General features: G+C 41.8%; 1 protein-coding gene across 1 annotated transcript; it reads right to left on the bottom strand.

The window, feature by feature from the left end:
* Positions 1 to 11,856: 11,856 nt before the first annotated feature.
* nuf2 (UF2 component of NDC80 kinetochore complex) lies at positions 11,857 to 60,630 on the bottom strand. The gene is made up of 15 exons (XM_067989750.1): positions 60,570 to 60,630; positions 55,722 to 55,797; positions 53,688 to 53,814; positions 51,840 to 51,914; positions 51,075 to 51,151; positions 44,147 to 44,208; positions 40,988 to 41,085; positions 25,641 to 25,714; positions 24,470 to 24,566; positions 22,190 to 22,252; positions 21,269 to 21,406; positions 18,707 to 18,850; positions 15,274 to 15,449; positions 14,034 to 14,169; positions 11,857 to 12,282 (listed from the first exon to the last, which is right to left on the bottom strand). The coding sequence occupies exons 3-15, from the start codon at positions 53,808 to 53,810 to the stop codon at positions 12,151 to 12,153; spliced, it is 1,395 nt and encodes a 464-aa protein (XP_067845851.1). The 5' UTR covers positions 53,811 to 53,814; positions 55,722 to 55,797; positions 60,570 to 60,630; the 3' UTR covers positions 11,857 to 12,150.
* Between the last annotated feature and the right edge of the window lie 9,335 nt (positions 60,631 to 69,965).

Raw genomic sequence — 69,965 nt, forward strand, 5'->3', positions numbered from 1 at the left:
AACATGGCTCATGACACCTGTGAGAAACCCCACCAATAAGGCACAGCAGTGGTACAACCAGAGCCACATGACCACCAGGTGTGTCATTGAGCAAGCCATAGGCATGTTGAAGATGTGCTTCTGGTGCCTGGATAGGTCTGGGGGAGCCCTTCATTATTCGCCAGCGAGGGTGTCCAGAATAATCGTTGGGTGCTACGTCCTGCACAACATAGCGCAGCAGAGAGGGTTACAGGTGGAGGAGGACGAATGTGCTCATCAAGCATTCTCTGTTGGCGGCAACATTGAAGAAGAGGAAGAGGATGAGGAGGATGAGGAGGAGGAGGAAAATGAAGATGGACAACCCATCGCCAGAGCAGCTGTGCACACTGCTGCCCGTGATGCCCTCATCTCCAACAGGTTCTCATAATGAGAGGTGTAAAATGAAGAAGTCGAGATACTGAGGCCGCCTGGAACAACCACCACCCCACCCCCACCCCACCTCACAAAACAATCACCGCCACCCCCCGCACAAAACAGTCTTTCAACCATGCATACACCGGGTGTCATCATTCACACAAGGGTCGCAGTAATGGCCAAGACGTGGCAGTGGTGATAATGATTAAATTTAACGTGCCATAACAAACCAAAATGCATAAATGAACAACATGATATCTCCTGATTAACAAGGGAGTCAAAGGTTATAGTAGGTAGACTGGAAAGTAAGGTTGAGGTCACAATCAGATCAGCCATGATCTTATCAAATGGCAGATCAGGCTCGAGGCCTACTCCTGCTCTTAATTCGTATGTTCGTACGTATGTATGTTCATCATACATCCTGGTGCATACCCTTGGTCAACTAAAATTGCTTAGCCTTTCTCTTTCTACCACTTCTACGTGGTGCATCCCCGTGGCTTCAGCAGAGGTAGAGGCAGGCTGCTCAGATCCCTGTCCTGACTGGTGAAATGCTCTCCGCCTACGACCTCTGGGTTTTGGAGCCCGTGAGGGCCCCGCCAAAGGCTGCTCCACCTGGACCTGTGCAGGGACAGACTCGACCATTGGGAGAGGAGGTAGCATTGCGGGTTGGTGGGGGCAATGGGTGAGAGGTGGGAGCGCTTTGAGTGGCGTCCCCACTTCCATGTCCCCTTTTGCCATCATCCCTCTCCCGGGCCAGGGTGACATCATTCCCACCACTCTGCTGGACAGCAAGCTGATGAGCAGATGTGCCGCTTTCTAAGGCCACGGATGAAGTTTCTATGTGCCTGTTTAATGTGGCAGATACGTTGGAATTGCAACAATTATACATTCCTTTCTGGCGCAAAAACACAAAAGGAAAAGTGGCCCAACCATGGCTAACAAAAGAAATTAAGGATAGTATTAGATCCAAAGAGGAGTCATATAAAGTTACCAGAAAAAGTAGCAAGCCTGAGGATTGGGAGCAGTTTAGAATTCAGCAAAAAAGGACCAAGACATTGATTAAGAGGGGAAAAATAGAGTATGAGAGTAAACTTGCAAGGAACATAAAAGTGGACTGTAAAAGCTTTTACAAGTATGTAAAAAGAAATAGATTAGTGAAGACAAATGTAGGTCCCTTACAGCCAGAAACCGGAGAATTTAAATTGGGGAACAAGGAAATGGCAGAGCAATTAAACAAATACTTTGGTTCTGTCTTCACGGAACAGGACACAAATAACTTCCCAGAAATGCTAGGGAACCAAGGGACTAGTGCGGGTGGGAAGGCAAATGGTATGTTGGCCTTCATTGCAAGAGGATTTGAGTATAGGAGCAAGGATGTCTTACTGCAGTTATACAGGGCCTTGGTGAGACCACACCTGGAGTATTGTGTGCAGTTTTGGTCTCCTTACCTAAGAAAGGATATACTTTCCAAAGTGGGAGTGCAGCAAAGGTTCACCAGACTGATTCGTGGGATGGCAGGACTGTGGTATGAAGAAAGATTGGATCGACTCGGCCTGTATTCACTCGAGTTTAGAAGATTGAGAGGGGATCTCATTGAAACCTATAAAATTAGTAAAAAAACAGTGCTGGAGAAATTAATGGGACTGAAAGCCGATAAATCCCCAGGGCCTGATAATCTGCATCCCAGAGTACTAAAAGAGGTAGCCATGGAAATGGTGGAGGCATTGGTTGTCATTTTCCAAAATTCTACAGATTATGGAACAGTTCCTGCAGATTGGAGGGTGGCAAATGTAACCCCACTATTTAAAAAAGGAGGGAGAGAGAACACAGGGAACTACAGACTGGTTAGCCTAACATCAGTAGTAGGGAAAATGCTAGAGTCTATTATAAAGGATGTGATAACAGGACACTTAGAAAATATCAATGGGATTAGACAAAGTCAACATGGATTTATGAATGTAACTGGTAGAATAGATAAGGGAGAACCAGTGGATGTGGTTTATTTGGATTTTCAGAAGGCCTTTGATAAAGTCCCACATAAGATGCTAGTGTGCAAAATTAAAGCACATGGGATTGGGGGTAATATACTGGCATGGATTGAAAATTGGTTAACAGACAAGAAACAGAGAGTAGGAATAAATGGGTCTTTTTTGGGGTGGCAGGCAGTGACTAGAGGGGTACCGCAGGGATCAGTGCTTGGGCCCCAGCTATTCACAATATATATCAATGATTTGGATGAGGGAAATAAATGTAATATTTCCAAGTCTGCTGATGACACAAAACTAGGTGGAATCATGAGTTGTGAGAAGGATGCAAAGAAGCTTCAAGGTGATTTAGACAAGTTGAGTGAGTGGGCAAATACATGGCAGATGCAATATAATGTGGATAAATGTGAAGTTATTCACTTCGGAAGGAAAAACAGAAAGGCAGTCACCAGTCACTGAAAGCAAACGTGCAGGTGGGAAGGCAAATGGTATGTTGGCCTTCATTGCAAGAGGATTTGAGTATAGGAGCAAGGATGTCTTACTGCAGTTATACAGGGCCTTGGTGAGACCACACCTGGAGTATTGTGTGCAGTTTTGGTCTCCTTACCTAAGAAAGGATATACTTTCCAAAGTGGGAGTGCAGCAAAGGTTCACCAGGCTGATTCGTGGGATGGCAGGACTGTGGTATGAAGAAAGATTGGATCGACTAGGCCTGTATTCACTCGAGTTTAGAAGATTGAGAGGGGATCTCATTGAAACAAATAAAATTCTGACAGGGCTAGACAGACTGGATGCAGGGAGGATGTTTCCCCTAGCTGGGGGGTCCAGAACAAGGGATCACAGTCTCAGGATACGGGGTAGGACATTTAGGACTGAGATGAGGAGAAATTTCTTCACTTAGAGGGTGGTGAACCGGTGGAATTCTCTACCACAGAAGGCTGTGGAGGCCAAGTCACTGAATATATTTAAGAAGGAGATAGATAGATTCCTAGACACAAAAGGCATCAACGGGTATGGGGAGAGAGCGGGAATATGGTATTGAGATAGAGGATCAGCCATGATCACATTGAATGGTGGAGCAGGCTCGAAGGGCCGAATGGCCTACTCCTGCTCCTATTTTCTATGTCTATGTCTATGGCATCTGGAGTCCTACGGCCATTGTCAGGGCCTGCATGGACACATTTGTGAGCCGTGCTTGAAGCTCGATGGAGGCTGCCATTCTCTCCATCACAGACATTCCCGCACTTACCCGCGTCACCAGTCCACTAGTGATGGAGTTGGGCTCCTCCATCCTACCCGCTATTGTGGAGAGTGTGCGAGACACCTTTTCCATTACCTCGCAACAGTGGAGCTGCTCCCCGATCATCCTCACTCTTAACAATATCTCCCGGGGTTCATCATCTGGGTCCAGCTGAGCAGAGCTTGGAGAGGTGTGTGCCCCCCCCGCCGTGGACTCTCCACAGCTGGCCCTGCCACCAGTGTCTGCTCGTGCACATTTGTGAGTGCTGAATCACCAGGCAACAACCCAACTATCTGGCTAACAGGACCCACTGAAGTGCCAGTATCTGCGTTGATGCATTGCTTTGTGTCCTGTGACAGTGCACCCTCAGAAGGAATGACATCCTCTGGGAAATTGCTTTCTTCCATTTCGGCAGATTCTTCTTGAAGGAGTGAAGGCCCTGGAAGACAATAGAAATCGATATTAATTATTCATCAGAAAAGTGACAATCTTTCCAAAGACCATACTGAGGTCTGGAACAGTTCACTCATTGATAAAAATCAATTCATCACTTGTGCGAAAGATATTAAAGTTCTGTCACCAGCGAGCTGCCGGTTGCCAATCTCTTCATCTCTGACAGATGGCTATGCAATGGTCCAACTTATTTCCATTGCCTCCTCCTCCACATCTGTTAGCTCCACTATATGTGATGGACCACCTCCAGTTCTGGTACTCTCCCTTGCGTTTTGCGCTCTCTTCTCCTACAAGGGGACAAACAATCGATCCATGAGTGACTGAAGGTGACGTATTCACTCTATGAATGGATTGCTTTCAGTGAGGCTAACCATGAAAGAGATGCATCAGGAGGTGCTATGATGCAGATACATCACACTGCATCAGGATTGGGGTGAGTGGCAGTGGTGGGTGAATAAATGGGGAGTTGAGGAAGTGCATAGAAAGTGAAGGATGGTTGCTGCTGAAATTTAACTGGGTGGAGTTATGCGATGGAGTAGTCATGCCAACAGAGTGAGAGGGTATTGCACCACACAGGATGTGGGTGAATCAGTAAATGTACTCAACTTTTCCTGACCTGGTTAGGTCATTAAAATGCTTCCAGCGCTGCAGCCAAGACCTGGACAAGTGCTCCTGCTGCTCACCTCCAGCCAGGCCTTCTTGGTGGCAGAAGCAGGTTTCTTCCTCCTATCCATTGGGTACACCACCTCCCTCCTGCTTCACACACCAGCCAGTAGAACGTCAAGGGGTGGGTCAGTGCTGCCTTTGCTCTATGCCCTTCCTTCTCGGTGTTACCTCCTTTCTCCTTCGAAATCCATTTTTGCATTGACCCTTTAAATAGTGGAGTTCACATCACATCACATGGGTGCGCAGCAGGCCCCCTGAGCAGCTTGGAGACTGAAAAATCCAGAAGTAAAATTAAGTGCCTTCAATTGAGTTGCGATCGCACAATCTGACGCGCTAAAATTATTTCCGGGTTTCCCACGCAACTACTTACCAACCCAGTGAGTTCACGTCGCCTTGCTAAAATCATGGTCTTTATTTTAAAAGGATTTAAACTACTCAACTCAGAATATTTTTAGGCCAAACATGCAAGGTATTTTTGATAACCTCTGCAGTTAGCTATATTAAACTCCAAAAGGAAAATTGGCACACAGCAGACTAAGTTAAAATGTGGGCTTTACAATGTGGAAGCTAAAATGATCATGACTTATCTTCACTATAAGCTATTATAATGAAAACCAGGGTGAGATGCATTTGCTAAAAAGTTCATGGCAAGTTCTGTCGCAGGCTTAAGTTTCTCATTTTTGAGGTTGTGCAGATTCCTAATCCACAACAGTTTATATTGTGGAGTCACATCCCCCCTAGGAAATATAGGAATATTGCCAAAACCAATTTCATCGCAAGCCTTCCAACAAATAATTGGCCTATCACTTTTAAGTTTCAACATCTAGGAACTCCTGTCCCAGTGAGTAAAATGCCTTTCCTAAAATGGTACTGAGCCATTCAGCCCAGAAAGTTGCCAAGTTTGATCTCCAGTCCGTAGTGGGTTATCTATTCTAGGATGGGTCAGGAAAAAATGGGGTGGAGACATTCTGATCACTATCCAGTATACTATGCTGGAAAATACTTGTGTATGTGGACATTTCTGGTGAGGACAGGATCTGATCTAACAAACGCCACAGTTGAATAGCCTGCCAATTGTCCAGGTTCCACACGAATAGCCATTTGGATGAGGTACTGGAGGGTGGTTGCACCACATCATGAAAAAAACAAATATGTTACTGCATTTATATACGAGTTTGGTGAGTTTAAGTAAGGGATGCCTTATTGTACGACAAACCTGGCTAGTCAGCAGTTGTCCAATATTCTTGTCATAATTGCCTCCTGTTTGCAAGTTTCATTTGAACAGATTCTACCGGATGAACATTACACTGGAGAGTCTAGAACTAGAGTCATAGGCTCAAGATAGGGGTCGGCCATTTAGAACAGAGATGACAAAAGATTTCTTCACTCAGAAGGTTGTGAATTGTTGGAATTCTCTACCCCAGAACGCTGTGGATGCTCAGTCATTCAGTCTATTCAAGGCGGAGATTGATAGATTTTTAGACATTAAGAGAATCAAGGGATACGGTGATACGGCGGGAAAGTGGAGTTGAGGTAGATCTTAGTGAATGGCAAAGCAGGCTGAAAGGGCCGTAAGACCTATTCCTGCTCCTATTTCTTATGTTCTTAAGTTCAGTACCATTAAATGATTATACAAATGTTACACAAAAGGTAAATAGATCATTAGCGCCCTCTACTGATCTTAATTTAAAGTTTTTTTTAGTTTTGACTCTCAATACATGCAACAGCTAGTTTGAAGGAACTTAAGTTTTATCCGTAATTACGTCTATCAAGATCTTCAACCAAAAAGTTTTACTAAAACAGGACACATGAATATGCAATATATTTTCCCTTCATGTTAGGTATGATCTATAAATATCAACTGTCATCTTGTAGCACATCCAAGAGTCCAATCTCCACGTACAAGTCGAGCAAATGAGCGTCAACAGATCATTGCAACAGAGCCGACCCCCAGTCCCTTTCTCAATAGAAATCACATATGCACACTTCCCAGCATAAATCACTGGCTAGCAAATGGGGAGCAAGATCACTGTGATTTTTATTTCCTTTCTTGTCCCTGGGCGTGAGGGCCATTGTAGCACTTCGGTCCCGACTGAGATCAATTAACGCAACACAGACCACAAATTGCCATTTAGCAACGAACCATTGGAGAGCGGTTACGATTATTTTCACATTGTATTACTCACTCATTCGCCTGCCAGGTTTAAAGAACAGTTATGTGCATAGATGGTCACCCAATTAGCAGTTACAGAGATTAAGCTTTACAATTGTATCCAAAAGGGGTGTCAACATGTTACAAGCTCAAAAATTAAATTGCTCACAGTAGCTGCTACTTAATTTCAGAGTGAGACAGCCCACAATTTATACAACAAATGGCAATTTTGTTCTCTAGACAGATGTCAAAAGCAGCTCACATGACCCAACAAAACATCTTCTCCACATGTAGAATAATCAACGGGGAGCTGTGGGACACAATTTATTTTAATGCGAAGAAAAGCAACTCCGATTTGTTCTCTGTTCTTACTCGTGGAATTCTGCATTCTTGATTTCTATTAATTATGCCCCGTGACTGTCAGTTTACTTCAGGTTCTGAAGGGAGTAGTAAAAAGCCATGTGTAACTCAATTAAATTACAGCCTTGAGCTCATTTATTCATGGATAAGTTCTAATTGCATTAAGCCATATGAACAGCTCCACATAACCTTTTTATAATTATTTTAACAAGACATCCAACCTATGCTGGCTAAAAAGTTTATTTTCCAGAATTAAAAAGCTTAGAGCTCAGCACCACTCAAGGACACCAGTCTATAAGTTGTTAAACCTCCTTTTAATCCTCAATACAAGGCCAAATGTCAAAATCAACTTTATTACCTTGTCTCCGAGATCTCCATCTCAATTATGTTTTCAGTATAAAGATATATGAAGTAATAGCAGGTCTCTTGTGGCAAAGTAGTGTGCCTTAAGGAAACACCATTTATGACAGAAGCATTATACTACGTAACACACAAATTATAAAATAGTTATGATGTGGAGATGCCGGTGATGGACTGGGGTGGACAAACGTAAGGAGTCGCACAACACCAGGTTATAGTCCAACAGCTTTATTTAAAATCACAAGCTTTCGGAGCTTTCCTCCTTCGTCAGGTGAGTGAAGAGTTGCATAAAGGCACAGCATATATAGTCAGAGAACAATGCCTGGAATCACCAGGCATTTTCTCTGACGAAGGAGGAAAGCTCCGAAACGCAAACTGGATGGGTTGGCATTAAGGAAGCCAATCGTTCTCCATCATCTATACATTCCCCACTTTGATTCGTTTCTGCCCAAATCCTTCGTCATACTGGTTATCTCCTCAGCTGTATCAGGATATTGTGGCAATCAGGATTGAGTGCCACACAATTTGTTTTCCAGCAGAGCTGTGTAGGGAATAAGTGTTTAATTGCTGGTCAGATTCAGTAAGAATTGGGGTGGGGGGCACGCATGTTGAGGCAAGGCTGGGACCTAAATCCCACCTACAAATTGGGAATAAAAACCAAACCACTAACATACCCAAGAGGGGACAAGGACTGACTGGGAAGAGTTCTTTCTCTGGGACAATAAAGAAATTAGATGCTTTAATAAATGCATTAAACAAACAAGAGTAGGGGTAAACAGGTCATTCTCGAGTTGGCAGGCTGTAATTAGAGGGGTGCTGCAAGGATCGGTGCTTGGGCCTCAGCTATTTACAATCTATATTAATGACTCAGATGAAGGGACCGAGTGCAATGTATCCAAGTTTGCTGACGATACAAAGCTAGGTGGGAAAATAAGCTGTGAGGAGGACACAAAGAGTCTGCAAAGGGATATAGACAGGTTAGGTGAGTGGGCAAGAAGGTGGCAGATGGAGTATAATGTGGGGAAAAGTGAGGTTATTCACTTTGGTAAGAAGAATAGAAAAACAGAATTTTTTTTAAATGGTGAGAAACTATTAAATGTTGGTGTTCAAAGATAACTGGGTGTCCTCATACAAGAAACACAAAAAGCTAGTATGCAGGTACAGCAAGCAATTAAGAAAGCAAATAGCATGTTGGCCTTTATTGCAAGGGGGTTGGAGTACAAGAGTAAGGAAGTCTTACTACTGTTGTACAGGGCACTGGTGAGACCTCACCTGGAGTACTATGTAGTTTTGGTCTCCTTATCTAGGGAAGGATATACTTGCCCTAGAGGCGGTGCAACAAGGGTTCACTAGATTAATTCCTGGGATGAGAGGGCTGGCCTATGAAGAGAGGTTGAGCAGAATGGGCCTATACTCTCTGGACGTTAGAAGAATGAGGTGATCTCATTGAAACATAAAGATTACGAGGGGGCTTGACAGGGTTGATGCTAAGAGATTGTTTCCCCTGGCTAGAGAGTCTAGAACTAGGGGACATAATTGCAGGATAAGGGTTCAGCCATTCAAGACTGAGGTGAGGAAGAATTTTTTCACCCAGAGAGTTGTGAATCTTTGGAATTCTCTACCCCACAGGGCTGTGGATGCTGAGTCATTAAATATATTCAAGGCTGAAATGGATAGATTTTTGGACTCAAAGGGAATCAAGGGAGACGGTGATGGGGCGGGAAAGTGGAGTTGAGGTCGAAGATCAGCCATATGATTGAATGGCGGAGCAGGCTCGAGGGACCATATGGCCTACTCCTACTCATGTTCTTACAACCCTTGAATATACATCTTTTTTGCAGGAAAAACAATTATCCTGTAAAAAGTTCAAGCTTTACTCTTGATATTTTTTGGACAAAAAAGTTTTACCTTCAAATTCCCAAAAGTGGTTTCCTATCTTTGTACAGCCAGCAATTTTCTATCACTTGCCAATAGGAAGTCCTGCTAAAAAATTTGCCATTAAAAAAGCAGTGATTCCTGAAATTGAACAAAGTGCGTACTGAATTCAAGTGTATAGGTAGATATATACATTGGGCCAGAAATTGCTGCAATAGTTTGGCGGCGAATTGGACTTTTATGCTCACCATCAATATCGCACTAAATTTGTGCTGCAAAATGCTGGAACATTAATCTGATAATTGTGCACCAATGTCAATGTCGCATCTGGGACCTAGTGAACATTGTGCCCAATTGCTTATCACCTTGACCAATGAAAGAAAAGGTTAAAGAAACAGAGCAAAAGACGGAGAAGGAAATAGGGTGAATGAGAGTTAAACAAAATATTGAGACAGAAAGGAAAAGAAAAAAAATTGAAGAGAACAATCAAAGAGGACATTGTAACCCAGTTGTATTTGGGAATTGCTGTATTGGTCCTTCAGAAGTTAATAAGTGAATGGCAAGGCAGGTGTGCAAAATGTACAAACAGTGGAATATCCAGTGAGTATGCCATTGTACTCATAAGAACAGGAATTGCTAGACAAAAAAAGACCAAGGTCCATCTAGTTCACCTTCCATCATCCTGGTAGTCACATGATACGATAATGAAGTTGTTGACTAATCATAGCAATCAATCTATCAATTAGTCTAATGACAAACGACACAAGGAAACGCCCAGCGGTGGAAAGCTTTGGGAACCATAGGTCCAAAGTCACCTTTTTCCTCCCAAACATGCTACACTTACCATGTCATGTTTTCAAATTAGTCATGTAATGTATCCCAAAATGCTATTTTCTGAAAATCTATCTAATTGGCATTTGGAGTGACCCTCTTCTGAATGTCAAAACAGCTTAGCACTGTGAAAATTATTGCCTTCTGACACTAACAGGAGTGCGGGTGGCAAGACTGGAACAAAAAGACTGCCAAGGCAAATAAAAAGTATAAAAAACCTTCGGGAACAATTCACTACTGCTGGAGTGAAACACCACTGCTTCATTGGTCCCTTTATGGGCCACCAAGATTGAGTGTCATGTGAGGACCATAAATCACAGGTCCTCTGTGGCAATAATTACTGCTCCGGGAATAATTTGTAATAATGTCCTAAATCCAGCAATTTCATGATCGCCCTTAAGAAGGGACTTTTATCAGCTCTGGCCACGCTAATAGCAAAGCAGCGCAAATCGTCCAGCAATTTGCAAAGATCGGAACTCATGGCTTATCTTTTACTCCGCAAATTGCTGGGTATTTTACAAATAATGGCATGTGACATTAATGAGTCATTCTAATGGAGCGACTTCCCATCAATTTCTGGCCCAATATAAAGGGGATGCAGTTCAGTTAATATACAGTTCAGGTTCTAATCTAATGGAAGTAGGCCATTCAAAACTGCAGGAACACAATGCAAGAATGTACTCTGTCTAATGTAGTTCATATACATTACATAGTGCAGCTAAATATTTTAATTAGGAGCAGTACATTTTCAATAGAGAAAATAAGCATGTACACAGAACATTCATATTGTGTATTCACATACTGTAAGTGCATTAAATACCAGCTTTCCCCTCTACTGCAGTCGAATGTTCACTCAAAAGTATTAGTTCTGGTCTCCATGCCACAAAAAAGATATTGAAGCACTGGAGAAAGTGCAGAAAAAATTTACAAGGATGTAACCAGAATTGAGAGGATGCAACTATCAGGAAAGATTGCACAGGCTGTGGCTATTTTCTCTGGAAAAGAGGAGCCTCAAAGAAGGTATTTAAAATTATGAAGGGATCGATGTGGAGAAACTGTTTCCACTTGTGTGCGAGTCCAGAATAAGGGGGCATAAATACAAGAATTTAGGAGTCATTTCTTTACAGCGTTAAGAATGTGGAACTTGCTGCCACATGAAGTGGTTGAAGCTGATAGCATTGATGCATTTAAGGGGAGGTTTGACAAGGAGATGGGAATAGAGGGATACATGAACAGGATGGGAAAAGGTTCGTGTGGATCCACATTTGGTTGCTTTTGAATTCAAAGATGCAATCCTCTAACCATTTAAAATTACTGCAGGAGTTTAAAAGTGAATGAAAATGAAACAGTTGTCAGAGTAGCAGTTAAGGAGGCAAACAGCAGAGAATATTCCTGGAAAAGCATTGCTGTACTTCCTCCTTGGGTCAGTATTTCAATAAAATGTAATCCTTAAAACACTATCTACAGTATTAGCATATTAACTGTGACAGTCCTCATTAATTTGAGTAGTTTATTTTTTTTACGTAGTTTTACAAAGTTAGACATCAACAGTCATACTTTAAAAATGCAAAGAACGGCATGAAAATACAAATTTCATTTTGCACTGTAGAGAATAATGCTTTTCTCAAGTTGTGCATTTTTAAGCATGCTATATACAAAAAAAGTTCAAATTAGTGACAAATATACTAGCTGAAACTCAAAACCTTTGAAACATCTGCTGAAGAATAATTTTATTTGTCACTTGTTAAAGATAAACTGAAGAGACAGGAGACTTAAGATTAACAAATAAAATCAAAGTTGTACAAAGATTTGAAGTGAATGCAGACTGGGCAGCTTTAATTTCTTTCATTCATGGCACTCTCGAGCTCTGCCATTTGCTCACGTCCCTCATAAGTAGCCTTCTGTGTCACTGTGGCCAAACGTTCATGATATTGTTCCAGATGAGTCAGCAAGTTCGAATAGAGATTCTGTTAGCAAATAAATCAAGAACAGAGCTCAAAACTTTAATCGAAGTACTGCGCATCCCCACCTTCCCCTTCAGAATATTTTTCTTTACTCATTTAATAGCATTAGTGGGTTAGAATGTGCCTTATACTTGTTGGCCACTGCAATTAGTATCTTCCAAGTGGTCAGTACAGGAAGGTCATTTTGATGAGGCCAGTAGAGATTCCGTATGGCACTACAATCTGTCTGCTGATGTGCAGTGTCATCTACATTAATAGAATTCGGTGAATGAATTGAAATGAAGCCTCAATTTTGGAGTTCTGGTTCCAAGATAAAACATTAAATACTCTAATTTCTGTTAAAAGTTTATCAGCTTAATAATAGGAAAGACCTCAATTTTTACATTGGTTAGCAATTGGCTTCACTATGATCCTGGACTAGTCCAGCTACAATTAAAATGCTACGTCCTGGGGCAAAAGGAGTTTTGAGCCTTTTGGACAGTGCTGAAAGACTTAGAACAAAAGTTTCATTTACCAAAATGCTCTTAAACAGCTCGATCTACGACATAGTACAAGTAGTAAGGATCATTTTTCAAATTAAACTATACTCCACATACTTCTGAGTGTCTATCAAAGCAGAAAAGAAAAACACACAACTCAAATCCTTATACCTGTAACAGACATTTTGGGCAATATCATAGGATTACTTCCCTCCTGCACTGTATAATGTTTCTCTCAAGTGGCCAGTTGCAATGTTTGATTTTTAAAAAAAAATTCATTCATGGGATGTGGGAGACGCTGGTAAGGCCAGCATTTATTGCCCATCCCTAAATGCCCTTGAGAAGGTGGTGGTGAGCCGCCTTCTTGAACCGCTGCAGTCTGTGTGGTGAAGGTTCCCCCACAGTGCTGTTGTTAGGTAGGGAGTTTCAGGATTTTGACCCAGCGACGATGAAAGCACGATGACATATTTCCAAGTCAGGATGGTGTGTGACTTGGAGCGGAATGCGCAGGTGTTGGTGTTCCTATGCGCCAGCTGCCCTTGTCCTTTTAGGTGGGAGAGGTCACAGGCTTGGGAGGTGTTGTCAAAGAAGGCTTGGTGAGTTGCTGCAGTGCATCCTGTAGATGGTACACACTGCATCGGTGGTGGAGGGAGTGCATGTTTAGGGTGGTGGATAGGGTGCCAATCAAGCCGGCTGCTTTGTCCTGGATGGTGTTGAGCTTCTTGAGTGTTGTTGGAGCTGCACTGATCTAGGCAAGTGGAGAGTATTCCATCACACTCCTGACTTGTGCTTTGTAGATAGTGGAAAGGCTTTGGGGAGTCACTCGCCGCAGAATACCCAGCCTCTTGTAGCCACGGTATTTATATGGCTGGTCCAGTTAAGTTTCTGGTCAATGGTGACCCCCCAGGATGTTGATGGTGGGGGATTCGGTGATGGTTATGCCGTTGAATGTCAAGGGGAGGTGGTTAGACTCTCTCTTGGTGGAGATGGTCATTGCCTGGCACTCGTGTGGCACGAATGTTACTTGCCACTTATCAGCCCAAGCCTGAATGTTGTCCAGGTCTTGCTACACGTGGGCACGGACGGGTTCATTATCTGAGGGGTTACCAGAGGTATTCAGCAGGTCAACCAGCGACTTAAGTTAATCTAAAATACTGCTGGTCTTCAGATTGTTAAACAGCCAAAGCAATGTAAGCATACAAAAAACTTAGCTGTGTAGTTACAATAAGGCCATATTGTAGATTACAGGCTCTTCTTCATATTGCTATTACATACCTGACATTCAGACACATCTTTATCACAGCTCTCTTGCAACAACTGGGTTTTTGTCAGAATATGTTGACGTTCGCTGTTTATTTGAGCAATCTGTTCGGTCACTTCCTGGCTTCGAAGCTTAAACTGATCACACTCACTATTTTTAAAAAAATGCAAAGAAAAATAAATGTGATACAGTTTTGAATTGTACCTTGCAATATATTTTAAAACAAAGCAAATAGGCATGCATTCCTGAATGGCTGAGAGCTGAATTTACAAGATTAAAGCTGGCAGCCTAAATTCAACAGCACATATCTTCTTACAAATAAACAAAATTTTACTCTGGAACACATTACCACAAAACCTAAGGAAGATGGTGCTGCTACAGCAACAAAAGCTGTCTCCAGTCAATTGAATGGCTACTTCAAGTCATAATCCTCACACAATATTCATCAATGTATCAGAAATTATCATCTGAAATCATAAGTAACAGGACTCACAACTCAGCATGAGTGAACTGTTTTACACAAGTGAAAGAACATTACATGCAACAACTCTGGGCAAGTTCTTTGGTTTATTGTATGGGGCTTTTTGAACAGAGATCCCAGGATATAGCTGGTGTACAATCATCTACATTCTCCACAACATTTTGTCAAATGCTGAAAATAATCAGTAAATGTATTTGAAATTCATTTTTAAAGCTAAAAATTACATCAGTGATTATAATCCTTCTGCAAATGAAGTTGTTTTGACACTTCTGGTCAGCTTAAGTCTTGCAATGCAATGCAATGCAAATTCTACAATATAGTTATTTTAATAAAACATTTTTTAATATTAAATTGCTAATTCAGCAGGGATCTGAATTACACATTCCACTTGTGCCTAGACCCAAAAATTCTTCCATCGGAATATTGACAAGGAATTATAAAAACATATACAGACATGCAGATCAATATTTGTAAAAAAAGACAAGCGAGAGGTCAACACCAAGTAGTGGCACTCGGGGGCAAAATTTGATTGAAGTCTGACCCTCTCAATCCCCAAAAACAAGTAAAAGACTAAAAAGTCAAAAAAATAGAATCCATGGCAGTTGTCAGTTCTCAACTTCTATACAGATTAACAGAGCATGCTTGTAATTCTGAGCACTGTGCTTAAACCATTGTGTCAACCAGTTGCAATTTTGGATTCTGAAAGATGCGACCTAGTATTATCTCCAGTTGCCAATCAAAAACTGAAACAGTCAGTAGTTAAGTTTACATACGTGGCTACTGATTCAAGATCATGTTCCCTAGCTTCCTGCTTTTTATGCCTCTGCATCTGTAGCTTATCCTGTTTTTCAAGCTTTGAGCAGAGAATCCTTTTCTGCCGAGTCTCTTCTGTCTGCATGTTTTTCAGCTCCATTTTTTTTCTCTCTAGCTCATTTTCTTCGTTCCAAATCTGTAGAGGGGTCAGGGGAAAAATATATTCTTGCATGAGTCAGATGGCTTCACTTTTGAGAGATCAATACATAAAATCTAACAGATATTTGATTGAAGTGAACAAGATAGCCGATTGTTACAAGTTCTAAAATTATATTAAAAATTTTCACATACAATAGTAGTCATCCTCTTTCTTCATATACCTCCATATACCATGAACATATCTTATTCTAACAGCAGAGGAATCAAATAGTCTTGTCCTTTGAAGCACCAACAGTATTACAACTTGACACTCTTCCTATAACTCAAGAGTGCCTTCTCATGAGGACGGCTCCAGTTCAACCATATAAAAACTTAAGACCTCAGTTAGGGTACTGATGGCAATACTGGACTCCACGCTATAGGAAGGATATTGAGGCCTTAGAGAGGTACAACGCAGATTCACTAGGACACTGTTGGTATGAGGAAACACAAAATATGAAGAAATACTCAAAAAATTGGGTCTTTTTAAAATTAGAATAATGCTTATTATGGGATGATATGATAGAAATGTTTAAAATTATGAAAGGATGGGACAGGATACATAAAAGCTGACCGTTTCCAGTAATTGAGGGACCAAGAACAAGAGGCCATAGATACAAGAATAAATATAAGAAATTTAGAACAGAGGGCAGGGGAAGTGTCTTTACACAGAATTGTGAGGCTGTGGAATTCACTTCCAGAGTTCAGGCAGAAACTGCCAACATTCATGATTAGATTGGTTAAGTGAATTAAGGAAAAGGGATTGAATGGGTATGGGAACAGGGTGGGTAATGTGATCAGAACTATTTGCTCACATTGAAAGCAAACATCAATACAGACTGGTTGGACTAAATGGCCTGTTTCCATGTTGTAACCTCTTATTAGAAAATTGCATGTAAGATTTGAGATGCAGAGTGAAATGCCATTTCCTCCATGCTCCTAATAATCGTACCACAACACCCAAGGAATGGAATTGGAGAGTGTAGTGAATTCCCTGCAAGGGAGAGGAGGTTTTGGAATTCATCATCGAACAGTTATTCTCCTTTACTAGTTGAACATAAGTAAAGCAACAGTAATGAAGAAAATAACAGCACTAAAGAGTGACAAATCACCAGGACCAGATGGTTTCCATCCCAGGGTTTTAAAGGAAGTAGGTGAGCACATTGCGGATGCCCTAACTATAATCTTTCAAAGTTCTCTAGATCCAGGAACTGTCCCTCTGGATTGGAAAATTGCACATGTCACTCTGCTTTTTAAGAAAGGAGAGGGAGGGAAACCGGGGAATTACAAACCAGTTAGCCTAACATCTGTTGTGGGGAAAATGCTGGAGTCTATAATTACGGATAGGGTAACTGAACACCTCGAGAATTTTCAGTTAATCAGAGAGCGCCAGCATGGATTTGTGAAAGGTAGGTCGTGCCTGACAAACCTGATTGAATTTTTTGAAGAGGTGACTAAAGTAGTGGACAGGGGAATGTCAATGGATGTTATTTATATGGACTTCCAGAAGGCATTTGATAAAGTCCCACATAAGAGACTGTTAGCTAAGTTAGAAGCCCATGGAATAGAGGGAAAAGTACAGGCTTAGTTAGGAAGTTGGCTGAGCGAAAGGCGACAGAGAGTAGGGATAATGGGTAGGTACTCACATTGGCAGGATGTGACTAGTGGAATCCCGCAGGGATCTGTCCTGGGGCCACAATTATTCACAATATTTATTAACGACTTAGATGAAGGCATAGAAAGTCTCATATCTAAGTTTGCCGATGACACAAAGATTGGTGGCATTGTAAGCAGTGTAGATGAAAACATAAAATTACAAAGCGATATTGACAGATTAGGTGAATGGGCAAAACTGTGGCAAATGGAATTCAATGCTGACAAATGTGAGGTCATCCACTTTGGACCAAAAAAGGATAGAACAGGGTACTTTCTAAAAGGTAAAAAGTTAAAAACAGTGGATGTCCAAGCGTCTTAGGGGCTCAGGTACATAGGTCATTGAAGTGTCATGAACACGTGCAGAAAATAATCAAGAAGGCTAATGGAATGCTGGCCTTTATATCTAGAGGACTGGAGTACAAGGGGGCAGAAGTTATGCTGCAGCTATACAAAACCCTGGTTAGACCGCACCTGGAGTACTGAGAGCAGTTCTGGGCACCGCACCTTCGGAAGGACATATTGGCCTTGGAGGGAGTGCAGCGTAGGTTTACTGGAATGATACCTGGACTTCAAGGGTTAAGTTACGAGGAGAGATTACACAAATTGGGGTTGTATTCTCTAGAGTTTCGAAGGTGATCTGATCGAAGTTTATAAGATATTAAGGGGAACAGATAGGGTGGATAGAGAGAAACTATTTCCGCTGGTTGGGGATTTTAGGAGTAGGGGGCACAGTCTAAAAATTAGAGCCAGACCTTTAAGGAGTGAGATTAGAAAACATTTCTATACACAAAGGGAGGTAGAAGTTTGGAACTCTCTTCCGCAAACGGCAATTGATACTAGCTCAATTGCTAAATTTAAATCTGAGATAGCTAGCTTTTTGGCAACTAAAGGTATTAAGGGATATGGGCCAAAGGCAGGTATATGGAGTTAGATCACAGATCAGCCATGATCTTATCAAATGGCGGAGCAGGCACGAGGGGCTAAATGGCCTACTCCTGTTCCTATGTTCCTAACTGAAAGTTTTTGGTCATCCTGCAATCTGATAAGAGGAAATAATTACTGGGAAAAATCTTTCAAAATTCTCTATCTATACAACTTGAGTTCTTGTACATAGCACAGGACACACCAAATGCATGTGTAAATAACACCAAATAAAATTGGTACACACTTTTCTGATCAGCTTACATGACCATTACTTGTTTAGTTGGCCATGCTGATTTGGTTAAATGTGTGACCAAGTAGGAAAAGCCACCCATCACAATCAACGAACCAATACAAAACCAACCACCACCCCCCCTTCCCCCCACAATCATTTTGGCAACCATATTTTGAAATCCACCACCTTATATACTAACAATTAAATTTATAATTGTATATAATTAAGGCTTGTATGTCTGTTTCTCAAAACATCCTTTACAATCACCCAAATTCTCCATCACCTTAAGCAGGAGAGAGAGCTCCAATCTAGAGGTTCATCAGCACATTGTTCACTCACAGTTTGAATACAATAATTTGAAACAATTCTTAAGGAGTTAGCAAAAAGCTTAGCAAAATGTTATGTTGTATGTATCTTTTGCTAACACAGTGGAATTCACATACCTCAGTGTTCATGCTGCTTATTTGGTCTGAGCCAGCCTGGGATTGTTGCAACAAACTGCAGTAAGTTTCTAGTTCTTTGTTTTGGAAATTGGTAAAATTTGCCAACTTGTCCTGAAGTTCCAATGTTCTCTCATTTTTCTTTCGCTATTAAATACACACAAAACTGAATTACAATGGGGGAAGTTATCTCAGTCAGCTATTTCTATGTGATACAGCAGCTAGCCCATCCATGGCACCAACTGGTGCTGGCACAGCCCTCACCAAGCAGTTGCTGGCACTGTTTAGGACCAAGGACTGGTGATGGTCATCTGCAGCACTTCCTCCACACTTCCGGTCCCCAACCAGGACATTAGGGATACAGAGAGCTGGGCAACACATAATTCAGAGTCTTTTGCAATTTGTTCCTCCTAAATAATATGGGTTTACGTTTAGTCACCTTTTATAGGCACTTTTCAAGAACCAGAGGCAAATATGGCAGACAGTGGTGTTGCGTTTTGCTGACAAGTATTTTTATGCATCAACTATACCCATCAGTGATCATGAATGGGCTACTACATTGTGCACAGTATTTAAACAATTGGCAGAAGTTGGTGTTAACTCTGTGTTCTAATTGTAGAGACATTCAGCAGTACACTGCATTGGTATATCAGTTGGCAGTGACCAAACAGTTCTGTTGAGAATAAACACACAGTGCAATATTAAATTCCAATTTGGTGCATCAGACCCCTTATCTCTATTGTTTGTGAGTGGACACCAAGAACACTGGTTGATCAGTAGTGTTACCATATGGTCTAGGAAGCCATAGTTTGCAGCTGAGTCTGTAAACAGACTAGCTATAATTCAGTTTTATTTTTCTTTGCTAATAAAGGTTAGTACTATTTTTGTTGCTGTTCGTTCTAGAAGTTTGCCAGCTAATCACTGCTAATGCCCTGATTCCAATGATTAAAAGGGGAGACAAAATACATTTGCAAACTGTAGATACTACAGTGACTATCTAATGTAACCTAATCCTTTAGGGACACTTTAGGCGCTGGCCCAATTCAACAGCAAAGCTGTGACGTGAAGAATAAGGAAAAAAGAAACTGGTACTAATGGCACAGGGCCTGGGCATTAAAAGATAGTGTTTGGAGACCAAACTTGCCACGGTTTACCTACATAACATTTTCTGCATATCCTAAGCGTGTATTATTCCTAGATCCAATCAAGATAGGCTTTACTTCTATGATGTATAGGGGATGCTTAAACAAAGAATGGCATTTGATAACAAATCTAAAATAATAGTTATCTATAATAATAAGAATAATTGGACATAAATCAGACATCACACATTGTTATAGATGCAATTTTTTTTTAAAAAGGTAGTCATTGACACTTACAGCCTGGAAGTTGCAAGTAATTATAACTGCCCCTAATTGACTTGAGCAGTTGACAAATTGTTACAGTAATCTGGTTTTGCCTATTTAGAACAGTACCCTTAAAGACACAGGTCGAGCTAGCAGCTAAACAGCACAACCATACTCCAGACCAGAGACTGTCTATGCCTCAAGTGTCCATTGTACAAAATGCCAACAAATCACAATCTTAGAAAAAGGATAAAAAAAGAGAAAGAACCTGGTCATTTCCTGCTGTTTTTGCTGACCTTGAGATAACCTGGAGAGGTTGCTGAGTTAACAAGGTGAAAAGCCAAGCAGCTGCTAATCTAAAGAGATATGTCCATCAATGATTAGCCTCCAATCGATCCAGGACCTATTTAGACTACATCCCAGAGAGTAATTGAGCAGTAGCTTTAAATCAGCCGGTAATGTTAAAAATAGTTAAAGGGCTAAAATCAGACAGACAATAAAGCAGAAGGCGATGTATTTTAGGTAGAGACCAGTTATAAGAATGTTGATGCTGGCAAACCAAATTCAATGTGTAAGCCAGAAGCAGAGATTCTGACAGCAGGGAAGCAATTTGATCCTTTTTAAGAGCATTTGTGAGATTGCACCAGAATACTACATTCAGTTCAAATCATCACATCTTGAAAAAGTTCAACATAAGGGTAGTGAGTAAATGGTACAAAGAGTAATTAGAATAATTCAGTGCTAACTCAGCTATAAGGAATGGTTCAGAAAGTTCCATCTTTCCTCCATACTTTGAATAAAATTTGTAACACTGAGTGACAGGATTCATAATTTGTATGACACTGGCCTTTTGCACAAAAGGAATTCACTGCCTGATTAAAAAAAAGTTACATAAATCATTTTAAAAACAAAATTAGAAATGGAAAAACACCCTCAATATAAAGCAGCCTGGAATACATATTTAGGGTGAATGAAGGTTTCATCAGCATGGAACCCTGCCTGACTCTTAATCAGCAACCCATACACTGAAAAGTTGCATGCATGAATGCCAGGCAAGGACAGAATTGGGGCCAAATGCAATGCCTTAAATAGCTTACTAAAATCCACCAGCTAAATTACATCTTAAGACAAGTTACCAAACAAATGCCAGCACCAGGAAGTCATATGTAAGCATGAGTTAACAACTGTAGGAGAAAGGAGGGGGTGAGAAGGATCTTACCATGGCTTCCTTCTTCTTTTCTACAGCCTCCCTCATTGCCTGTATTTCACTCTTCAGTTGTTCTGGGCACTCCACAATCAGAGGTTTGAGCTTTGCTTGGCTTTCTTTTGCATTGGCCATGTCCACTTTTATCTGGCCCTATTATTAAAGGAAAAAAACTAAATTAGGAAAAGAAACATTTAGATCTGCAAACCTTTTCAAACTATCAGCCACTGTACCAATGCTGCAATAATTCAGATTTTGGAAAGAGCACTGTATAGAAGAATCTTACTACTATTCTAGGTTTATCTACGGTCCCCTTTGCTGCCAGTTTAATCCTCGTGATGTCCATTGCAATAGCATTAGGGACTTTAAATGAAAGGAACCAGTTTTCTCCTCGCAATTTTTTTAAACCAAATCCGATGCAAAGTAATTATCTTATGCAGATTTGTTGCCTAAAACTGTAATGACCTTCAATTGCATATATACAAAATAATTTAAGTACAGTCAAATCTAATCATTCACAAGTGTTTGTCAATCTCTCTTGTATACAAGAGTAATTCTAACCAAATTACAAACAAAAGCACACCTCTGCACATCACAGTTACCATGTTCTTTAATGGGATTGTTCAGCTTCACCTACAGGCATTGATAAGAACTTCCATTTCACTTGCAAAACATGCAGACATGCCACAAGAGGGAGCGGAAATTGAAAGGCAGAATGAAATTTACAAAAGTATGAAACTTTGAAGGCAAATTGAGGTCATATACAAGTGAGCTTGATAGCATTTATTGGCTTTACATAAAATCTTCAAGTTGTTAGCAACTTGCTGAGAAGAGTTCTTATAATCATATACTGCATATCTACAGAAAATAGCTATAATTTAGATACTAATATGCCATGGTCTGGTCAACAATAAAAACTAATTAAGATGTACTTACCAGCATCTTGTTTTGTTCCGCAATTTCAGTCTTCAACTGCGCGGTTGCATCTTGAATGGAATTCTGAACAAAAAAATAAAAGCAGTTCCAATATTAAAGGGAGTAAATCAGACCATGGGAATTATAGGCCAGATGTTAGTTTGAAATCATCATGAGAGATGTTTTCTATGATCACTTCATAGTCCATAGAGAAAGTTATTATTGCATAAAACATGGGTCAAATAGGAATTTTGAATAAATACACTTTGTTGCTCAAAGTAGCCAACTTATTGAACACTGGAGTGATCACTCAAACACTGCAGAAAACACATTAATGATGAGAAAGAGCAGTAGCTTTAAAGGTAACTAATCATTTAGAAATAATAGGTCAATTCCTTTCATTACAAGACACTGCATATTCTAAAATAAAAAAAGTTAAGTGTCCATTATCCCAATACAGGTCACACATCACATCCATAAACTGATCAATCAACACATTTTTCACTGCTACAATCTCAACACAATAATCTACCCAAGTACCACATTTAGTATAGAAAATAAAAATACAAGGAAGAGTTAAGAAGTTGGCTTAGTGGTGCAAGCACAGCAGAGGGGTTAAACCTAGTTTCAGTACTATACTTTACCACCAGCAAGCCAACTTGGGAGTAGGTTGTTACGAGCGGTCATAGCTAGAGAAAGGAGAGGAGGTTAAAAGGACAGAATGGGGACAAATAGAAAAATAAAGCAACTGCAGCATGAATCGCACTTCAAATTATACAAAAAATGTGTTTAGGAGCCCATTTATGGAGGTTTGTTAAAAGGGAGAATCGCAAAGATTTCTCCTTCCTTTGGTCAGTACAACTTTATTCATGCTGCAGCATATATTTTTCCTGCCATAAGTTGCATGTCGCCATGAGTTAGATGTCACTCAAATTGAGTTCCTGCGTGAAGCACCTCCCCAAACAAGTCATTATCATTTCAGCAATCAAATGGATGGGATACTGGAGCTGTATTGAGGCTTTACTGTGAACTGGGAATCCTCATTTACAAGTTAGAAAGGGGACAAAAGGCAATCATAGTGCTTTAACAAGTTGGGGGGGGGGGGGGGGGGGGGTAGAAATCTTGAAATTACTTCCAAGTAATTAAATAGAGAGGAGCAATTTAGCGAATGCAATTAGCTCCTTGCTGAGGATTAGTTCCTTTTTAGGAGTCTCAACTCTATTTAAAATGTGAACTTCAATAGTTAGAAAGAAATTCCATTCTTAAAAATAAACCTTCTATTGTTTTTAAATTATGTTTTGCTGTGCTGCAGAAATATAGGTTATAACAAGGCACCTGCAACACGGTAGTGCATTCTACATAGGGTATTCCACCACAATTCCAAATAGTCAATCATATTGCATAATTCTTTCTACAGAAATTTTGTTCTGGCAGAAAAATATAACTTTCAAATATGTACTGAATTTATACATGTCAAAAAACTAAGTTTAATTTGCTGGACTTCTTCCTTTTGAGGATTCAATACCTCATTTGCTCATATTTTGTTTGTTAATTCTGTCTTAATTGCAGGTCATTTGGTACTCCCTTTCCCTCCAGGTTTGTTTACCTTCTGGTTAATGTTGCACAGAAAACTTAGCAGCAAAATTATGTTCCATTATATTTGGCAAATATGGACAACAGGCAACACCCGGGAGGGGGGAGAATTAAGTGCTGCACAAGTACAAATGAATTAATTTGTCAATCAGACCATGTGCGCCAATCAGCAGACACTGCACAATGTATTCCTCATTGGCCAACTCCTTTACATTATTATATTTTTGAAATTTAGTTTAGACCAACTTTTCTCCTGTTATTTCTGAAGTATTATCCCTTAAAACACCTGGAAAATCAGATTATCATATTAAAGTTCAAATTCTAAAACAGAACTAGGTGAGATTTGGTACATCTTTAGTGACCTTAAAGTAGCAGTACATTGTCCACTGAGTTCCCTCCTCCGCCTCAAACTTCACACCTTCCCCATTTCTATGCACTTTCCTCCCTTCGAAGGGGAAGACCAACAGAATTCAGTTATTTTCTGCTTGTGGGACATTGGTGTGTACAAACTGGCTGCTGTGTTCACCTATATAACAGCAGTAACTATTCTTTGAAAGTAATTCATTGACTGTAATGCTCTTTGGGATGGCTGCTATATTAATTCAAGTTCTTTTCTGAGCACGAATAGTAGAGGGAAAAGCTTGCTGCCTCTAATTTTTTTTAATATAAAAAGAATGCACACGGCTTCGTGAACACAAGCACACTTACTTGTCTGAGACGATATTCCCGGTTTATGACTTGCTGCAATTCTGTAATATCTGCAGACAACACCTCAATTTTTGCCTGTTGATCAGGTGGTACAGTACTGGCAAAAGAAATAGGGGTTTCTGATATGTAGAGTGGTTTTATATCACTTTACACAATTTACATATCCTAAAAAATCATAGAAATCAAATACAGGGTACACATTTTAGCAGTAATGCAATAGGTACCAATCTATTGCACTGCAGTTTTTAGATGTCAGATAATTCAACTAGCAGTCTCCAATTGAGAACTTGTGCTCATAATATGGGTAGGCACTGCCCTTTAGAACATTTTAATTTAAGGTCGCTTGTGCCCTTCTTAGTGGGCAATAAAAATGCTGAGTAACTAGACAACATTTTACAAAGAGAACCTTTACAAAACCCAATTGCCAAAGGGGACTGATATAAAAAGGTGAAACCTCAGATTGGCTCTAGTTAAAAGATCCTCAAATACAAATTTGCCAGTACAAATGATACCACAGAAAACTTGATTCAGTTTTGTAATGCAGTGTTGGAAGAACCAACAATACTGCATCACAAACCATATCACAATGTAAATTAACTTACATAACTGGAGGATTATAGGATAGCATCAACTATAATACAAGCAATATTTGTAAGTTGTGAGATTATCTCAAAACAAAAACCAAAAGCAGTAATTTACTGAAATGGTGTGGTCCATTATCTAGAATACATTAAAGGAGAACCATGTTTTCATGATTTTTTTAATATAATCTACCCTATGATACTTTCCCCATTTTTCTCCTTAATCATACAGCATCCGCAGTTGCCTTGCTTACTTAATGGAACTCTAAGGAATACAAGTGAACATTTTGGCATTTTAAATGTGGTTAATTTTTCCAGAGTAGAAGTTGACTTTCTGTCTCATACATGATGCAGAATAACACCCACCAGTTGCAGATTGTTCTGATGCAATCATTTAAGAGAACGAATTTTCATCTGTATGAAATGTCAATGAGGGACCTGCAGACTTAGTATACCTAATACGCAAGCACGGTCAAGATTTTTTGTTAACATATATGCCAGTACTGGTTATTTCAGACATCCCTGTCACACACAACTGATTAACAAGTTAAAGGCAAAGTAGTGTATAAACTATATTGAGATCCACTTACTTAAGACTTTGAATTCTGTATTTCATTTCTTCATTTGATGAAAGCATCTGCTGCATCATCTCCAGATTTGATTTCTGCAGGAAACAAATGCCTTTTAATTTTTCTACTAGCCTTATATATTCTTGCAATTTGCTGTAGAGGTTATTTTGCTCAAAAACACATACTGTACTACGCTATAGTCAGAATAGTCATGACTATAGCGTAGTACAGTCATGACTATTCTGACAACAAATGTAGTAAAATAAAGTTTGAACTGACTGAATTCAGAATCTATGCATTAGCTTGTTTTCAATAGAAGACATTAGAGTGAACATGAAAACCAAATTATCAACAAACATACTTACTAAAATATACAATTAATAGAACCTAAAAATACTTAAAGGGTGCTGAAGTTGGTGGATGGACCTTTAATGTTTCCAATCTACATAAATAATATAGATGCTGAAAAGAAATTGTAAGTAAAATACTTTTACTGTTTGAGACCTTAATCAAAAGGTCACAAGATGGTTGGTTCCAAAGTATAATAGTTTTATTAAGAAGTTATAACAAGTAACAAAGAGGTTAAAATACAAGAGTATAATCAAAGATGCTGGTCACATTGATACAACCGGACACAAAGTTGATCACTTTCCGAGGCTTCAAAGTGCATTTTCAAAGTCTTGATTACTTTGGCAGTCCAGTCCTGCCCTGAGTGTACTCTGAGAAACATGTGGAAAAGCAGCCAATTTTATACAGATTTTAGACAATTAGTTCTATATGTGTCTCTCATCAATCATCCCCTCTATCCCGTGAGGCAGCTATCAGTCTTCCCCCTTAGGAATGCAACATTTTGGTACTAACAACTCCCTAATGATTAGTGGCCTTCAGGCTGGTACTAACTCCACCTTCAAGGAAATCATAAGGCGAGGGATGACTCCCCTTCTGACTGAAACACGGATGGTGCCCAAATGCTTAACTGCCCATGGAGGCCTGGTCTTTCATAAGGTCATAAAAACAGCTTATTTGGACAGACAGAAAGCCTTTGTTCACAGCAAAGCTGACATAATGGGCCCGAATTTAGCAGGCCTGCGGGTTCCCAGCGGGTGGTCCTCCGGGAGCGTGGTCAATACGCTCGGCGAAATTAGTGGGTTGCCCACGCGATCGTAGCAGGCAACCCACTAATAGGAATCAATCATCTGCTCCTCCGGGGTCCACGGCGCTGGCCTGCGCGTCAGTTGGGCTGCGCATGCGCAGTACGATCTGTCAGCTGGAGGCTCTCTAGTTAAAGGGGCAGTCCTCCACTGACAGATGCTGCAACCAATGGGACAAATTGCAGCATGGAGCAGCCCAGGGGGAAGGCTGCTCCCAGTTTAATGATGCCTCACCCCAGGTATCATCAGATGGGGTGAGGAGGAGGGGGAGGACACAGATCTTCCCCCCGGCGGGCGGGAGGAAGCGGTCTGCCTCTGCCACCAAGAAGGCCTGGCTCGAGGTGGCAGAGGGGGTCACCTGCGCCACCAACATATCGCCCACCTGCATACAGTGCAGGAGGCGCTGCAATGACCGCAGTAGGTCAGCCAAAGTGAGAACACGAAGTCTTTCCCCTACACTCCGTCTGCCACAACACTGCCCCCACCCCACATCTCCTTCGGCACCGCCAGCACTATTCTGTCACATCACCCTTCATACCCACTCACACCCCATCCTCATCTTACCTCCACCTACTCACCCTGCCACTAACACGCAACCCAATCCTCATACAATCTCATTGCTCCATCCCATACTCACCCTCTCGTGCATCTCCCTTACGGCCAGCCTCACTCAACCTGCCACCACCTGTGCTGCAGCCACAGGGCATGCATCACATATGTGCAGTAGGCAGCGTAAGGCAAACGTCTCGTCAGCATGAAGGGGGTGCACAAGGGTGTCTGAGGGTTTGTCATGGGTGTCACCCATATTGAATTTCAGAGCAACAAACAGCACACATTATATTGACACCACCACTGCCATGTCTCCGCGAATCCTGTCCGTTGTGTCCAATAATGCCCGCTCCTGGGTATCACTATGAGGACCCACCACTGATGCCACCCATCGTGTTACTGCAGAGTAGGTGCAGGTGTATTTGCAGGGCTCGTCCGCGCAGACGACTGAGAGACATCGGCGGTGTAGCCGGCTGCACCCTGGAAGGATGCGGAGAAGGTGTGGAGGGCAGTGGTGACTTTGCCAGCGACAGGTAAGCAGTTGGTGCTGGGGCCAGCCAGGAGCAGCTTGGCATGAAAGACGCTGCAGATCTCCACGACTACATGTCGAGCGAATCTGCGCCTCCCTGTGCACTGCTGCTCGGAGAGGTCCGGGGAGCTGCGCCTCGGTCTGTGGACCCTGTGGCGAGGGTAGTGCCCTCTGCGACGCGTCTCTCTCTGCGGTAGCCCTCCCTCCTGCTGTGCAGGTGGGCATGCAACAACACCGTGTTGGGGGGATCCACGTCTCTGCGGCGGACGGTGTGGACTGCGAGGCTGCTGGTGCTGGTCATGCTCTTCGTCCTCCGAGGGTCTCCACACACCACCCAACTGGCAGGTGTTGGTCTGAGGGGTTGTGCAGGGTAGGTGTGTGGTTCCTCGGACTGGGGCTGCGGTTTCGTGTCGGTCTGTCCTCTGGCTTGGCGGGGGGTGGTGGAGGGCAGGGGTTGCCCTATGTGACGCGGTGGCCTCCTGCGTGGGTGAGGGCTCTCCCCTGTGGAGCGCACCTTGGCACCTGCCACAGGCTGCTGGCTGCAACACGCCTGGTTGGAGGGAGACTGTTTCCCCCAGTGTGGGAAACTCACTGCCTTGAACCGAAAATCCCACACTTCCTCTTTTGACAGCTGCTTCAGCTCATTAACTGACCACAACGAGCAAGGTAAGTACTCTCAAGTGGAACCCCGCTGGCTTTAATTGCCTGCGGGATTCCCACCAGCGGGGCTCGCGCGCGCAGCCCCGCACGTCAGCGCGGTACCCGGAAGTGGCCGGGATTTCGTCGCGATCCGGTCACGTGACCGGATATCAGGATTTTCGGGGCCACCCCGCTGGGAACCCGCCGGAAACACGATCCTAAAATCGAGCCCAATGTTTTTCCCTAAGAAGGTTTACAATATTATAAAGAAAGCTTGCAAAGTGCTTTTCTTACATTCACTCCTTTTGAGCCTACAGGAGAATTCCTTTAGGCTCACACTCCTGTCCCATCTTTAGTTCACAGCTTGGTAGCGCACTACACCCATTTGCCAGTTCAGCTTTTATACATTGAGAATACTACACGATGCATTATGATAGCAATTACAATTAAAACAAACTGAGCACGGATTAAAACCTGAGAGAGAATTCTAACCCAAAGATGTTGTCCTACATTATATATAGTTTCCCACCATGCATGATTTGAAAGGGTAGATGTTCCCTTCCCAATGTTAGCATTGCGTTGTTTCATTTCAGTATTTTAATCTTAATCTCCAACTCCTGGTGACCTCACATGGCCTTATCTAATGTTCTCATCTTGTCAGCATCACATACCTATCTAAGCCATTTGGTCTTCTGGTCTAAGCGGGCTGTGGACTTCTGACTGTCCCAAGAGCTCTAACTTTTGGGTGCAGAGTACCCTATCTTTATACTATTCGGCTGTTGGGGCTGCACATAATGGTTAATGTGACCCAGGAGCGTGAGAAAACCTTTTAAGCAAGGCACTGACACATGCTTCATAGAGAAACCGACTAATTAATGAAACAATCAGGAAACACTGGTACCAATCAGAGGGATTGAAATTAAAGTAAAGAGGGACATAGTAATTTAGATTTCCAAAATTCAGGTTTAGGTTCCCTTGAGTTAACAATGAAATTGGGAGAAATAATACTTAGTAAAAAAAAAATCCAAGAGAGATGGATATTAGTAAAAGGAGAGCTGGAGAATCTTTTAAGTCCATGATTTCTTGACAATATGGTATGTTGTAATTTTCTATACAGTGTATTAAGATTAACCAAATGAAACTTAGAAGCAATATGTATATGTGTGTTTATGTAATCATAATATTAATAAAATATAACGCAAGGTGATCTTAGACAAAGACCATAGGCCTTCGTAATCATGTTCTTCATCCTGGTCTTCGTTTCCAATGGCAACATACATTTGTATCTTTCATGTCCACTGTAGCCATTCTTGGGCTTTCAGGTTATCTTATCAAAAGATCGGGGGCTGTCTGGAGATTTTTGCTCATCTCCCCCTGCATGGTCCTGATGGCTCAGGTAGTGGCCAGGCTATCAAATGCAGTTTTTTCATTGTTCAGTATAGGCAAGGACACAAACATCTCCAAGAGAAAGCTATCAATTAACTATTCTCAACTACACTTTCCTGACTTTCACAAGATTATACATTTATACCAGATTGATATCTTTAGTAAATCATGCCCAGGTGACTTATGTTACTCATGGATGCACTCGCACATCTTTCCCCAACCCTTTTGGTTTGGTTCCTGAAATTCACCCACAATCACCTAGGGCGATGACCTTAGAGAAATTCCCATTTGGTGGTGTAATTTACCTGTTTCTATCTTATATCCTCAACCACTTCCTCTCATCCAATTTTACACATTACATTATATTACCATTCATGAGCCTTTACTGTCCAATACAATATTTAGTCAGGTCCAATATCTTAATACTTTTCTTTGCTTATTTTACTTAACTTTTTCTTAAACCTCTTTTCATTATCCCAAAATATCCCGCTACATTGTGCCGAAGTCCATTCCATCATTTCGAAATTATCCCAATTCCAAAGCGCAGTATTGTTGGACTGATTGTACATTGACGAGTCCTATCTTATTCCCTCCCCAAAAATTTCTTCCTTGAAACACAGCATTAGATAGGAACAATTTAGACTGGACTTTTTAAAATTTTAGAAAATAATTTGATCAGACCCTTAAATTACAGGTAAATTTTCCCTCTGAGCGCTTGAACAGCAACTCATATCAATTTATCTTATCAATTTCAGAAACAAATTATGTCCAAGCTTTGTGGTTTGACAGTAGAGACAGAAGTGCTTGTAATTAATTTTGGATATACTTTCCCCCACCTTCAAGCAAACTGTCTCTGAAAATAAATGGGTTAAAGCAAAACTAATCCAAATGTTCTCAGAAGAGGAAAAGCAGCTTGGATCAAGGCTGATTATTGCTTTACCTTTTCGATGAAATTTTGAATTTTTGAAATTCAAGTCCAAAACGTCACTATGCTGTGACATTTGACATCTTTCGATGTCTGCAGATAAGGTCTTAAATTCTTCACACCACAGAATGGTTTCCTGCACCAACATTTCTCCAGCAAAGGTTGTTCCGTAACTTTGTAATGCCACTTTTATGTCAAAGAACTACTTCTGATAATCCTGCACCACCAACACTCATGCGAGTCCGGAAAACCATAGTCTCTTGCTTTAAAAAGGAAAGAAAAACAAAAATCCATTTAGGTTCTTCTTGAGAGCCCAAGGGATTAATTTGTCAATTCATTTTTTTAAAAAATAATCTCCAACAGAAACAAATCCAGAAAAACAAAGCATGACAGAGACCACCTTGCTTCTCTGTCCTCTCTCTTTTTTGGAGCTTGCAGCCCATCTGAAATTAACCATATCTCTCACACACACACACACACACACACACACACACGTACACAGGGCGGCTGAATCTGGAATTTCTAACTCTAAATTCTTCTCTGTGTTTTTGATTGATTTTCATTTATTCCCTCAGGTGAGCAGGGTTCAGAATGTTTGAACTCCCACTCCTCGTCCCATGTTATTAAAGGCTCATACCCTGGGAATGTCCTTCTGGAGTCAGTGGAAGCGGTCTCGTCCTCCTCAACTTGCACATTGTTATTGTCCATAAGCCATAAAAGGATTATAGGGACGATAGTATGTACCATTTTGACATCCTGTCCCTGCCACTTCTTTATCTGGTTAATATGTACCCACCTATCCTTTTCATTAGTCTGAATTATGTACACATTATTATTCAATTTGTCTATCTTTGAGAAGAGTCCTTCAAATTTCTTTGCCCACTTTCCTGTGACATTGTTCAGTTTCACCATCACCTTATCCCCCACTTCAAGACCCTTAAGGACCAAACTTGTGCCAGCACTTATTATTGTGGCCAATTGATAGGGCAGAACTTGAGTAAATCTGTCCATGATCACACTCTCATGTGGAGGACCTGAGAGGGCACCACCTAGCCAAACCTGTCAACCACATCCGGCATCCAGTCACGACCTCGAATGGAGTAAGTTCCAATCGCTCGAGATGGGGTACCCCGAATTTCCATCAATATTAGCGGCAATACAACATCCCAGGTCTTACCAGGCTCTCCCACTGCCACGATAACTCGCTGCTTAAGGGTATGATTCATACGCTCAACCATCCCAGCTGCCTGAGAGTTAAGTGGAATTTTTGCCTGATTCCTAGGAACTTTAATGTCTCCATGACCTGACCAGTGAAATGAGTCCCTTGATCAGACTCAATTGTATTTGGCAATCCCCAGCAAGTGAAAACATGCTCAGTAAGTACCTTTGCAGTTCGGGTGGCAGTGGCTTGTCTGACAGGGATAGCCTCAACACATTTAGAAAAACAGTCGATTATAACTAAGACATACTGGTTACCTCTAAGTCCTCTGATTACATTGGCCCATTTCAATCTGCAAATTTCTCCACGGGCCATTGGATGCTAGGACATGACTAGGAGCCGTTTTAATTCTGGGCCCGGGATCATACTGGGCACGTGCGAGGCAATTAATAATGGCATTCACAGTCTGATCCATACAAGGTCACCACATCTGCTACATTAACCTTTGGACCAGGCTGTCACCCTTCTGGTGCCCACAAGAGGTGTGGGCCCAACATACCACCTCATTATGAAATGACTGCGGGACTACCCATTTACCCTGATAAAACAAGTTATTCTGTACTTTGAAATTGTTCCATCTATTAAAAGCATCTTTGGGCCATGAGCCCTCACCTTTAATGACCACATGAATGAATTTTTTTTTTTTTTTAAATCCACGGGATGCGGGAGTCGCTGGCAAGGCCAGCATTTATTGCCCATCCCTAATTGCCCTCGAGAAGGTGGTGGTGAGCCGCCTCCTTGAACCGCTGCAGTCCGTGTAGCGAAGGTTCTCCCACAGTGCTGTTGTTAGGTAGGGAGTTCCAGGATTTTGACCCAGCGACGATGAAGGAACGATGATATATTTCCAAGTCAGGATAGTGTGTGACTTAGAGGGGAACGTGCAGGTGATGTTGTTCCCATTTCCCTGCTGCCCTTGTCCTTCTAGGTGGCAGAGGTCACGGGTTTGGGAGGTGCTGTCGAAGAAGCCTTGGCGAGTTGCTGCAGTGCATCTTGTAGACAATACACACTGCAGCCATGGTGCACCGGTGGTGAAGGGAGTGAATGTTTAAGGTGGATGGGGTGCCAGTCAAGCAGACTGTTTTGTCCTGTATGGTATCGAGCTTCTTGAGTGTTGTTGGAGCTGCACTGATCTAGTCAAGTGGAGAGTATTCCATCACACTTGTGCCTTGTAGATGGTGGAAAGGCTTTGGGGAGTCAGGAAGTGAATCACTCACCCCAGAATACCCAGCCTCTGACCTGCTCTTATAGCCACAGTATTTATATGGCTGATCCAGTTAAGTTTCTGGTCAATGGTGACCCCCAGGATTTGATGGTGGGGGATTTGGCGGTGGTAATGCTGTTGAATGTCATGGGGAGGTGGTTAGACTCTCTCTTGTTGGAGTTGGTCATTGCCTGGCACAAATGTTACTTGCCACTTATCAGCCCAAGCCTGGATGTTGTCCAAGTCTTGCTGCATGCGGGCACAGACTGCTTCATTATCTGAGGGGTTGCGGATGGAACTGAACACTGCAATTATCAGCGAACATCTCCACTTTTGACCTTATGATGAAACAGCTGAAGATGGTTGGGCCGAGGACACTGCCCTGAGGAACTCCTGCAGCAATGTCCTGGGGCTGAGATGATTGACCTCCAACAACCACTACCATCTTCCTGATTTAATCGAGGGGTCCTGATCCTGTACTCCTGAAGAAAAGTGATGCTTCACTTTGAACTTTACAAAAACCATTGATTTTTTTTTTTAATCAAGAGACAATAAAACTGTTTGCACAGTAACTGCTCTTTCCACTTAAGAAAACAGTGACTCCAGATTGAAATGCTGGAAGCTCAAAAGGTGTCATGCCAACTTTTAAAAAAACACTTGTACAGTCCCAAATGCGTAACAATACAGAAATAAGGGTTAATTTCTTCTTGCATGTCAAAACCTTAAATGTGCTTCGAAGAAGTTCAAATTAATTTATAACCAGAGTCCTTCCTGCAACTGTAACTTGTAATTCTTTAAAGCTGCAATTTATCTTTCTTTCTTACAATTAAATCTCATTTTAAAGTTTATGGATTTAGATAATCCAATTACAAGACATCCCCAGATTGTTCTCCTCTTCATTCCTTTTTCGGTCACTTTTTTCTGATTACAGTCAAACACAGGATCAAAAATGATGCTGTCAGTTTGCCAACAGCTATCACATTCCAATATCATAAACCAATAGAATCACCTCTAATGTCAAAATTTTAAGTCATCAATTTACACTCACCATTACTCGACACGAGAAAAACATAATAAGCATTAAAAAGGGGTGTAGCCCGCAACAGCGAAAAGAAAGCACTCACAATTAGTACAGGCTTTTTAAAAGAGACAGTACACTGAAAACAAAAGAACACATTGTGTTGTTTGTAACACTCTTCCTTTCTCCTTCTTGACTCAATCATAGACTACCATTTTCTACTTAAGCATATTTCAATTTCTGAAATAAAAACAGAAAATACTGGAAAAGCTCAGCAAGTGAGGCAGCATCTGTGGAGAAAGAAACAGAGTTAACGTTTCAGGTCCAAGACCTTTCGTCAGGACTGGAAGATGATAAGAGTTAAAGTTTTTATGCAAGTACAGAACCGGGGGAAGGGGGGGGGGGCGGCGGGGGGAGTGGAAAAGGGGGAGGAAAGATAGGGTAGAGGGCAAGAGTGATTAAATGACAAAAATGAATGAAGGTGCAAGGCAAAGGAGGGTGGTAATGGCACAAGTTAAGAAACAAAAGATCAGTTTAGAGTAGCTGAAAATGGCAACAGCAGAACGATAACCAGTAGCTGCAGTCCAACAAAAAAAATTTAAAATGGGAGCAGTGGTTACGGTCTGAAGCTATTGAAATCAATGTTGAGTCCGGAAGGTTGTAAAGTGCTTAAACGAAAGATAAGGTGCTGTTCCTTGAGCGTCACTGGAACAATGTAAGAGGCCGAGGACAAAGAGGTCAGAGTGGGAATGGGACGGGGAATTAAAATGGCAAGCGACCGGCAGGTCAGGGTCACGCTTAGACCAATAGACCATAAGAGATAGGAGCAGGAGTAGGCCATTTGGCCCTTCGAACCTGCTCCACCATTTAATGAGATCATGGCTGATCTAATTTTTACCTCAACTCCACTTTTTCTCCCATATCCTTTGACTCCCTTGCTGATCAAAAATTTGTCTAACTCAGCCTTGAATGTATTGAATGACTCAGCCTCCACAGCTTTTTGGGGTGAAGAATTCCAAAGATTCACGACCCTCTGGGAGAAGAAATTCCTCCTCATTTCCATCTTAAACGGGCAACCCCTTATTCTAAGACTATGCCCCCAGTTGTAGATTCCCCAATGAGAGCTAACTTCCTCTCAGCATCTACCCCTCAGAATCTTATGTTTCAATAAGATCTCCCCTCATTCTTCTAAACTCCAATGAGTACAGACCCAACCTGTTCAATCTTTCCTCATAAGACAACCCTTCCATACCCAGAATCAACCTAGTGAACCTTCTCTAAACTGCCTCCAATGCAAGTTTATCCTTCCTTAAATAAGGGCACCTGAACTGTATGCAATACTCCAGGTGTGGTCTCACCAGCACCCTGTGTAGTTGTAGCATGACTTCCCTGCTTTTATACTCCATCCTCCTAGAAATAAAGGGCAATATTTCATTTGCCTTCTGGATTACCTGCTGCACCTGTATGTTGGCTTTTTGTGTTTCATGTACGAGGACACCCAGATCCCTCTGTACTGCTCCCAAAGTGGATGACTTCACATTTTCCCACATTATATTCCATCTGCCAAATTTTTGCCCATTCGCTTAACCTGTCAATATCCCTTTGCAGACACTTTGTGTCCTCATCGCAACTTGCTTTTCCACCTATATTTGTATCATCAGCAAATTTGGCCACAGTACACTCTGTTCCTTCATCCAAGTCATTGATACATATTATAATGAATTGAGGCCCCGGCACTGATCCCTGTGGCACCCCACTAGTTACAGATTGCCATTTTGAAAATGACCCTTTTATCTCAACTCTTTGTTTTCTGTTAGTTAGCCAATCCTTTATCCATGCCAGTATATTACCCCCCAACACCATGAGCTCTTATCTTGTGCAGTAACCTTTTATGTGGCACCTTATTGAATGCCTTTCGGAAATTCAAATATATTGCATCCATTGGTTCCCCTTTATCCACCCTGCCCGTTACTTCCTCAAAGAACTAATAAATTTGTCAGACACGATTTCCCCTTCATAAAACCATGTTGATTCTCCTTGATTGCATTATGAGTCTCCAAATGTCCTGCTACTACTTCCTTAATAATGGATTCGAGCATTTTCCCAATGACAGATGTTAGGCTAACTTGTCTAGAGCTTGGGGACTGAGCAGAGCTGTTCAGCAAAGCGATCGCATTGCGTTTGGTCTTCCCAATGTAGAGGAGACCGTCTTGTGAGCAGCGAATACAGTATACTAAATTGAAAGAAGTACAAGTAAATTGCTGTTTCACCTCGAAGGAGTGTTTGGGACCCTGGACAGTGAGAAGGGAGGTGATGAAAGGGCAGGTGTTGCTTCTCCTGCACTCGCATGGGAAGGTGCCGTGGGGAGGGGGGCGGTTGTTGGGGGTGATGGAAGAGTGGACCAGGGTGTCGCGGAGGGAGTGATCCCTTCGGAATGCTGAAAGGGGAGAGGAAGATGTGTTTAGTGGTGGGATCGTGCTGGAGGTGGTGGAAATGACGGAGGATGATACGTTGAATGTGGAGGCTAGTGGGGTGGAAGATGAGGACAAGGGGGACCATGGTTCATGGTTCTGGAAGGGAGGGGAAGGGGTGAGGGCAGAAGTGCAGGAAATAGTACGGACACGGTCGAGAATCCTGTCAAATACAGTGGAGAGGAATCCTTGAATGAGGAAAAAGGAAGACATATCAGAAGCACTGGTATGGAAGGTGGCATCGTCAGAACAGATGCAATGGAAACAAAGAAACTGGGAGAAGGGAATACAGTCCTTTTGGAAGTAGAGTAGGAGGAAGTGTAATCAAGGTAGCTGTGGATTTATATTATATATTCGTTGACAGCCTATTCCCAGAAATGGAGATAGAGAAGAGTTGGAGATGGACCATATGAAGGTGAAGGAAAGGTGCAAATTAGAAGCAAAGTTGATGAAATTTTCCAGTTTGGGGCTAGATCAGGAAGATCACCAATACAGTCATCAATGTACCAGGAAAAGAGGTGAGGGAGGGGACCTGATTTGGACTGGAACAAGGAATGTTCCACATCCCCCACAGGAATAGCAGTGACCAATATAGGTTCCCATAGCGACACCTTTTATTTGGAGGAAGTGAACGGAGTCAAAGGAGAAGTTGTTCAACGTAAGCACAAGTTCAGCCAGGCGGAGGAGGGTGGTGGTGGATGGAGACTGGTTGGGCCTTCGTTCAAGGAAGATGCAGAGGGCCCACAGGCTGTCCTGGTAGTGGGACTGGATGCCCACGGTGAAAAGGAAACTGTTAAAGTGGCAGAAAAGTCAGAAGAGTCGCGGATGTAGGTCGGAAGAGACTGGGCAAGGGGAGAAAAAAAAAGTCGAGATAGGAGGCAATAAGTTCTGATGTGTGACTTAGCTTCATTCTGTACTGACTCAAAGTCACAAGCTCACAGTCTGTGTCCTCACCCAAGCCTGGTGTGGTGAAGGTCCTTCAGTCTTTCTCTTGCTTACAATTCATCAAAGCTTGCAAAGCAGCCTGACCTCCACTACCTCCTATTCCCACTGCTTTCCAGACTCTCGCTACAGTATCCGTCCATTTCTGCCTGCCTTCTCATGTCCCTGCTGGCAGACACTTGAATACCTTGGGGCTGCAGGCATATAGCATCATTCGCACTGTCTCTCTATCATCACAGTCGTTCAATTCAACAGTTTGATCTATTCCTGCTATTGAAGCTACTGGGTCTTGAGTTTTATTTTAGGAATAGTTTTCACTAATTCCTGTAATTGCATACCCATATAGGGGACCTCTATAGTCTGTGTCACATTCACTACAGCATTTGCAACATCTTCGACCCTAACACTCATTTGACCGTACGTATGGGGGCTATTCTGGGTACAAGAGTCCCTCGATCATAATAACTATCTCGGTCTTCGTCCCCATTCCAGTAATGCTCTGCCCAGTCTATACCTTCGTTCCCACTATCATCTCCCTCAGCTACACCACACTGACTTACATGTACCCTCCCTGCGTGATTTCAGCTGTTGTTTCAGCTTTTCTATCTCTATTACATCTATCGTGATGGGGCCCCTTTTGGGCAGTCTCTTTCTTTCCTCATAATTGCAGCCATTGAAACGCAATTCATTTGTTTTAACCTTTGATTTTTCTAACTTATATTTAAGTTCCTCCGACTCTGCCTGTCTTTGAATAGTCTCATGTGTTTTGCTTGCTACCTGTGTTTGCATGTATGCCACTAATCCCTGCAGCATCTCTGTATATTTTCTATTATCACTGTCAGTCTTGCTACTCTCTTCCTCTTTCTGTGCTTTATCTTTTAGCATTTTATATTTAATCTGAACCACCTGCAGTTTGTCCTTTAACTTTTCCACCCCCTGAAGCTGAAACAGCAGCTTCCCTGCTTTCCAGCAATCACCTTTGATCCTTTTTCCCCCCTTAGTTAATTCCTTTGCTTGATCCTCAACCTCACACAAAGTCTGAAAATATTAAACTAATAAAGTACATGTTACTAGTTCCTTCGGAATATATTTCTTTGTCTTATCTATCAGAGTTGTTTTTACTAGTGGCTCTTCCATCTTTTCACAATTATTAATCGCCTCTTTCATGGATAAGCACTCCTTCCTTAAATTTTTTTTTAAATGAATCGTGAGTCCGTGTGAGGATATCTCTCACTATGTTAACCATCTCACCTCTACCTCACAAAAACCGTGAGCACAGCAGCCCACTGTGAGATCAGCACATTAGCAACTTATAGCCGTGGGGAACCAACCCACCCCGGTACCGCCACTGGACAATTACACAGGTCTCCTAGACCCAAAAAGTGATCCCAACTTTGTCCGTTTACCAAGTACAACAACCCAAATACCTTTACTTTGTACCGAACAACACCTCACGCCCCACACTGGGCACCAATATGCAAGTAAAATACTTTTACTGTTCGAGTCCTTAATCAAAAAGGTTGCAAGGTTCCAAAATATAATGGCTTTATTAAGAAGCTATAACAAGTAACAAAGAGATTAAAATACAAGAATACAATCAAAAATGCTGGTCACATTGATACAAAGTTGATCACTTTCCAAGGCTTCGAAGTGCATTTTCAAAGTCTTGATTACTTTGGCAGTCCAGTCCTGCCCTGAGTGTACTCTGAGAAACATGTGGAAAAGCAGCCAATTTTATACAGATTTTAGACAATTAGTTCTATATGTGCCTCCCATCAATCATCCCCTCTATCCCGTGAGGCTGCTATCAGTTTTCCCCCTTAGGAATGCAACATTTTGGTACTAACAACTCCCTAATGATTAGTGGCCTTCAGGCTGGTACTAACTCCACCTTCAAGGAAATCATAAGGCTAGGGATGACTCCCCTTCTGACTGATAAACACGGATGGTGCTCAAATGCTTAACTGCCCATGGAGGCCTTGTCTTTCACAAGGTCGTAAAGCCAGCTTGTTTGAACAGACAGAAAGCCTTTGTTCACAGCAAAGCTGAATGTTTTCCCTAAGGTTTACAATATTATAAAGAAAGCTTGTATAGTGCTTTTCTTACAGAAATGCAAACTTGTCAAATTTGCACTAATAAGGACAGGCATAGAGAGAGGATGCAATTCAAGATTTGCACGACATACTCGGCAGGCACTTGGCAAAATAAATTTAGTGCTGCTCTGATAAATGTAAAGTATTGCACATTGTATACTTATGTTGCACATTTTCCACTCAGTGAAGGGAACATAATTAGCACTGAATCTAGAAAGTAATAACTTGTCACTTTCAATGTCTGAACAATGGGACAACACAATTAAAAAAGCAAACAGAATCCTAGGATGTATAGCCAGAACAGTAAGGTAAAAGGCTACAGAGTATTGGTCTGACCACACTTGGAGTACTGCATTCAATTCTGGGCACCATGTTGTAAAGAGTAAAGAGAAATAGAAGAGCACATGAGCTTTGGGCAAAGATAGGATCAGGATCATTTGTGATGCACCCTGTGGCGATTGACTGCCCAGGCTCATACAGGAATACTTGGGTGAGAGACTAAAGGATGCCTAGCCTTCCATGAACCATACTCCCTCAAGGATTTAACATCTTTGCCGGGGAAGGGGGGGGGGGGGGGGAAAGGGGAATAAATTGGAGAGAGAAAAAAACCTGTCAAGACTGCATGTACATATTCACAAGTTTTCATCTGGAACACTATTCCACCCGATCTCAAACACTGTCCCTGTCTGTCAAAATTACTTAAATTTATTTGCACTGTCACTAAAATAATGCAGATTACAAATATTATAGACAAACAAGTAAAATGATGGCAAAAGCCATCCATATCACTGGTTGTCCCATCATGCAATCCTACTATACATATCTTTGTTGTTACACAAATAACAGGGAAAGGAATAGTGAAAAAGAGTCCAACTAATAGCAAATAGTAAAAATCTAATGATTGAAATTAAAACATAGTATAGGAGCTTAGGAACAGGAGTAGGCCATAATGAGGACAAACTGAGTAAACAGCCACACTAGAAAGTAAGCAAACACTTAGGTGTCTACATCACAATCAGAAAAACAATTTCTATCCCTAACTTCACAAAAAGAATTAGACAGATATACACCAATACAAAAAACAAGTACAGAATCAAAAGAAAATCCCTTTCACACGATAATTATAAGTTAAAACAATCCCCCCATACCTTTTGGTACAAGAACAAACATTTTAACTGTTACAGGAATGCTCTTGGTCATAAGTGGACCATTGGATTATCTTGAAATTACAAAATCAACACTTACAAAACTTTTTTGTTGGTTCAGGTAGGTCTCCAGGGTCCTTTTTCTGAACTGAAGAAAGTTGATGATGCCACTCAAGATGACAATGGTACGTTTTGTTTCTTTGTTTAAAAAAGTGTATCAGATGAGCAAGAGAAAGAAAAAAAATACGAGTCCGAGTTATAACTTCAGCAACATCCCAAAATTCCTCATGACTTTGAAGCTCAACTCCTAAAATTATATTTATGCAGGCAAATAAATTAGAACATGATACAGCAATATACATTATTCAATACTAGTATCTCAAAATAGCAGAAAATTTATAATTTTCCCTGCCCCGTTTCAAAATTATATTTTGTTTCCTTTATCACAATTTTTCAACTCCAATTTCATAACTATAAAGCACATTTTATTTAATTCAATGTCAATTGCAATCATCGACTGGTTATCTGCAATACCTAGATGTATAATGAAAATACTAAAAGTAGACAATCCTATTTTTCCCCACACCAATGTAAATGTAATAAAAATAGTAAGGTTCGTAGATCAAGACAAATCTCAGAATTACTAATCCACTCCTAGATGTAATGAGATATCTAATTTTTCCAGAAAAACTGTGTTTAGATAACACAAGAGGCATAAATGTCAGAGGGAGCTTGTTCTAAGCTGCAATTTTCACAATTATTGCCAATAGTGTCAATGATCTGATTGAGATAGTTACTACTAGCTACCCAATAGCATGCACACAAAACATACACCTTGCAAGACTTGAAGATGGTTGTGTGGGACTGTAGTATGCAGAGGATGGCCATCATTTGAGGTAGGTAACCTATATTCTTCATTTTACATCTTGCCACATTACAGGACTATACCACAGTAGTACAGAATTTAGATGAGAAAGATCCTTGTAAGAGGAGCCAAAAAACAAACAACTGCCTGATCTGCCAGACATCATGACAAGCAGCAATCAAATCTAGACGAATATGCACTGACAATTACACAATGTACAGCACAGAAACAGGCCATTCAGCCCAACAGGTCTATGCCAGTGTTTATGCTCATACAAGCCTCCTCCCTCCTTTCTCTCACCCTATCAGCATATCTTTCTTTTCCTTTCTCCCTCATGTGCTTATCTAGCTTCCCCTTAAATGCATCTACGTTAGTCGCCTCAACTACTCTTTATGGTAGCAAGTTCCACATTCTAACCACTCTGGGTAAAGAAGTTTCTCCTGAATTCCCTGGATTTATTAGTGACTGTCATAGATTTATGACCCCTAGTTCTGGTCTCCCCCACAAGTGGAAACATCTTCTCTACATCTACCCTACGAAACCCTTTCTTAAAGACCTCTATCAGGTCTTCCCTCCATCTTCTCTTTTCTAGAGAGAGAAGAGCCCCAGCCTGCTCAATCTTTCCAGATAGGTATAACCTCTCAATTCCGATATCTTCCTCGTGAATCTTTTTTGCACTTTCTCCAGTGCCTCTTATATCCTTTCGATAATATGGAGACCAGAACTATGCACAATACTCCAAGTGTGGTATAACCAAAGTTCTATACAAGTTTAACATAATTTCTCTGCTTTTCAATTCTATCCCTTTAGAAAAGAACCCCAGTGCTTGGTTTGTTTTTTTTTTTAAAAACAATGGCTATTAACCTGCATCACTTTTAGTGATTTGCGTATCTGTACCCCCAGATCTCTCTGCTCCTCCATCCCATTTAGACTCTTACTATCCAAGCAGTATGTGGCCCTCTTATTCTTCCTACCAAAAGATAACACCTCACACTTATCTATATTGAAATTCATTTGCCAATTACACATCCATTCTGAAAGTTTACTAAAGTCTTGCTGTATTTTGTCGCAGTCCTCCTTGGTATTAATTACACCAATTTGGTGTCGTCCGCAAATTTTGAAATTGTACTTCTGATTCCAAATAGTTTATATAAATGGTGAACAACAGTGGTCCCAGCACCAATCCTTGTGGAACACCACTTCCCACCTTTTGCCAGTCTGAGTAACTACTTTTAACCCCTACTCTCTCTTCTGTTTTGTAGCCAGCTTGTTCTCTATTCTGCTACTTCTCACCTGACCCCATATGCTCTGACCTCAATCATGAGTCAACTATGGAGTCAGGTGACCTTATCGGAGGCCTTTTGAAAATCCAAATATATTACATCTACTACATTATCCTCGTCTAACCTTTTTGTTACTTCTTCAAAGAATTCAATAACGGTGGTCAAGCATGACTTTCCCTTTTGAAATCAGTGCTGACTATTCTTTATTACAGGGATACCATTATCTTTCCTCCCGTCGACGTTAAGCTAATTGGTCTATAGTTCCCTGAACTGGTTCTATCTCCCTTTTTAAAATATAGGAATCACATTAGCTGTCCGCCAGTCCTCTGGCACTATTCCCTTTTCTAATGAATTTTTATGCAGATGTAATAGTGCCTCTGCTATTTCTTCCCTAACCTCTTAATATGAACAGATGCAATCCATACAGACCAGGAACTTTATCCTCTCTAAGTTTGATTAGTTTATTATCTCCCCCCTTTCTATCTTAAATGTGTTTATATCTTTTTTGATTTCTTCTTCAACTAATGTCATGCCCACCATGTTTGTCTCAATATTTACCAGGGAGATTAAGTAATTATTTAATATTTCTGCCATTTCGTTGTCATTACCTGTGAGTTTATCGTGTCTATCCCTTAGTGGCCCTATCCCTATCCTGATTTTTCTTTTGTTATTTATGTGTCTGTAGAATACTTTATTTCTTTTTATGTTCCTTGATAATTTAATTTCGTAGTTTCTCTTCGCCATCCTAATTGCTTTTTTAAAAAACTTATTTCCTAACCTTTTCATTTTCCCTTTTGTCATTCTCTCCTTTGTTAGTGCTTTTCTGTTCAGGAGTAATTCTGATCAATTTAGTCAGCTTAACATTATGGTTCAATACAGACAGACAAGCTGAGTGGTGTCTTTGAGATTTACTGTTAGTGGCAAATGTACTTGTATGGACAAATAATCCATATAATCGACAACCCGAGAATGGCTGTTAACCTAAAGTAATTATGGGAAATGAAGTTGTCTAAAGTCCCTTATTTTGGTTTATAGGATTTTGGACTGCTTGCACTCAGCATGTTTCTTTGAATTTGGAACTTAAATGAATTTGGAAAAGTAGAAAACTTACTAGGGTTCAGGAGGTCAACCATCTCAAAATTTGGAATTGCACATAGTGATATCAAATTATGCCTAAGAGAGAGAGATATACAGAAAATTGTTTGGATACTGTTATGGCATCTCAGCAACAATCCAGCACAAATTATTTAACATCAGTTTGCTGCAATGCAAATGCGATTAAAACCAATTCTGCAAAAGTCAAATCCTGCTTAGCATAAAACATTTAGTTTAGTCCCTTAAAATACAATTAATGTTTCAGTCAGCACATACCTACCAGAGAGTAACTATGTCCACAGTAGTGTTTTCTGACTAGAAGTCAAGGTGGTTACATAGAATGTGCTGCACAGAAACAGGTCATTCGGCCCAACAGGTCCATGCCAGTGTTTATGCTCCACACGAGCCTCCTCCCTACCTACTTCATCTAACCCTATCAGCATATCCTTCTAATCCTTTTTCCCTTATAAGTGCATCTATGCTAGTTGCCTCAACTACTCCTTGTGGTAATGAGTTCCACTACCGCAGTAGCGGGGACTTGTGTAATAACACCAAGAAACTCCACCATCCTGCTAAGTGACTGCCAGGATCCTAGCGGTGAAGAGCCAAGACCAATATTATCACTGGGAATTCCCTCAGGGCTTCTACCACTTTGCCACCGCAACTGCAGCAGAAATCCAAATTACGTGCGTAAACGGCGTTTCTGGCGAACTTCCACCAAAGTTATGGCGGTGGAGTGGGAGAAGCAGTGAGGAAATTGCCAACATATGACTACAGTGAAGTCAGTTACCTCTGCAAAAACTCCCTTTTAAAATAAATAGCAGAGCTTGAAGGAAACATTAAATAAACCTCAAGCTCTACAGTCGAGAAAGAAGGGGGTTAAGGGGTGCATATGAAATACTAAATGATATAGATAAGATAAAACCAAAACAATAAAGTAAGACAGAGTAGTCAGTTCAGAGGATATAAATTTAAATTGATGAAAAGTTTAAAACAGATATTCAGAAGAACTTAACTCGGATAAATGTTTGCAATAATTTGCCAACCAGCATAGTAGAGACAAAAACATTAGGAACTAATAAATCCTCTGCACCAGATAGCATATATCCTACAGCGCTGAAGGAGAATAGGGAGGAAATTTATGGGGCACAAATTTCTTTATAAAAAAGAATCACTGAGCACAGATGAGGTTCCTTGGAACTGGAACAAACACAATACCTCTATTTAAAAAGGGTGCAGAAAATTTCATCCAGGCAACTACAGGTCCATTAGCCTAACATCAATAACAGATGAAATAATGGAAACCATTTTTAAAAAAGAGTGGGCAAGAGGAGTCCCTGTATAGCAATAACTGCTTATTCATCTCTGGTGTTTATGGGGCAGTGTCTGATAAACCACTACTTCTAAGAGTATCACAAATGAAGTAGATGGAACTCTGATTTAGTTAGTTTAATGTTTCAGAAAGCAGTTATAAAAATGAAAAATCAGAAAAGAGTACTCTTGAGGTGCTAAGTCAGACTGGGGGCAGAGGAGGTGCTGAATGGAGTCCTGCAGTGGTCATTGGCCGCAGTTTTTTCTAATCTACGTAAACAACCTGGATGCCAAAACCAATTGTAAGCTTGTCAAGTTTACAAACAATAGTAAAATTGGGAAAGTAGTGGAGACAGAAGATGCAGTTAACAATTTGCAGAAGCATTTTGACAGACAAGTGGCAAATTATGTTTTATGGTGATAAGATATAAAGATGTGCAACATAAGTTTACAATAGAATTAGCACAGGGAGACTTAGAAACAGACATGGGAGTATTAGTAAACACACCATTTATAATGTCCAGATAATGTGATGATTTTTTTTTAAAAAGCAAATAGAATATTGGGGTACATAGCCAGAACAGTAGAGTACAAGTTCACAAATGTTTGTGCTAAGGTAACAGTCAGACACACCTGTAGCACTGTATTCAATTTTGGTCACCGTGCTACACAATGCATATGAATGAAATGGAAGGTGCAGATGACAGCAACAAGAATGGTATCAAATATAAACGGGATGAACTATGAGGAAAGTGTAGAGAAGTTCAAGCTGGCAAGATATATAAAATATTAAATAGTATAGATTGCATTTCAAAAGTCAAGCTAGTAGGACCAAATGACCTAAATTTAAAGTTAGTGGAAAGTAAACTTAAAACAGATAAACTAAAAGGAGAGCTTCTTTGCTCAAAAGGATGCTAAGTGTTTTGATTAAACTGTCAGACATAATACCAGACACAAAAGCATGAGGGGTATTCAAAATATAGCTGGATGCCAGACTGGGAGAGTTAGGGTACTAGGGAGATGAGCTTCAATGGCTCTAAAGTTTTCTTCTCGTCTTTCTGTTCTTGACTTTTATATATCTTACAAAACGTAAGGCACCATAGCTTTCAGATCAAGTTTAATGTCCTCTACCACATTGCAATAACTGCTTAGCCAAAACATTCTTCATAGGGTCTTTGTGGCTATAAATGAAGCTTGTCACTTATTGTTAACAGGTCCCTGCACAGGGGTTGAGCTAAGCTGCATAGGAGTACAAGCCATGAGGGTTGAAAGCAATATACCCCACATCCACTGTAACATTGAGTTTTCTACCTATTTGGCCTGGAAGGGATTTTGGTTCAATTTATATTACATTGTCGCTAGGAGGTTAGATTCAGTTCCCAAAGGGTCAACACAGCCATCTCAGAATTGTCTATTTTCACATAACGGATTATTTTGAGACAATGAGCGCCATTCAACACCTCCTAGAAATGTGTGTACCTGTAATATTAGAACGGTTTTCGTGCAGGGGCATCCAGGAGGTTTTTTTTTTATTATTCGTTCATGGGATGTGGGCGTCACTGGCGAGGCCGGCATTTATTGCCCATCCCTAATTGCCCTCGAGAAGGTGGTGATGAGCCACCTTCTTCAACCGCTGCAGTCCATGTGGTGAAGGTTCTCCCACAGTGCTGTTAGGAAGGAAGTTCCAGGATGTTGACCCAGCGACGATGAAGGAACGGCGATATATTTCCAAGTCGGGATGGTGTGTGACTTGGAGGGGAACGTGCAGGTGGTGTTGTTCCCATGTGCCTGCTGCTCTTGCCCTTCTAGGTGGTAGAGGTCTCGGGTTTGGGAGGTGCTGTCAAAGAAGCCTTGGCGAGTTGCTGCAGTGCATCCTGTGGATGGTACACACTGCAGCCACTGTGCGCCGGTGGTGAAGAGAGTGAATGTTTAGGGTGGTGGATGGGATGCCAATCAAGCGGGCTGCTTTGTCCTGGATGGTGTCGAGCTTCTCGAGTGTTGTTGGAACTGCACTCGTCCAGGAAAGTGGAGAGTATTCCATCACACTCCTCACTTGTGCCTTGTAGATGGTGGAAAGGCTTTGGGGAGTCAGGAGGTGAGTCACTCGCCGCAGAATATCCAGCTTCCGGCCTGCTCTTGTAGCCGCAGTATTTATATGGCTGGTCCAGTTAAGATTCTGGTCAACGGTGACCCCCAGGATGTTGTCCAGGTCTTGCTGCATGCGGGCTCGGACTGCTTCATTATCTGAGGGGTTGCGAATGGAACTGAACACTGTCCAATCATCAGCGAACATCCCCATTTCTGACCTTATGATGGAGGGAAGGTCATTGATGAAGCAGCTGAAGATGGTTGGGCCTAGGACACTGCCTTGAGGAACTCCTGCAGCAATGTCCTGGGGCTGAGATGATTGGCCACCAACAACCACTACCATCTTCTTTTGTGCTAGGTATGATTCCAGCCACTGGAGAGTTTTCACCCTGATTCCCATTGACTTCAATTTTACTAGGGCTCCTTGGTGCCACACTCTGTCAAATGCTGCCTTCATGTCAAGGGCAATCACTCTCACCTCACCTCTGGAATTCAGCTCTTTTGTCCATGTTTGGACCAAGGCTGTAATGAGGTCTGGAGCAGAGTGGTTCTGGCGGAACCCAAACTGAGCATCGGTGAGCAGGTTATTGGTGAGTAAGTGCCGCTTGATAGCACTGTTGACGACACCTTCCATCACTTTGCTGATGATCGAGATTAGACTGATGGGGCGGTAATTGGCCGGATTGGATTTGTCCTGCTTTTTGTGGACAGGACATACCTGGGCAATTTTCCACATTGTCAGGTAGATGCCAGTGTTGTAGCTGTACTGGAACAGCTTGGCTGGAGGCGCAGCTAGTTCTGGAGCACAAGTCTTCAGCACTACTGCCGGGATCTTGTCAGGGCCCATAACCTTTGCTGTATCCAGTGCACTCAGCAGTTTCTTGATATCACGTGGAGTGAATCGAATTGGCTGAAGACTGGCCTCTGTGATGGTGGGGATATCGGGAGGCGGCCGAGATGGATCATCCACTCGGCACTTCTGGCTGAAGATGGTTGCAAACGCTTCAGCCTTGTCTTTTGCATTCACGTGCTGGACTCCACCATCGTTGAGGATGGGGATGTTTGCAGAGCCTCCTCCTCCCGTTAGTTGTTTAATTGTCCACCACCATTCACGACTGGGATGTGGCAGGACTGCAGAGCTTTGATCTGATTCGTTGGTTGTGGAATCGCTTAGCTCTGTCTATAGCATGTTGCTTCCGCTGTTTAGCATGCATGTAGTCCTGAGTTGTAGCTTCACCAGGTTGGCACCTCATTTTTAGGTACGCCTCGTGCTGCTCCTGGCATGCTCTTCTACACTCCTCATTGAACCAGGGTTGATCCTCTTGCTTGTTGGTAATGGTAGAGTGAGGAATACGCAGGCCATGAGGTTACAGATTGTGCTGGAATATAATTCTGCTGCTGCTGCTGATGGCCCACAGCGCCTCATGGATGCCCAGTTTTGAGCTGCTAGATCTGTTCTGAATCTATCCCATTTAGCACTGTGGTATTGCCACACAACACATTGGATGGTGTCCTCAGTGCGAAGACGGGACTTCGTCTCCAAGAGGACTGTGCGGTGGTCACTCCTACCAATACTGTCATGGACAGATGCATCTGCGACAGGTAGATTGGTGAGGACGAGGTCAAGTAAGTTTTTCCCTCGTGTTGGTTCGCTCACCACCTGCCGCAGACCCAGTCTAGCAGCTATGTCCTTCAGGACTCGGCCAGCTTGGTGAGTAGTGGTGCTACCGAGCCACTCTCGGTGATGGACATTGAAGTCCCCCACCCAGAGTTCATTCTGTGCCCTTGCTACCCTCAGTGCTTCCTCCAAGTGGTGTTCAACATGGAGGAGGACTGATTCATCAGCTGAGGGAGGGCGGTAGGTGGTAATCAGCAGGAGGTTTCCTTGCCCACGTTTGACCTGATGCCATGAGATTTCATGGGGTCCAGAATCAATGTTGAGGACTCCCAGGGCCACTCCCTCCTGACTGTATATCACTGTACCGCCACCTCTGATCGGTCTGTCCTTCCGGTGGGACAGAACATTACCCAGGGATGGTGATTGAAGATGTTGGCTGAAAGGTATGATTCTGTGAGTATGGCTGTGTCAGGCTGTTGCTTGACTAGTCTTTGGGACAGCTCTCCCAATTTTAGCACAAGTCCCCAGATGTTCGTGAGGAGGACTTTGCAGGGTCGACTGGGCTTGGTTTGCCTTTGTCGTGTCCGGTGCCTAGTGGCCCGATGCCGGGTGGTCCATCCAGTTTTATTCTTATTGTGACTTTTTTTTTAAGCAAGATTTTACAACTGAGTGGCTTGTTAGGCCATTTCAGAAGGCAATTAAGAATCAACCACATTGCTGTGGGTCTGGAGTCACATATAGGCCAGACCGGGTAAGGACGGCAGGATTCCTTCCCTAAAGGATATTAGTGAACCAGATGGGTTTTTACGACAATCCAGTAGTTTCATGGCCACCATTACTGATACTAGTATTTTAATTCCAGATTTTATTTAATTAATTGAATTTAAATTCCCCAGCTGCCGTGGCGGGATTTGAACTCATGACTCCGGATTTTTAGTCCAAGCCTCTGGATTACTAGTCCAGTAACATAACCACTATGCTACCATCCCCAGATTGGGTGGGTGGAAATCAGCCCATCGCTTCCACATTAAGGAGTTCACTTACTAAAATGTAAAGAGAGTTGGGCCCATATCTAAAAGGCAAAATCACATATTTTGGTTTTTCCATGATTAAAGCAGCAAAAGGAAATTGATTGAATCTTGGTATGAAAATTGTATTCAGTTGATTCATACATTTCACGTAAAAATCAATCCTTTGGTTAGTTTACAATTCAGGTCATCTCACTAGAGTGCTTGACAGCCCATCTTCCGAAAGATGGGACATTTGCGCTAGTCCACAGAATGAAGGTTCTTATTGCTACGGTCTCCACATCATGCCATCATTCAACTAGATATTGAGCAGTAAAGGTACTTTCCAGAACATAGGGGCTGCAACTCTAGTGTCACAGAATCAGAGAGAATATCTGGGCCAGACCCAAAATTTGTAATACCCACACCTTCCACGTAATCTAAACAAAGCCACTTTCAGTGTTCAGATTTTGGATTTCATTAAATCCAAACTCGGTTTAAGTCACTAAAAGTAATTACATACGCAAGATCTGTTTGCACAAACTCATTCTATTTGTACAAATCAATTCATCCTGTTTGCATTGGAGATTGCATCAAAGCCCTGATCAATGTGTTTATATTGTCTCTACTTATCAATTCAATCCGACCACTGATCTGATAATGATTAAATGCTGAGACTTGCACATTAACTGGAATTAAGTATCTTCAGTGTTCTTCAAAAATGATTGAAAGTGGATCAGTAAGGAATATTTAAATGACAACTAGAATGAATGAAGCAATAAATACACATACTAAATAATTGCCGCTAACAGAGAACCTCTTCTGACAGTCCACCTGTGTAGCAACCAAGATCCACAAACTTCACCTTTGATTCTCATATACCAAAGATGCCTTTTTCGCTAGACTGCTCTGATACTTACATGCAAACATACAGGTTCATAATTGGGACAAAACCCTCAGAAAGTTGAGGATATTGCATATTTTCATCTCCAGGCATCTATATACAAAACAGAAGTTTATTTACATCTTACAAAATAGCATTTTAAAAAAATATACTGAAATACATTCCATTTTCATAACACACTTCTCAGAAGTTGGCCTATAGAAGGCGGTTATATGCAACAGGAAATGTCCTTTGATGTCGATGTCAAGAACTAAGAGCACTTTATCTAGTATTGCCATAATCAAGAGTCCAATAACTGAGTATATGTTACAGAAAAAGAAAAAAATTCATACAACTCAAATGTTCTATGAATTTGATGGCATCACTTGTAACATATGTTGTTATTCTGCAAGAATTTAAGTTGGTTCTAAATATCAACAATTCATCTCAAATTTGTTTCTTCATAATGAAAGTGGAATATAACAGAAGCTCCCTTTGGTGACCATGCAAGGAACTGTTCAAAAGTGGTTGATTTAGCTGAGTTCATGGCTTTAGTCCACTTGTATCCCAGGATCAGCTGTAACAGGTTAGGAGGATCAATGTATTCAAGTCCATAGTTAAGTATCTGGGAGAGTAAACAAATGCCAATTCATGTAAAATTGTCAATTTTTACTTCTTACATTGGGAAGCCACACTACAGTTAATCCTACCAGTACATTACAGCTGATGTATGTGCAGAAGTGGAGAACAAAAACACTATAGTCATCATTTTGCCTGCTATTCTCCCCAACTTGTTACTAACCATGTAGAAGCAATCTGGTCGTGCATCAAAGATAATCTGTAGACTTCTCACATACAACCGCTGTACAGTTTCCGGCTGTTGAAACAAAAATAAAAATTCTGTTAATATGCCAAAAGTAGTTAAGCTCAAATGCTACACTTTCAATCCAGGAAAAATATCAGCATTTTTTAAAAATTTGTTCATGGGATGTGGGCATCGCAGCAAGTCCAGCCCTAATTGCCTTTTAGAAGGTGGTGGTGAGCCGCCTTTTTGAACTGCTGCAGTCCGTGTGGTGAAGGTTCTCCCACAGTGCTGTTAGGTAGGAAGTTCCAGGATTTTGACCCAGCGATGATGAATGAACAGCGATATATTTCCAAGTCGGGATGGTGTGTGACTTGGAAGGGAACGCGCAGGTGGTGTTGTTCCCATGTACCTGCTGCTCTTGTCCTTCTAGGTGGTAGAGGTCGCGGGTTTGGGAGGTGCTGTCGAAGAAGCCTTGGCAAGTTGCTTCAGTGCTTCCTGTGGATGGTACACACTGCAGCCACAGTGCGCCGGTGGTGAAGGGAGTGAATGTTTAGGGCGGTGGATGGGGGTGCCAATCAAATGGGCTGCTTTGTCCTGGATGGTGTCGAGCTTCTTGAGTATTGTTGGAGCTGCACTCATCCAGGCAAGTGGAGAGTATTCCATCACACTCCTGAATTGTGCACCAGCATAGCTGTGATATTTAGCTAATAAACCAGGTAAGTATAGCTTAGGTAAGTAAATATCAGGTTTCAGGTAAATGACTGTTATAGATGCAAAATGAAAGAAGAAAACCAAAGTGCAGCAGCTGGAGTGGAATGGTCATGTATTAAATATATTTATAATATAATACTGTATGAAAAATAATGTTTTCCAGGATAGAAATGTCATATTACAAAAATTTAGAAGCCCTATCCCCATCCATTACGTAAATATGGAAGAGTGCATTCACCCAGTTTTAAAAAAAAATTGAAGTCACCATGTGTTTATTTAATGCTTCAGCAATAGACTTTTCCCACTCCATATTCAATCTCTCAGCTTCTATCGGGACCACTATTCTGGTATGGTTATTATCTGAATGCCCAGGCCAGACTTTGCATTTAGAAATGCCTGTAAAAAAATTCTACAAAACTTTATTACAATAGGAAACCAAACTGACCATTCACCGAGAATGCAACAGACTTTAAAACTATGCCAAATTTCAAAATGGCATCTCTGTATTTTGTAACACATTGCAAGTTCTCAGTATATACTGAGAACTCAAAATGTATGTAGCTGTGACACTTATTTATTATCCTGCACAGGCAAGGAAAACATGTTATTTTCTAGCATCCAATCAAAAAATGCTTTCTTCACTCTTAAATCTCTTACAAACTTCTTTCCAAATATGCACCCTCCCCAAATTCCACAGCCTAGGACCTCTCCTTGCAACAGTTAAACCTCTAATTAATTGTGAGCAGGATATATTTAAAATTTTACAAGTGACAATTCAAACATCATATTTTATTATGGATGCACAAATGTCTTTTAAAAAAATCCAGTCATCTAAGTGCTATGTTTTCTGACCTGAGGGAGGAATCAGCAGTTTGTACACATCTGTCAGTGCACACTAACTGACATTAGGAAGAATTAGCTTCCAATTGACTTCAGGAGTGTGTTTATAGCAATTAGACCTTTTAGCCCAAAAGGAACATAACTCCACCATAACAACAGAACAATATTATACAATATAATGTTCATTACATTGTATAATACTCCTGTCCTTATAAAACAATGCATCCTTGAGTATGAGCAACACCATGGGTGGTCAGCTTTATAAAAGTTTTTAAAAAGTAGTAAAATGCTTACCTTTGATAGGTCAGCTTTCGTGAAGTTATTAGCTTCTGGTCCACTTAAAATGTGTTTGCGACAAAAACTCACAACATACTCAACTTTGCAGATAGGATATCCAAGTCTGTTCTCCCCCTCCATTGGCCTATCAAGAAAACAGCTATATTTTAGAATTCAAATTAGCCTTGTTTAGTACCAGTCTATATAACATTTGTACTGTTGCGGAGTAAGAGACCATAATTGCTCTCTAAATCTATGGTGACAGTTGATAATGTTTTAATATAGTGCTTCTCATTCTTGAGCACAGATGATCACCCTCACACAAACGAATACAGCCTCGTCCAAAAGAGGGAAATACATAGAACACCAACACCTTCACCATGTCAGAAGATAGCTTCACTTGGCTAAGATCTTTGAGACTATGTACGAAGGCTTGTAAATTCTATCTTATGTTCTTTGGCAGAAAGTTTAGGGGATTTTAACAGACAAAAATAATAAAGGTTCAAGGACTCCAGAGAAGAAGGATCAAACCATGCATACATAGGATATACTGCAATAAAAAGAGGAAAACCACACTGAAGGTAAAGTTAACCTTCTTCCAATTTATTCATCCACCATGGATTGCAATCTGGTTTCTTGAGGTTTCACCCAAACAGTGTATTGGATTGAGCAGTGCTTTCTTCCATGATAAATGCCCTGCATTTCATACAAGCTTTAAAGGTGACTGCCTTCTACAGCTGTAACACTATGCAGCATAGGAAGTTGTTCACTGCAGACAACAAAGTCTGAGGTCCAATTGAATTGTAAATGACAGATGTACTCAAATGCCTTGGAGGGAAAATTGCCTGCCACAGCAAGGTCTGCAGTGTCAAGCATATGCCATTTATGTTTTTATCCTTTGCTACTAGAATCACAAGATTCAGCTAAAGAATTCTAAAACTAAAATTTGAGTCGAATAACTTTTGTTAATTTTCCAGTTCCAAAGATAGTTTTATCCAAAATGACGAAGCACAAATAGCAAATGTCGAGCTCAACTTAGACACGGGTGCTGACAGTAGCAAGGAGAAAAAAAAGCACAGGAGAGAATCTAGAATAAGATGCCTTTGAGATCACCAAGCTCACAAGGCTACCATAAAAGCTGTACAGGGAAAGTCCTGCGACCTATGATTGCCCTTGGTTGTTGGATCATTCAATTACATGGGGAAGATTAACGAGGAAGACGGTCATTTTAACTGCTTTGTCTATGATTAAATGTTGATAAAATTAGCTTGTCCTGCTGATGAGCATATCAAATTTGATCAATGGCCATCACAAAGAGATATTTAATGGTGTACATTAACATTAAAAAAAATTCTGTCCAGTCAGTGGATACACAAATTATAAAACAGGGGCTAGAGAGCTATGGGTAGAAACTTCATTCATAAACATTACTGCATCTTTAAGTTGCCAATGAGAATCTACACAAAATCTCTAATACCTATGGCCTAGCTCAAGTCCTAATGGATTTGTTAATATCAACTCTGAATATTAGATTAACTTGCATTATTTGTAAATCTCCTTGTTGACTTTATATTAACCATAAATAGCAAATACATTCACACCAAGGCATCTGGTAGATAAACATTTGCTGAGGTCCAATTGAATTGTAAATGACAGATGTACTCAAATGCCTTGGAGGGAAAATTGCCTGCCACAGCAAGGTCTGCAAAGGAAGTACATATCATCCTCACTGTCTCACTTAATAAAAACATACCCACACACCCAACTAATGAATCAGTAACACTGAAGCTGCACATACCCCTTACAGAAAATGCATTTGGTGCAGATCTCTACAATTGAAAACATCTCTCACTAGCAATCAGTGACTGGTTAGAATTAGCATTTATGTTAATCTTTAAACTGGACTGCAGAGTAAAAGTTTCCCAAAAATTAAAATTGAGACACCAACAAAAAAAAAAATCTACTTCTGCAGCCAAATGTGAATATATTAATATTTTTTGGCAATTCATTACCAAAACAAAGATCAAATAAATATTTGGAATACCACAGCACCTGTTCTAAGTTCAGATCCTCTTTTCGGCTTTACCAGTCTTAACCTTGAGTCACGTTGCTTCTACTGTACAGGTACCTGCATAATGTTAGAACAATTAAAACAGACAAAATGGAAGAGTTAACATACTATACTTAATTGGAGAGATGAGCTTCAATGGTTCAAAAGTCCTGTTCGCATCAGAGACTTTTCTTACTGTTGCGTAAATAAGTTGATACAAGTTACAGAATTAAAAACATCATCTGTCAAAGCATTACATACCAATAACGTTTACCAGAGAGGACGGAAGCCATCGTCTTTTACCCCTACTGCAAAGTCAGCTTCCTTGTCACTGATTCTGCCCTCATCCCACAGCTGCTCTGGCAGGCTGAACTAGACTATTTGTATCCTTGGAGTCCTGTTTGACCCTGAACTGAACTACAAACTCCATGGGCTCTATTTTAGCACCCGCGATCGGGTGCATTCCTGGCAGGGTGGGGGGGCTACGAAAATCAGGGATTCCTGGGGTGGGTCGGGAGCCCGGCTCCAACCCACCCCATTTCCGGGTTCCCCACAGACACGCTGACATGCGCGCACAGCCCCCGCATGTGGGACTCCCGCCGGCAATTAAAGCCGGCGGGGTGCCACTTAAGGTATTTATTTTGGTATTTCAGGTCGTTTACAGACCTGATTAATGTGATATTTTAGGAGGGTTGGGATTTTACAAACAACTGGGACTGTTTCCCGTACTGGGGGAAACACTCCCAGTTGAAATGGACGTGTTGCAGCCATCAGCCTGTGGCAGCTGCAAAGGTCCATTTGACTGGGGTGGGGCGGAAGAGAAGAGACCCTCACTCATTGCAAGGAGGCCACTCTGTCACCTTGGACAAAGTTTGGCGTCCACCACCCTCCTCCTAACAACAAAATTCACCAACTTGCACACTTACCCCGGTGTGCAGACACATTTACCTATCTTGCGGACCCCCTCAGATGTACATCTTCCGGATGGGGGCCGCCGTAGCTGCAGTCATGACCTCCTCGGAGGGTGAACAGCATCACCAGCCTCGCCGTCTACCTCTGACACGTGGAGCTCCACAACACAGTGCTGTGACACATCCACCTGCACAGCAGGAGGGAGGGCAACCACAGAGAGAGATGCATCACAGAGAGCACCACCCTCGCCACAGGGTCCACAGACCGAGGCTCAGCTTCCTGGACCTCTGAGCAGCAGTGCACACGGAGGCTCAGAGTCACTCGACATGTAGTCGTGGACATCTGCAGCCTCCTTCATGCCGAGCTGCTTCCGGTTGGCCCGAGCACCATCTTCTTACCGGTCGCTGTCAAAGTCATCACTGCCCTCAACAACTTCTCCTCCGCATCCTTCCAGGGTGCCACCGGGGACATCGTCAACGTCTCTCAGTCGTCTGCACAAAAGAGCCCTGCAAATACACCTACACCCACTCTGCAGTGACACAATGGGTGGCATCAGGTGTGGGTCTTCATTGTGATACTCAGGAAAAGGCATTATTGCACAAACCAGACAAGATTCGCAAAGACGTGGCAGTAGTGGTGCCAATTTAATATGTAATGTGAGTTGCTCAGAAATTAAATAAAAGTAAAAACCATGACAAACCCTCAAACGCACTTGTGCATCCCCTTCATGCTCACGACACGTTTGCCTTACGCTACCTACTGCACATATGTGATGCATGCCCTGTGGCTGCAGCACAGGTAGTGGCAGATTGAGTGAGGCTGACCGTGAAAAAGATGCATGAGAGGGTGAGTATGAGATAGAGCCATGAGATTGAATGAGGATTGGGTTGAGTGGTAGTGGCAGGATGAGTACTGGCGAGGTGAGTAAGTGCAGGTAAGATGAGGATGAGGTTTGAGTGGGTGTGAGGAGTAATGGGACAGAGTTGTGTTGGCAGTGCAGAAGGAGATGTGGGGTGGGGGCGGTGATGTGGCAGACGGAGTGTAGGGGAATGAGTAAGTGTACTCACTTTGGCTGACCTACTTAGGTCATTGCAGCGCCTCCTGCACCGTATGCAGGTGCGCGATATGTTGGTGGTGCAGGTGACCTCCTCTGCCGCCTCGAGCCAGGCCTTCTCGGTGGCAGAGGCAGGCTGCTTCCTCCCACCCGCCAGGGGGGGAAGATCTATGTCCCCCCCTCCTCACCCCATCCAATGACACCTGGAGTAAGGCATCATTAAACCTGGGAGCAGCCTTCCCCCTGGGCTGCTCCATGCTGTCATTTTTGCTATTTCTTGCAGCATCAGTCAGTGGAGGACTGCCCCTTTAAATAAAGCTCCTCCAGCTGACAGACCTTACTGCGCATGTGCAGTCCGCCCGCCGCGCAGCTCAGCAGCGGGGAACCTGGAACAAGAGGTAAGTGGATCCAATCAGCCTGCGATTGCACGCGGGGCAGACTGATTTCACCGGGCGCGTGGGTACGCCCCCCTGCCGCCATGGTAATATCGGGCCCCATATCTCCACCATCACAAAGACAGCACTCTTCCACTGCCACAACACCCCTACTTAAGCCCCATTGCCACAGAAACCCTTATACCGTTGTACCCATTTATTTGCAACTTGCTTAATTGCAATTCCAGTTTTAATGCAACCATTTCTATAGCCCTGTTTTGTCCTCTATACTTCCTACTGTGAAGTTTTTTTTTATTGCAAATTCCGCTAATGTGTAAGCGTGGCACGCAGAAGTACCGCTTTAAGGAGACTTTTCACATTTGAACCTGAGGCTTTCACCTTTCAATGTGATTGGGTTTGTTGGTCAACATGCCAAAAACCAGTATGGCCTGGTTCACAGTCTTCGCCAATGTTTGTTAGTGTTGTGTGGAAGTCGAATTTCTTTTCAAGGTGGCTCAACAAAAAAAAGCGCCTGACTTGCTAATGTACGTGCAACTGGATTTTCTGAACAGTGCAAAGGAATTGAACAATTTGCATTTATATAGTGCCTTTAACGTAGTAAAACATCCCAAGTCGCTTCACAGGAACGTATTCAGACAAAATTTAACACCGAGGATTCGATAGCTAATCGCACAGAGGCATGGCATTTCTCAATCTCAGGTTTCTGGAATTTGGAAAAAATAACATCTTGAAGGACTCAGGAAAAAAAAACAAGAACAAGGATGGGAAACAGAAATGTGAAAGAAAGATGGCCAATACTGATGAAGTGCTGTATCCACCAGACTGCATTTAAAATTGGGACGAGACAGAGAAGGGACAGTGCAGAGATTGATGACTTCTGATCTCCACCAAAAAAAATTACTTTGCAGCATTTTTCATTAATTTTTGATATACTACATTTCACTTTAAGATATTGTTATAAATTTAGACAAATAAAAGGTTGTTATGCATCAAACCATCCTTGATTTATGTTGCTTTATAGAAATTCCCACTTTATCGCAATCTGCAAGGCTGGTTTGAGCGGGTTTGTTCGTATGCCTGTGTCACCTCCAGACTCAATTACACCAACACTGTCTTTGTCAGCCTCCCATTCTCCATAAACACCAACTTGTCCAAAACTCTGCCACACATGTCCAGTGCCACATGTCCATTACCCAGCCCTAGTAACCCACATTGGCTCCCTACTCCCCGATGCCTCAAATTTAAGATTCCCATTCTCATTTTTAAATCCACTCGAGGCCTCACCACTTCCTATCCCTGTAACCTCCTCCAGTCATCCATCCTTCTTGAACACGCCACTCCTGCGATCGCACCCGAAACCCTTCCACCTCTCCTCCCTCTTTTAAAAATCCACCTCTTTCAGCCCAGCTTTTGATCACCCAACAACTTTCATTTAGAAAGCATCTTTAACGTAGTAAACGCCCCAAGGTGCTTCACAGGAACATTGTCAGACAAAATCTGACACCGAGCCACATAGAGATATTAAGACATGTGACCAAAAGCTTGGTCAGAGAGGTAGGTTTTAAGGAGAAGAGGTAGAGGGGCTTAGGGAGGGAATTCCAGAGTTTACTGCCTAGGCAGCTGAAGGCACAGCTGCCAATGGAGATACGATGGAAATCAGGGATGCACGCACAAGAGGAACGCAGAGATCTCGGAGGGTTGTAGGAAGTTACAGGAGATAGGGAGGGGTGAGGCCATGGATGGATTTGAACACTAGGATGAGAATTTTAAATTTGAGGCATTGCCAGACTGGGAGCCAATGTAGGTCAGCAAGCCCAGGGGTGATGGGTGAACAGGACTTGGTGAGAGTCTGGATACAGGTAGCAGAGCTTTGGATGAGTTCTAATTTCTCCTTCCCTGGCTCCACATCCTTGAAGCACTATAGGACATTTTTAAAATTTATATTAAAGGCACTATATAGAAGCATATTGCTGTTGTTGCATTTCACATTCAGTGTTCTCAAAAAACCTCCTTCACCAATGCATTTAAATACTTATCCATCAAATAAACAATGGGGTTTCTCAGCCAGGGGACTTTTGGAGTCTCGAAACTGCAGCTAAATCACCGACAGGAATCATTGCTACTGTAACGTCATGTCACCTCGGCCCAACCGAGCAGGCGGACTCCATTTTTATACACAAAGATTTCTAATGTCGCCGTTAAAGAGTATTTGCCAAAGCTCTTTGCAAAAGGCACTGCAACATAACATAAAGCGCCGCAAAAAGAGAAAAATGCACCAGCGTCGCCACACTTGACAGAATTCATTCACGTTCAAACGGGGAGACACACACACCCCGTCCTTGATCCCAAATTAAACTACCCAACACTTCTACATGGAGACGGAGGCACCAGACTAACTCAAACACAACGCCCGCCTGCACTCCCATCACAGTCACCCCCCAAACCTTGCTCTTTTGCGATGTTGACCGAGGGACAGCGCTCGCGCTCACCTGCCCCAACCGCCGTTGTTTCAAAAATTCAATTTGGCGCTTTCAACGTCAACTCCCCGGCGCCGTGACCTCATCACGCTCGACCAGCCGAGACGTCAAACCTCGGACCGTGCGAGGGTGGCGAAGATGCTGCTCCTCTGTCAACCGTCGTTCATTTTTCCTCCATCTCTATCCGTTTAGAGTGAGATGCGTTCGGAATTTATAAAAATCGGAAATTTAACGGTGCTCCAGCAGGCAGATGTGAAGCCCCGAACGTGTCTTCGGGTTGCCAACCCTCCAGGAATTTCAAAGATTAATCTCCTGGACAACTGCTGGGAGCAACCCAGGAGTAAAATTATAAGGACATTCAAAAAGGACGTGTTTTTTCTTCATTTTCTTTGAACACTTTCATTTATTAGTTATAAAAAAACATTTGGAAATGGAGGGGGGTGGCTGGTTGAGGGAGGCATGAGGTCATATGATGAAACCTCTAGGAATACTTGCAACCCAAGACTCCTACAGAGTCACCTGTAAAACCTGGAGCTGTCTTTGGCGGAGATAGCAGCAAGGCCGATGGCTATATTTAGCGATCGCCACATTGTAACTAGACTGCTGTTCAAACTTTAGGTATTTGTTATCGTCACAATTTAATTCAAGACTTGGCCACGTACCAAGACTTAAAAGAGTGGCAAACCATCAGGGAAACCTAGAAAACTAGCAGAAGCTGACCACCTCCGAATATATGTCTTATAACACGTGAAGATGAGGGGTTGCACTGTGGGACGTGTGTAGGTGGTGACAAAAGCTGCAAGTATACCCAACATTTCATCACAATTTTTATTATAGTGGAAAAATCCTAAAATACATAAATAGTCTGCAGTAATGGTGAATTTAGAAATTACAGAAAGAGAATGAGTACTGAAGGTGTGAGATTTATTCTCTAGGGGGATCTGGGAGCATACCTCCAACATCATGGAGTGACTAATTCTGCATTTCAAGCCAAAACCAGGTGCTCCTGGTTAGATATATTTTAAGAATAATAATAAAAGTTGTTGGTCTATGCTCTCCTGTTAAAATAACGGAAAGAGAAATATCGAATGACACATTAAGGTTTTGTACTTCCTTATCCTCAAACAGTCATTTCTGGCCAATATTGCTCTTTCAAACCTGTCGAGAAAGTTTATTTGGAAATAAAAATCATCACACACTGCACTATCATAAAAAAAATACAAAAATGTATCCAGGAACTGGCATGGAGAGCTGAACTTTGTGCTCTCAGGTGCACCTAAATGCTTCATGTTAGCAGCTGGCAATTATACTCTTACTGATTAATAATGCTACTCCTTGTATTTCCCTGTGGATGCTGACTGCTGTAAAATAAGTGATGTGGACTCGGTGTCTTGTTACTCCATGGGAACAAAGGGACCTCAACCATATATGCATAAACAAACTGAAAATAGCCAAGTTACATAACAACTTGCATTTATATAGCACATTTAACATAGTAAAACACCCCAAGGCGCTTCACAGGAGCGTTATCAAGCAAATTTTGACACCGAGCAACATGAGACATTAGGACAGGTGACCAAAAACTTGGCCAAAGAGGTAGATTTTAATGAGCATCGTAAAGGAGAAGAGAGAGGCGGAGATGTTTAAGGAGGGAATTCCAGAGCTTAGAGCCTAGGCAGCTGAGGGCACGGCCGCCATTGGTGGAGCGATTAAAATCGGGGATGCGCAAGAGGCCAGAACTGGAGGAGCTCAGAGATCTCAGAGGGTTGTAGGGCTGGAGGAGGTTACAGATAGAGAGAAGGGAGTGGCGAGGCCATGGAGGGATTTGGAAACAAGGATGAGCAATTTAAAATTGAGGTGTTGCCGGACCGGGAGTCACTGTAGGTCAGCGAGCAAAGGGGTGATGGGTGAACGGGACTTGGTGTGAGTTAGGATACGGGCAGCAGAGTTTTGGATGAGCTGAAGTTTATGGAGGGTGGAAGATGGGAGGCTGTCCAGGAGAGCATAGGAACAGTCAGGTCTAGGAGGTAACAAAGGCATGGGTGAGGGTTTCAGCAGCAGATGCGCTGAGGCAGGGGTGGAGATGGGCGATGTTACGGGGGTGGAAGTAGGTGGTCTTGGTGATAGAGCAGACATGGGGTCAAAAACTCATAGGGTCAAATCGGACACAACATAACCGGGCACTGCGACACACAAAAAAGCCAATTGTCCATACCACACACTGTGGCTGTACACTAGTCAAACCTTAACTATCGGAATCTCAGTGTAATTTGTTTAAATTAAGTAAAGCTCATCACCATTTCCACCCACTATTTACAAACCATGGCAATTCCACCAGTGTAGTGACAGGAATGCTCAGTAAAAGCATTCATACCTCGATCTCAAATAAGTCGCTGCAACTAGTCGAGGAAAATAAGCCTTTATGTAAGACAACAGCTGGAAATGCCCTAGAAAGTTCCTTTGAGGAAAACTTAAAGTTTTTAAAAGCTTCATTTTAGAAGCTTGTTACAAGTAATTTCTTTGAGGACAAACACTAAATAAAAACACCTGTTACTGCAAGTCCTAGAAACCATCAGCTCATCTCAAAACTTTTCCACGTCAAGTTTTTCTGGAACCAACAGTGGGAGAAAAAGTTCATTTTAACGCTTTTAGTTCTGCCTTCATTTGGGCCTTCTGACTGATTAGATTGGTTCATTGACAACCTCCAATCCCAGTGAAAAGAGATGATTTTTCTTGTGAACCGCTGACAAACGGGTTGAAAAGTTGATGTTAAAACAATTTGAGAACCTGGGTGATTTAGGAAAAGTATAAGGAACTTTCTATCTCACGGCATAGAATGCCCATCCAAGTTTAATGCCCATTCAAGTTTAATGCCCTTCTGTTTTATAAGCCTATATTTTTTCAACACTGACGGATTAATCTAGAAAACCAAGAATATCTGACCAATACCTTCAAAGAAAAAGCTGACAAAACCTCAGAAGCTGGCAACTGAAAAACAATCTTGAATGTCGGACATGATAACTTACGGTAACTTAAGCTGTATATGCTCTATCACTTGTATTACAGAAAGAAATTAAGTAATTGAAAACACGTTTGTAGCAGCGGCTAATTTTTGAAGGAGGATGCAAGCATTAAATGCTCAAGGTTTATTCTCGGGTGCAGGTCTGGGGCTGTGCCATCTCTCTGCCAAAAAGATAATTGATTAACGCTTTATTTGGTGTGTTTTCCAGCATTTTGTATTCAACTCTTAATTTTACCTTCCAAGCCAAAAATAATTTATCTGAGAAAGGTTACAAGAATTTTAAATACAATGAAAATAAAAGGAGTTGTAAAAACTTCAATACAACTTTATAGGGTTCAGTTGCGTCCATTCGGAATTTAACCCATGTTAACTTGTGGACTGAAACATTTTACAACATGGACCTACAATGAACGTGCCTACCAGACCCCAACACAAGCAGTGCCACCATCAGATTGCCCCAAGCTGCACTATTGATACCACATGTGTCTGTATAAGAGCAGTGACAGACAATATATTATGTGGTTTGTAGTATTAATAAATTTACCATTTTATACTACAGGACAAAATCTACCCTGCATGCATTCTCATTGTAAAATTCTTTCCCTTTCTGGGAAAGAATGACTGAACTACTGCTAGGATCAATATTAATTTTTTGAAGCAAGTATACTGGTGGTTTTACATCACCTTTATAGCCAACATTTACATTACGATAGATTCCAACAAATGGGAAGTTTAAATCTGCATATGTATTTACTTAGAAATGAGGACAAACGGGCACTGAGTCCAAAGGAAAAAAAACTTGCATTTATATAGTGCCTTCCACAACCTCAGGATGTCCCAAAGCGCTTCAAAGCCAATTGTGTACAGCAAGGTCCTACAAACAGCTATGAGATAACTGACTAATTTAGTGGTGTTGGTCAAGGGATAAATGTTGGCCAGGACATTGGTACGCCCCTGCTCATCTTCAAATAGTGTCATAGGATCTTTTACATCCACCTAAGGGCAGATGGGATATCAGTTTAACATCTTATCCGAAAGACAGCACCTCAGACAGTGCAGCACTCCCTCAGTACTGCACTGGAGTGTCAGCCTAGATTATGTGCTCAAGTCTCTGGAGTGGGGCTGGAACCCACAATCTTCTGATTCAGAAAAGAGTGCTACCACTAAGCTACGGCTGACACCTAAACACTAATCCACACATAGTATGCCATTCCTCTGGGTCTCCAAGGCAGAATACAACAAACAAGATTAAAGCAGGGTAGATAAAGGGAAATCAGTGGATGTAGCATATTTCGTCACCTGACGAAGGGGATAATCTCCGAAAGCTTGTGATTTTAAAATAAAATTGTTGGACTATAACCTGGTGTTGTAAAATTCCTTACATAAAAAGTTGTTATGCAAGATAAGGGCTCATGGGTTTGGGGGTAATATATTAGCATGGATAGAGGATTGGTTAAAGGACAGAAAACAGAGAATAGGGATAAATGGGTCATTTTCAGGTTGGCAGGCTGTAACTAGTGGGGTGACGCAAGGATCAGTGCTTGGGCCTCAGCTATTTACAATCTATATTAATGATTCAGATGAAGGGACCGAGTGTAATGTATCCAAGTATGTTGACGATACAAAGGTAGGTGTGAAAGTAAACTGTGAGGAGGATACAAAGGGTCTGCAAAGGGATATAGACAGGTTAAGTGAGTGGGCAAGAAGGTGGCAGATGGAGTATAATGTGAGGAAATGTGAAGTTATTCACTTTGGCAGGAAAAATAGAAAAACAGAATATTTTTTTAAAATGGTGAGAAACCATTAAATGTTGGTGTTCAGAGAGATCTGGGTGTCCTCGTACAAGAAACACAGAAAGTTAGCATGCAAGTACAGCAAGCAATAAGGAACGCAAATGGCATGTTGGCCTTTATTGCAAGGGGGTTGGAGTACAAGAATAAGGAAGTTTTGCTACAATTGTACAGGGCTTTGGTGAAACCACACCTGGGGTACTGTGCACAGTTTTGGTCTCCTTATCTAAAGAAGGTTATACTTGCCTTAGAGGCAGTGCAACAAAGGTTCACTAGATTGATTCCTGGGATGAGAGGGTTGACCTATGAGGAGAGATTGAGTAAAATGGGCCTATATTTTCTGGAGTTCAGAAGAATGAGAGGTGATCTCATTGAAACGTAAAAGATTCTGAGGGGGCTTGACAGGGTAGATGCTGAGAGGTTGTTTCCCCTGGCTGGAGAGTCTAGAACTAGGGAGCATAGTCTCAGGATAAGGGGTCGGCCATTTAAGACTGAGATGAGGAGGAATTTCTTCACTCAGAGGGTTGTGAATCTTTGGAATTCTCTACCCCAAAGGGCTGTGGATGCTGAGTCATTGAGTATATTCAAAGCTGAGCTAGATAGATTTTTGGACTCTAAGGGAATCAAGGGATATAGGGATCAGGCAGGAAAGTGGAGTTGAGGTTGAAGATCAGCCATGATATTATTGAATGGTGGAGCAGGCTCCAGGGGCCATATGGCTTACTCCTGCTCCTATTTCTTATGTTCTTAAAGGTGTTCTATGTCAATAGCAGGCAATTGTATTAATCATTTTTACTATTAGGATTGAAGGGTGTGAGCAGCAGCCCTTTGGATGTCTGTTGGCTTTTACTTTTGACATTTGACTTGTATATCAAATGGCTTGTTTATGAGACCAAACATTGACTGATAGATTAAAATACATGGAAAAGTTGCAGAGACATGGGGAACTGCTGATGAAATTAACTTGTAAGCACAGGCAATCAACAATACTGTAGGAAACCACCTTGCCACCTCACCCTGAAACCAGTAATTGCCTCTAAACAGATTTGTGTATGATCTTATTTCCTCAAAAATTATTTAACAATACAATGCATTGCAATTTATCTTAAACATATTTTTATTTTAAAGACACGTAAAAATGAATATAATAGAGATTATTTTGGTCTGGTTTGAAATAAGATGAAGCTGTGCTTCCATCACTGTCTAGATATTGCACAGTAACTTTGAGTATAAGTGGCTGGCCGCAACAACCACGAGCGGTATAAGTGGTGGGAATCATATTACATACAAGTGCCAGGCAATGACCATCTCCAACAAGAGAGAATCTAACCACCTCCCCTTGACGTTCAACGGCATTATCATCGCCGAATCCCCCACCATCAACTTCCTGGGGGTCACCATTGACCAGAAACTTAACTGGACTAGCCATGTAAATACTGTGGCTACAAGAGCAGGTCAGAGGCTGGGTATTTTGCGGCAAGTGACTCACCTCCTGACTCCCCAAAGCCTTTCCACCATCTACAAGGCACAAGTCCGGAGTGTGATGGAATACTCTCAACTTGCCTGGATGAGTGCAGCTCCAACAACACTCAAGAAGCTCGACACCATCCAGGACAAAGCAGCCCGCTTGATTGGCACCCCATCCACCACCCTAAACATTCACTCCCTCCACCACCAGCGTATAATGGCTGCAGTGTGTACCATCCACAGGATGCACTGCAGCAACTCGCCAAGGTTTCTTCGACAGCACCTCCCAAACCCACGACCTCCACCACCTAGAAGGACACGGGCAGCAGGCACATGGGAACAACACCACCTGCACGTTCCCCTCCAAGTCACACACCATCCCGACTTGGAAATATATCGCCGTTCCTTCATCGTCGCTGGGTCAAAATCCTGGAACTCCCTACGTAACAGCACTGTGGGAGAACCTTCACCACACGGACTGCAGCAGTTCAAGAAGACGGTTCACCACCACCTTCTCAAGGGCAATTAGGGAATGGGGAATAAATGCTGGCCTTGCCAGCGACTCCCACATCCCATGAATGAATTTTTAAAAATAGTTTCAATTCAGAATTATTATTCTGCAAACATTGAGGAATAGAGTAAACTCTTATTTGGGAGTCACCCAAGGTTCACATTATCAAGAGGTTCATTACTTCTGCAGATCTCCTGTGTATAGTTGTGTAACATGCTTGAAAGTTATTGCTGTGGAAAAACACCTCCCGATTAATAATCATGGAACAACTATTTACGGTCTCATTTCAGCAATTTGTTTTTCGGATTGAACATTTTTCCTTCAGTATCTAAAAATCAGGTTGGAATTTCTAAAAACAAGTATTCCCAATGCAGCTTCAAGTGCTGCACGGGGAAAAAAGGATTAGATTTGTGACCAAATCACTGGAATAAAACCAAGAGCCCCTTAATTGTGCTAGTCATGGATCAACAACAGCCTGCAGCAATTGGATGCCACATCATTTCAGTCACTGCAACAAATTTCAGTAAGAGATGTGTTGGATACAAAAGGAGGCAGTGTCAGGCAAGGATACAGCTACAAACTATTGATGCTCCTGCTGGAGATTTTAAACGTGCCATTTTGCAGCTTCCAAACAAAGCTATGAGAAAAATGCCTGATTATTTTGGTGCCTATCTCAAACAATGCAGCACATGGTTGTCTCAAAAGATCAAAGAGAAAGAAAGATTGGACTGTCCATATTCTATAAACGTATTGGGCATTTTATACAGTTTAATTTTTTTTTACAGGAACAGTACGCTTGTAAATTACACACTAGTAAATCTCCCACAGCTTACTCATGGGAGGTTGGATGACAGGAGCAATGGAAAGTTATGCAGTTAATTTTATGCCTTACCTCATTTTGAAGCCAAAGTAAAGAGGAAGATGGAACAGAAAATGTTTGAACTACAGATGGGTAGGCAGGAAGTGTGCAGTACTACTGGGGAGTGGGTATTGTGTGGGTTGGTTGTGACGGAAGAATGGTGTTGCAGTGTGGTAATAGTGAGAACGGGTGGTGGGGATTGGGAGCAGTTGAGGAAGGGTTGGGTCTGAGTATTGGAGAAGGGGCTTAATGGATCTGGGAATAGTGGAGGGGAGTTTTGTGGTCTAGGAGCATTGGGAGGGTTGATTCAGGGGCTATGGGAGATTGAAGAGAATGAGGAGGGTCATCACGGTCACAATTATAGACAATGTCACTTGTGACTTTGGTTTTTATATAAAGTATACACAGACACACATATATTTGATGAACTTAATAGATGTTAACATTGGGTTTTAGACTCAACAATTCCTTTGTCAGGCAAAGAGTGACTACCTTCTATTTTGACCCCGTAACTGGAATGTTCTTTTACAGTGAGAGACTGGTTATCAGAGTTATTTTCAAAAATTAAACAGTTTAATAAATTAGGGAGAATATCTGTAGGTGTCTGTATTTAAAGAATTGCATGCATTAAGTTTGTTTTACCCTTCCAAAGAAAATTTTACAAAAAACAAAGTTGCCATAACGCATTTCCAACCAGCTGGTCTCAATTCCCTCCAGGTGAACTGATGTGACAAACACAATAGGATCATATCCTGTCATTGATTCAGGTTCTGAAATGGAATCAGGCTTCACTTAGGCAACAACTCACAGCTACAGAGTGCACAGCCCAGCTATGCTGAAAAGGTTAGTACAGTACTAGATAGTGTAGAATTGCTTCAAATACAAAATTATTTTGTGACACGTCATCTGAGGAAGCTCTCTGAAGGTTGAAAGCCTTGGTTAAGTTATTTCAATGAAATGCACTTTATGGTCTTACCATGCAGTTATGTGTGCGAGGTACCACTGAGGCCACCAATTGGCCACAACAGTGTGTAGGACCTGCCACACTCCTTTCACATCACACAGTAACAGTTATTTCTTTTTCTTATTGACTTCACGGATAGTATACAAGTACAGACTAAAGATTCCCAATCGACTTTGTTATTGGAGATAACCAAAAGTGTACCTATTGTCTACCGTTTTCTCTTTATCCTGCAGTTTGTGAACAATCAAGGCATATCCCGTGTCTCAGTTGTGTCCACTTCCATCTCCAGTCATGCTACACTCATCTATTTCTCACTGAAACCCATTTCACCTCATTCTAAGTCTTAGTCCTTCCAGTGTCCCTTCCAATTCCAGCTTCCAATTCAAATAAGATCTATGTATTTATATTTATTCTGATATATTTGCTGTTCATCTTAGTTTCATAAAATCACCTGATTTCAGTTTCCTGTGGCTAACGATATATCTCCTTCATCTCACCAAATTCATTTTCTAAGAACTTGCAATTATATAGCGCCATTTACATCTGCAGTACATCCAAACGCATTTTACAGCCAACGAATTACTTTCGAAGTGTAGTCACTGTTGCAATATAGGCAGCCAAATTGCATACAGCAAGTTACCACAAACAGCAATGAGATAGGTAATCTATTTTGGTAGTGTTATTGAGGGATAAATGTTGGCCAGGATACCAGGTAAACTCAACTGCTCTTCTTCAAATAGTTCAATGCGATCTTTTATGTCCACCTGAGCGGGCAAATGAGTTCTTGTTTTCATC

The sequence above is a fragment of the Heptranchias perlo genome, chromosome 9 (genome assembly GCF_035084215.1).
Source record: "Heptranchias perlo isolate sHepPer1 chromosome 9, sHepPer1.hap1, whole genome shotgun sequence".
NCBI classification, from domain to species: Eukaryota; Metazoa; Chordata; class Chondrichthyes; order Hexanchiformes; family Hexanchidae; genus Heptranchias; species Heptranchias perlo.

Coding starts and splice junctions, on each gene's coding strand:
- nuf2 (XM_067989750.1), bottom strand. CDS start 53,810: ATGGAGGGGGAGAACAGACTTGGATATCCTATCTGCAAAGTTGAGTAT. Junction 41,086..44,146: donor GGTTGACCTCCTGAACCCTA/GTAAGTTTTCTA, acceptor TTTTAAACAAAG/AAACAAAACGTACCATTGTC. Junction 24,567..25,640: donor TACAGAATTCAAAGTCTTAA/GTAAGTGGATCT, acceptor TTCTTTTGCCAG/TACTGTACCACCTGATCAAC.